This window comes from Suncus etruscus, chromosome 2 (assembly GCF_024139225.1).
Source record: "Suncus etruscus isolate mSunEtr1 chromosome 2, mSunEtr1.pri.cur, whole genome shotgun sequence".
NCBI classification, from domain to species: Eukaryota; Metazoa; Chordata; class Mammalia; order Eulipotyphla; family Soricidae; genus Suncus; species Suncus etruscus.
The window spans coordinates 145,512,204-145,584,292 of NC_064849.1; the positions used below are offsets into that span (position 1 = coordinate 145,512,204).

At 33.4% G+C, this 72,089-nt stretch overlaps 2 non-coding genes across 2 annotated transcripts; one reads left to right on the plus strand and one right to left on the minus strand.

Annotated features, from left to right (window-relative positions):
• The first annotated feature begins 41,312 nt into the window (after positions 1 to 41,312).
• Positions 41,313 to 41,476, plus strand: LOC126002382 (U1 spliceosomal RNA). The gene has a single exon (XR_007493102.1). It is a non-coding gene; the product is annotated as a U1 spliceosomal RNA (small nuclear RNA).
• An 11,176-nt stretch (positions 41,477 to 52,652) lies between these two features.
• On the minus strand, positions 52,653 to 52,785 carry LOC126002631 (small nucleolar RNA SNORA51). The gene has a single exon (XR_007493313.1). It is a non-coding gene; the product is annotated as a small nucleolar RNA SNORA51 (small nucleolar RNA).
• Between the last annotated feature and the right edge of the window lie 19,304 nt (positions 52,786 to 72,089).

Here is a 72,089-nt window from a genome sequence, read left to right on the forward strand (position 1 = left end):
TTTTGATGATCTCATTGATTTTTATATCTGGCTCTTAAAGCTCTTCTTTGTTATTCTTCCTTTGTGAATCAATTTCTTTTATTGCTCTTGCTCATTCAGAAGAATTCTTTTTTATTCTAGTTCAGTTGTCATCCCTAATAAAACACATATGAGTATCCTAATGCTCATCTTTCCAGTCAATGTCCATGGAATCATCACTTATGGAAACTACCTTATACTTTTGCTTTCCAATAGTAAAGTGTTGTACTTTCTTTTGATTGAGAATATTTGATTTACTCAGAAGTCTATCCTGAAATTCTAGGTCATTACATAATTTTTCAGAAGCTGGAAGAAAGGCATTTGCATCATTTCTGTTCCCAGATCTGTTCAGTATATACTTCCAGTCTGTCATGCCTGAAATTAATTTTTTACAATCTGGATCTTTACTATATGCTAAAAATTCAGTACAAAAAAGGACCTCCTTCTGCAGAGAATATGTAAGCCAGAACATCATGTTCCATCTTTATGATAAAACACATAGTTCCTATCAAAAGGCAAATTTTTGTTTAAAATTTGAAGAATATAGCTTGAAAATTTTAAATAGCTACTTTTATAAAAGTGAAAAATCTCAATCTCAAATATATCTTTTCTAGATCAACAACTTTTGTAAAAATTGAAAAAAGTCAATGTATTTCACAATATTTATCACTAAATACTTTATGCTTTTGAGACTGAGCAACAAAAATAATATTTTTCAAAGTATATAATTAAATTCAATTTCTTTATTATTAACAATGTAAATTAAATGCTAGCAACCATGAATACGTTTAAAACATGATCTATTTAGACAAATTGGTGACTGTATCATACTCACAATTTAATTTTACTTAAAATACAAAATTAGTTCTTTTGATTTTTATCAAACAAGTAAGCCTTAAAATCAAATAATGATTTTCAAAAACTAATGCATAAAAATACTTTAAGAAAAAGCTGCTTTGTGTAAATTTGTGTCTTATTGTGAAAATGAGTCATACATATTTGAAGATTTGATTAATAATAGCTATAATAATACTAATTCTTTCTCAATGCATCTTCTATACAGGACTACTTTCTCTTATTTTCTCTTCTATTAATTTTTAAATTTCAAATATAGAACTTTTTTAGATTTTAAAGTGTTATATAGGTACAGGTATATAGATAAATATTAACATAGACATATAGACATAAATAAAGATATGGATAGCATTTGACCTTAGTTTAGGATTTAAAGTAAGGCTCACATTACACTAAAAATGATCTTTCTAACATTAATCCCTTTGATAGGTTATATGGACTTTTCCATAATGAGTCTTATTTTGGGAAAAATAAAGCCTTTTTATTTTTATTAAATCTTTTATTTTAAATATGTTAACATAATATATTAGAAGCTATATTCTTTGGTACAAGAAATAGATGTTTGCTAATATTTGGCCTGCATTACATTTTACAGCATGTTACCATTTCTAATTTGTAATCACTATATACATATATATATATGGATTTACACATTCATAGAATGTTCCAAAAGAACACAGAAAAATTATTAATGCTAAGGTTGGAAGAGTCTTACATTTCACCTTATGTCTTTTGGTATCTTTTTGAATTTTGTCTAATATGCTTGTATTGTTTACTTTTTAATATTTTGTTAAAACCATTGTGGTTTACAAAGTTTATAGTTGGGTTTCAGATATACAAAACATTAGGGCCAATGTTAGCATCAATGTTGACCTCCACCAATGTTCTCAGAGTACAATTCATTCCACCACCCCTGCCCCTAGTCTGCCAGTAAAACAGATTCATTTTAAGTTTTGATTGTTAAAGTTTGGAGCTCATAATTTTATAGTATTGCTTATTTTCAAGGGGGAAATATGTGTTGTACTTAAGAGATATATACAACCAAATATTTATTCTATATTAGGTGCATATACCAAAGTTTGTGAAAAACATGTGATTTAGTAATTGTTCTAGAATTATTTCATGCTCTATGATGCTAATAGTCCAGTTCTGATACAATTTTAGCCAAAAAATCTACTGAGAGTCAATATATGAAGATACATAAGGAATCTTTGGAAATAAGAAGAGGAAAAACTTTAAGTATGTGATATGCTTAATTATAATATTTGTTCATTCACTGGTGAATACAGGACATATGAAAGACTGCAAAGACTGATGAGATAGTACATAGAGTACCAGCCTTGCCCTTGGCAACCTGGTTCTATCCCAGGCACCAAATATGGTCACCAAAACCCACACTTGAGGAGTGATCCTTGAACATAAATAAAGGCAGAAGTAAATCATGAACATTGCTGAGTGTGTCTGGAAAAAAATTAAAGGTAAAGAATAGAGAATATCCCTCAGAAAAATAGTTTTTACTGAAGTCCTGAGACTAGATCTCTCAAGCAAAGAATGTTTGTGACTTGTATTTTCCGAATCAGCTGAACCTTAGGCTTTTGACATGTGGTTTTTAGAGCAATTTCCCAATGACTAGGCCCGAAATTGAGAAGCAAAGAGAAAAGTTTGCAGGCCGAAGTCCTCACTTGCTTAATTTCAAGCCAGGTCTTTACAAAACCTAAGGTCATCAAATCTCAACTCTTCATAGTCAGCAGAGTAGAAACTCCAAGTCAACTTCTGCCTTTCAAAATAAATGTTGCTTTGACCAAGGTACACCAGTGAAACCATGACACAGTTGAGAAAGATGGAGCAATGTCTGGTATGAGGTTTCTCTAGGCCATTTGCAGTTGAATTGATTTTTGATCTGCTCAATGCAGTCACTGAATGTGAAAATCTAAAAGAAATTTTTCTAGTGGTGACTGCCAGAGAAACACTAGGAGCAGGGCAGTCTGCTGGCTAAAACCAGGCAACCAGGAAGGCACCATCTTGACTAGTAAAAGCGGAAGAAAAGAAATTATTGAAATTCCTAACCTAGCATGGTGACATAGACAACATGGTGGTAATCAACATGGAGCCACTAAAAGTATGGACTTTAGTAGTTAAGAGAAGCCTGTACCACTTGTCCTTCTCCTCATCTTTTGGTTCTTTATGGTGGATTTAGGGTCCATGGCAGGTTGGGAAGTAGAGCTGGCACCATTTTTTAAAGCTAATGAAAACTAATAGATTTAAGTTCATGAAGTGATTTTTATTTTGGCAAAGGGACATAAAATTGTCTTTTCCTCATTTAAGAACTCAGCAATACCCCTCTGAGTTAACTTAGTGAATAATATCCCTTTCATACATGTGTGTGTGTGTGTGTGTGTGTGTGTGTGTGTGTGTGTGTGTGTGTGTGTGTGTGGTTTATACTGATGCCAGTAGAGGTATTAGGATGACTACTTTGCCCAAGCTTTTATGTTTGTCACTTTTCCTTAAGAAAATAATTTCATGGGGAAGATGAACAATGAAGTAAAAACAGGCTTTATTAGAAAGTACTGAGAAGGGGAAGGAAAGAATAAGAAACAGAGAGAGTATAGCACTCAAGAGAGTGGGGGCTTCTCCAAAGGCTAAATCAGTCCCTATACACAGCCAAGAAATAGGAAAGTATACATCTCAAGAGGAGAGTTGTGGGTAATATGTACATATGGACCCAAGGAGCACATGTGTTCCTCATTTGTGTAGAATTAAACTATTTTGCTTCCATGTTAAAATAAATACATGGGACATTGGTGATGGGAATATTGCACTGGTGATGGGGGGTGTTCTTTACATGACTGAAACCCAAACACAATCATGTATGTAATCAAGGTGATTAAATAAAATATATATATATTAAAAAATAAATACTCTATATTCCCTTTTGTTTGAATTTATTTCTTGAAAACAGTAGATTGTTGTTGAAAAGTCCCTACAACTGAACTTTTCTTGTTTTGTTCCATGATAGTTGCTTATATTATGTACATTGAAAATTTGGTCATTAGGCTCTGTGAAATTCAACTTTGAGGTTCTGGCAATGATTCTTTTTTTTCTGATATTGTAGGATTTTTCCATAAAGAAATGGCATATTACTTATGCTATTGATGATGATGCATGGGTATCATTACTTTATTATATAATTTTATATATTTAAAATATATAAATTTTCCACTGTTTTCCATACTTAGAACTCTCTGTTCTAAGTCAGAAAATATATTATATCTGCAATGTTCTCAATCCTTTCTATTAGAAAACTGATTGTTTAAAACATTTATTTAAATTATTGAGGGTGGGAGTGGTGTCACATACTGAAATATTGAGGGTATTTTAGTCATTATTAGAACAGTTATTGAACAAGATTTAAATAATTCACTTTTTGTTTCTGAGTTACTAAGCTTCCTTTTATTTTTAGAAAAGTACAATAATAGTTTTCAGAATCTTTTGTTTCTATAACAGATATGATACAGATAATTTTTCTCTGACTTTTTGTTTTTCACTTGTTTACAAATTTATTTACTTTATATGAGACAAGATAGATTTTTATTGAACCAACTTTATTTAGAAAAATGTCAGAGGAGAGAAAGAGAAGTACATGTTTATGAAAAACACGAGATTCTCCAGAAAGGAAAAAAAAGGCAAAGAGTAAAAGGCAATTAAGCAATATTTTTGTTTAAGGAACATGAGTTTGAGGCCGGAGTGATAATACAGAGGTAGGGCGTTTGCCTTGCCCATGGCCGTCCCAGAATGGACCTCGGTTCGATCCCCAGCATCCGAGATAGTCCCACAAAGCCAGGGGTTATTTCTGAGCATATAGCCAGGAGTAACCCCTGAGTATCATCAGTGTGGCCCAATAAACAACAACAATAACAACAACAAAAATTATTAAAAAATAAAAGAACATGGACTTGAATAGCAGGCCTACTAAAAATACATGAAGTCAAATTGTTATTATTTCTCATATTCTTTAGTGGTTATTTGGCTAATTCTTTGACACCAAGACTAACTGTAGGCAGACATGAGATATGGAATATTTTCTTAGTTTATGAGAAATTCTCATTTCTAAAATGAGAATTTTAGAAATTCCAAGTGGTACCATTGCTATACTAAATATTTTTTTTGCCCCCGCCCACCCGCCGCCCCTATACTAAATATTTTAAAATTTATTTATAAATTCATATAATGACACTATTGAGACAAATAAGAGGTGTTTTATTATTAGTTGTTAAAATAAATGTTCTTATATTTGAATTTTATATAGAGAGATGATTTATCACTGAGAAAGGCATTATACTGGTAAAATTTTTATTGCCTTCTTTATATACTACCCCACACTTTTTCTTTAAAACAGGAACACACTTTTGGTTTGTAAAATGAGTATATGTCACTTGGAGATGAGCCCTCTTTCTTAGAACCTTGAAATTAAGTTTAGGTTTGATGAAATTTTTTAATTTTATAGAGAGGCAATTATTATGTGTGAAATGATAAATTTTAAATATTTAAATGTGCTAAGGTTGGATATATAGATAGATCTGTGTTAATATCATCACAATGTAGGTAAACACTTCTAGCATTGCTAAAAGCTTTCTTGGTAATTTTTGGTACCAAGTCCACTTGTTAATTTTAATTTTGGAACACGAAATATTTAAAACTTTTGTATTGTAAACTATGGTTGGTCAGAATAATTTTGCCTATTTTCTTTTTTATCCTGTTTGATATAATGGAATGTAGTAAGGGTTTGAATGATGCTGCTAACCTCAATATTATACTTTTTGTCTATGCAGAGTAATTCTTTCCTGCACAGGTTAATTCTGTGGATTCTATCCAAATTGTATCATGAGTAGCCGCTACTCATTTCTTTCTTGTACACCTTGATTTCTGGCTGCATTTCTGTCCAACAATATACACTGACTAGCAATTTTATTGACAGAAGAAATCTTTCCTGTTTGATACATTGTAGAAATTATTATAACATTCATAAATTAGATTATTTGACATCAATCACAAAGTAACAGCTATTTTTTATTATACATTTATGAATTTATTAGAGATAAGTAAGGAAAGACATATTTGTAACTTTACAGACCACTATATTAACTTACAATAAAATATTTCTGAGTATAGACCCACTAAAATTATTTTGCCTTTGCATATATATGGAGAGTTTCTTAAAACACAATATCAATTTTGTATTCTTCAATCTAGTTTGGGAAACCTGACCACTTTTCACTCAACTGCCTAGAATAATTTGTAAGAAAATGATTTTGTTCTGAATGAAGGCAGTTTGCTGCCATGAGAACACCCAAAAAGGCAGGGATATAATAAAATCAAAGCAGCTCTTTCTGTGGCAAATTTTCCCTGTTTTCTTCAGGGCATGCATCAGAATTATCAACAAAGATTTAATTGGAAACAGTGCCTAGAATATAATTCTGAATATCATGCTTTATTTTGTGTAAAATACAGTTTTCTCATTTTTTACCTAGTTTTATTTGAAGTTTTAATTTTGGGGGAAAAAGGGAAAGAAACTTTCAGCAAATCAAAGGATCAAAAGATCAACTTCAGATTCAAATTATTGAACTGTAGAACTGTAATTGTAATTATGTTTCCTTTTCTCTTCATTCCTCTCTTCTTTCCCCTCTCTCCCTCCCTTTCTTTTTCTGTCTATTCCTTTCTCCTTGCTTACTTTCCCTCCCTCCTTTCTTTTTGCAAGAAATGAGTTTTAACTTCATGTTGTGTTCTCACTTGGGAGGGGGGGGATGAGTTAAAATAAAGAAATGTGTGAAAATTGTACCCGAATTGCTCTGTATAATTAATGAATCATCATCTCCCTTAGGCAGAAACTCAGGATGTTAAACTTTGTTGACTGTGATTATTAGTCTGAAAATCTCTACATTCTGACTTGATATTTTCTCATTCTAAAAAGCTTTATGTTTACTGAAGTTCCTATTACAAGTGTTGAAACCAAAGGATTTGACCTGAATGTAAGTTTCTTCTAGATCATCAAACTAGTCTCTAAAAGAAATAAGAAAAATTATCCCATGTGTAACTTTCACTGAATTAGTAATATTTAACTACTCTATCATAAAGTGTTGGTAATAATTTTAATAGTAAAATTGTCACATTGAAATGTATAGGCTCAAACATACTTCTCCTGGCATGCCTAATGACTAAGACAAAAACAGGTATATTCCTTCAGAAGTGAAGAATATGTGTCATTTGTGGTTCGCAACTACAGTAATTCATTGAGCACTCTATTCAGCCATGTTGTGTGTATTGTTTATTAATTTTATATTTTTACTCACTTTTTTCTATCCTTGTTTGCATTTTGTCTTCTAAATGTTTATTTCTTTTCTATCTTTGTCATGTTTTTTTCAGACACTATTAAAATCTACTTCACAACATCATCCTATATATTGAGTAATTATTTTTTTGAGGGGTGGGCCACACCCAACAGGGCTCAGGGGTTACTCCTTGCTTTGCACTCAAATATTACTCCTGGCAGGCTCAGGGGACCATATGGGAAGCCGGAATCAAACCTGGGTCAACCACATTCAAGGCTCTACTCACTGTGCTGTCACTCTGGCCCTATTAATTTTCTTTTTATCACCTTTTATTAGTTTGAGTTTCAAATATTAAATATTTTAATTTAAGCAAACATAATACTACTAATCACATTAAAGTTATTCTATCCATTCAAATTGTGAATTTCTACATTTTTCTTTCTGTCTTTACTATCTTCCCTTTATTTCAATTATCTTCTTGCTTACTAAAACTACAGCATTTTCTAAATCATCCTGTTTATTATATTGCTTTTAATATTCCTAATAATTCTACCTTCATTTCCTACAATTTTTCTTGTTGATTATCTGTATAATCTTGTTACTAGAGTTATTCATTTAAAAAAAACTATAATATTTATTTCCTTAGAATCGTTTACCAGTTTTCTTTTATATTTCAGAGCTCCTTAGTTTGATTATACCTCTGAAATCTGCCTCAAACTTTGATTAGGTATATAGTCTCATCTATAGTTGAGTGACCCTACTCTAATTTTAATTTAAAAAAGGAAAGCAAAAAGAAAAGGCACAGCATGAGGTAAAATTCTGGGTTTACATCTGGCAGAAACAGAGACTTAACACATTTAAATGTCAGCTGTGATATTGTTTTTCCAGAAGTATCTATAAAAAAGATGAATTTAAATAAGTAGTCCAAAAACTAAGTTGTCAGCCAGTAAGTCTCACATGTCACCACTTCAGAGGTAGGATGGCCCAGAAGCACAAATGGACATTATAATCTAGGGTAGTGGAGTCCAATATGGAAATTCATGGACCAAATCCAGATGGATATAAAGGTTTTGAGAAACCATCTTTATCAGTTCCTCAGTGAGATAGTAAATTTATGGAAAATTTTCAGTGTTTAAGAGACAATACTTTTTGCTTGCATTTCTTCTTTTCTTCGAATGGAAGTGATTTTGTGGCACAGCAGGTAGTGTTCAGGGCTTACTTTTGGCTCTGTGCTCAGTGCTAATTCTTGGTAAGGCTCAGAGGATCACATGAGGTGCTTGGGATTGATCCAGGTTGCCTACGTGTATACGTGTAGTATAAGCAATGTAGCCTGTACTATCTTTACTATGCACTGTACTTCTTTCCAGTCTGCTGGAGTCTTGCTTTTCTATTCATAACTTTAAACAAGCAGCTCTGAAATCTTGTAACTACAGGAATAAACACTCATTTCATGTTTGCAGGTTTGCAAACCAATGTGGCTTGGCTCTTCTCATGTCCTCTTATCTCAGAATATAGTGTAGAGGCAGCCTCCATCTGGATTATGCTGTTCTTTTGGTAGAGGACAGAAGTAGAAGTTCCACTGAAACATATAAGCATACCAACAGCTTCTGCCCAAAGCATTTAAATCATTGGTAAAAGCAAATTACGTTGGCAAAGACTGAGATCTAGACAGTAAATGATCTACCTACCAAGAGACATGGTATGAATGGAGATAAAGAATACTATTAGACAACAGAAAGTACATAATTGGGAACAATATTAAGATATACCAATGATGACAATATCTTATCCTTATAATTCTCCTTATAGTTTGAGTTTCACTATTTTGGTAAAATACTATCACTTTATAATTAAAAATTATGCATATATAAGAAATTAAACAAAAATTGAACTTAGATAAATTATATACATGATAATTACCATAAATATATGAATGGTATAAATGATAAATACCTCATTTCTCAAATAAGCATTTGAACAAAATATATAAAGGATAATTATTAAATTCAGGATTTTTGTCAAATCATGAAAAAAATATTTCCTTTATTCTAATTTGCAATTTGATTCCCATTAAATTGTTTCATGTTTTCGAGACTCGGAACAATGCTACACTGGCTGATTTAGAAGTCATAAAACATGGATGACATTCATATAAAATATGAGTGAAACTGGTAAAATAAAAAATTGTTCTGAAAATTTGATGCTAAAATTATAAATGGTGAATTTTTTTCATTTATCAAGAAAATTTTCAAGATGCAGACTTTTTAATCAATTTATGTAAATATCTAGTTTGTGGATTGTTCCCCTGATGTTCATTTGCTCATTCATTACACAATGAATTAAATCTCTAAGATTTTGTTAATTGAATTGCAGTACAAAAAGAAAGTAAATATTTCATTTATCCATTTTGATACAGAATAATAGTTTCAGTAAATTATTTTTTGTTTCGTTTCTTTTTTATGTTTTTAGTTTTTTGGGGAGTCATACCTGGAGGTGCTCAAACATAACTCCTGGCTCTGCACACAGAATTTGCTCCTGGCAGGCTCGGGGATCATATGGGATGCCAGTATTTGGACCAGGGTCTGTCTGTGTTGGCCTCGTGCAAGGCAAAAGCCTTATGGCTCTGCTATTGCTCCAGCCACAATAAGTCAATGACTTAAATTTTTAGGTGCGATCTATATGAGAAAAATTCTAGTGAAATATTCTTTGTGTTTATCCAATGTCAAATTAACCACTATTTTACTGCTTCAGAATGCAAAATAATTCAAAGTTCTTTACATCTGTATTACTATTAAATTTACCAACAGTATTTCTTTAGGATATTGAGAAGATAAAGGAGTTATAATGAATTATTTAAAATGTTGATTAAATGCTAAGTAGGATGATAATCAGATAAATTTAACAACTATAAATTTTATGGCACTAAATAATAAAAAAAATAGAATTTTACAATTTACAACTTCATTTCATAACAGCTACACTACCACCCATCATCACTTTCACTTATTACTGAAAGGGACATTTACTTGGACATTACAAGATCTCTGGGGTAAAAGTTAAAAATATAATAATAAAATTACTAGGAAAATATCTCATATTTGGTTGTATATAAAGGAAAATATAGGGCCAAAGAAAGAGAGTGAGAGAAAGAGACAGTAAGTAGAAAAGGTGCTTGCTTTGTATATTGCCAACTTGAATTTGATCCTTAGTATCACATACAGTTTCTGAGCATCACCAGGAATGATTCCAGCATAAAGTCAGGAGTAAGCACTGAACACAACTGGTTACAAAAATAAAGGTGGTGGGGGTTATATATTTTGGGGGCAAAAATTTAAAAGAGGGAAAAAGTTGTATAAGGTATAAATAAAATGGAGAATTTAACAGAGCAGAAGAAAAATGAAAAAATATAGCATATATAAAGGCCCAGCAACTAATATAAGGTATATTTCAAAGGGACATAAGCACAAACCTAAATTTTTTCAAAATGGCCAACTTGAACAATTAATGTGATCATATTGAATACCTTGAGCTCTCTAAATAAATTGCTGTGAACTGAGTGGCAGAAACTTGGTTCTAATCAATTCTGGAGTCTAAATATCAAAAATTGAGATACTGGTAGAGTAGTAGTCTCTAAATAAAGATTCTAGAAAATTATTCCCTTCATTTACATAGATTTATTATCAATAAATAATTTCAGCTTCTGTTTATGTTGATGTAAGATTATGAATACCCTATTTTTTTCAAGATTTTTTCTTCTTCCACTTTTGCCAGTGATTTTGTATTTGGACCAAACGTATGCCTTCAACTTGATTAAATGCTAAAATTCTTAGTGACTCTGCAATACTCCTTAATATGCACTTGGGAATTATTCTTGGTGGCATATGACATTCTAAGGATTGTATTGTGTGAACAGTATGCAATGCAAACAACCTTTCCACTGTACTATGACCCGGATCACAATACTATCAACCTTGTAAATTAAAGAATAATGGAAAAAATGCTATAAATAATAGAAAATGAAGGTAGATTGAGTAAATTTAATGTGATAATTTGAAATATTATGGAGAGATAAAAGACCATTACTTTAAAATGGTAAAAGAATACAAATTATCAACAATTATTTGATATGTGAAATCTTGGAAAAATCAGGACAAAGTGACATGTATAGTATTTATACAAAGTGTTGTGCTTTCATTATTGTAAAATCACCACAAGGCACTGTATCTCCAAGCCATGGGGAATGAGTCTGAATCAGAGTCACACAAAAAACAATCCAGACCAGACTGAGGGTGAAAACACGTGTAGTTTGGCAGTCTTCTATCTGGTATGGAGCCTGCTGCCTGACAGAACTACCCTTTTTATTGAGTACAGAGATCACCCCTGGGTGGGGCAATAAACTCACCCAGGTTTACAAGTAAGATAATCTTTGTTTTTGGGTGAAACCAAGTTGCTAACAGATACAAAGAAACCAGGGATAATATTTGTTTTAGGTAAAATAAGGTGTAACCCAACACATTACTTTAAGAGGTAACAGGTATCAGGGTTAGAGAGATAGCATGGAGGTAAGTCGTTTGCCTTGCATACAGAAGGTCAGTGGGTTGAATCTCGGCATCTCATCTGGTCCCCTGAGCCTGCCAGGAGAGATTTCTGAGCATAGAGCCAGGAGTAAACCTAAGTGCTGCCAGGTATGACCCAAAAATGAAAACCCCCCAAAAAAGAGGTAACAGGTATTAATTTATTTTAATTTTTTCCTCAGATTTGTGCTGTCTATGAACTTATTATACATGGAAGTGACCTTAAATTGGGAAGATTTTTATTTTTAAGATTTTTTATTTTATTCATTTATTGTAAGATTTTTATTCAGTTTTATTTAGGTTATGTGTGAAATTAGAAAACAAATTACAACTTTAATAGTGTAGTTACTACTACTGAAGAATGGGAAGCTTGGGTTTGAACAGATATGATGGGGTTTAAGGAACTGATTTGCACAAGAATGACTCCAATTCCAACTATGGCAAATAGCCAGGAGTAAGCCAAGCACTGCTGGGTATGATACAAAGCTAAATATAAATAAATGCATAAATGAAGAAAAAATTCTCTTTAAAAGATTCCAAAATAAGCTTTCACCAGAAATATCAGTAAAACCATAAGATTTGTCTCTATATTTTACTTTATTAGAAATATTGTGAAATTGGTTACTGAACAAATTGCATGTTACTGACCTGGGTTCAATTCCCAGATTCCATATAATAAATACCCCAAGTCCACCAGGAATGCATAGCTAGGAGTTACTCCTGAGTAGAAATGGTGTAGTTACATAAAAAAAAAACTATTTTGGAATTATGTGACTAGAGATATAGATAGAATGACAAGAGCGTATGCCTTACATGCAGAAAGACCTGGTTCAATCCTTGGTACAGTATGTTTCCTCAAGAACCGCAAGAAAAAAAACCCAATAAAGCAGTGCTATCATTAGCTATTTTTATTTAACACTTCCAGGTATGCCTTTCCTAAGTTACCCCCTACCAAAGTTGTGGAATTCTATCTTCTACTTTTATTCTAATATCATCAAATGACAAATTCTTCTAGTTTTTATACATCTTTTCCCCCTGCCAGAATTCTATGCAAAACTTGAATAAAGAGAAATATATACATATTGAACATTATGAGAAATGATTCTCAAGGTTCTTCAAAAGTGAAAACTTGATGTTTTGTTTTGTTTTGTTTTGGTTTGGTTTGGATTTGGGGCCACACCTGGTGATGCTCAGGGGTTACTCCTGGCTATGTGCTCAGAAATCACTCCTGGCTCAGGGACCATATAGGACACGGGGGATTGAACCCAGGTCTGTCCTGGATCAGAAGTGTGCAAGGCAAACGGCCTCTTAGTGAATTTTTTTATTTTAAGTACAATTTCTATTTTCAGTCTGGGCTATGACTCTACTGGTATGGCACATATCATCATGGGTGCAAATCTTTAAGTCTGAACCCAAACACAATCTCAGCATAACCACAACACTGCCAGAGTGACATTTGTCAGCCCCATCCCTTATACCTACAGGTTTAGTCACTATAAAAACTTCCTAATTTTTCCATCACATTATATGCTTGAATAATCTAAACTTTTGCTTCAGTTTCTTAGGCATTTTAAGTAATTTGGCTGCATATCCTCTTCTGAGAACAAGTTATAGAAAAATTTAATCGGGTTAATAGCTAAATTCTCATGAAACATTGTGAAGTACAACTAGGCTTTTATAAAAAAACACCTTCAATTAAATTTTCTTTGATACACATCAGAATGATTGAAAAGCCTGCCAGGAGCAATTTCTGAGCATAGAGCCCCTGAGCACTGTGGATGTGATCCAAAAACCAAAAAAAAATAATAATAAAAATAAAATAAAGGGGCCAGGAAGGTGGCGCTAGAGGTAAAGTGTCTGCCTTGCAAGTGCTAGCGTAGGATGGACCTCAGTTCGATCCCCCGGTGTCCCATATGGTCCCCCCAAGCCAGGGGCAATTTCTGAGCGCATAGCCAGGAGTAACCCTTGAGCGTCAAACGGCTGTGGCCCACCCCCCAAAAAAAAACAACAAAACAAAAATGTGCTTTTCACTACCCTGAATTCTTAAAAAAAAAAAAAAAGAATAAAGATACCCTGATCCTATCATTATATTATAAAGGTTTTCAATTTTTTACTGAATTATTTATTAGTAATCTTTTAGTTATTAGGAGAGTTCAAAAGATATATAATATAGATAATCCCCAGTAATTCCTATAACTTCAACTGACTCTAAAAAATGTGGTAATTGAAAATTATACTTTGACGGAAAGAATCAGCAAGGAGATTGGCTGCAGATAAGCATATTAAATAAGTTCTTGTTTAAATTTGAAAATAGTCTAAAATCATTTAGTTCTAGTTAATATTCATCAGTTTGGCTTACTATTTTTATCACTATTGATCTAACTAGCTTAAATTCCCTAAATTAGTATGTCTGAATTAGAAAAATATCATAATACAGATAATTTTGATACTGTTACTATTAGATAATTTTTACAGTACTATGTTACATATGGTTAATAAATGTGCTTATATTAATAGAAATTTTTGGTTCCTACACCTATTAGTGCTCAGAGTTTACTTCTGGCTCTGTACTTAGCGATCATTCCTGCTGTACTGGGGGACAGATATAGTACTGGAGATAAAACCCAGAGAGGCTGTTTGTAAAGAAAGTGCTCGACCAGTTATCATTCCACTAACTAGAAATATTTTTTTAAATTCTTACATGCGTTTAAAATAACAAGTTATCTTAAATAATAAAGTTGTATCTTAGTATATAACTCTATTCATTTGTCTCAAAATTTTTTTCAAAATATAAAATTTCAAACTATAAGAAAACATTTAGGGGCCGTAGAGATAGCACAGCGGTGTTTGCTTTGCAAGCAGCCTATCCAGGACCTAAGGTGGTTGGTTCGAATCCTGGCGTCCCATATGGTTCCCCGTGCCAGCCAGGAGCTATTTCTGTGCAGATAGCCAGCAGTAACCCCTGAGCACCCCCAGTGTGGCCCAAAAACCAAAAACCAAAAAAAAAAAAAAAAAAAGAAAACAGTTAGTCTGAAATTAAAAAAACAAACAAATGTTTACATGATATTATGTTTACACTATAATATGAATTAATTATATCCATTGTTGAAAGTTTATAAAAAATTCTAGGACGATTGTATCTATAACAAATAAAGATTTAATATATACTAAAGTGAAAGATATGTAAGCCACTGATCAAAATAAAAATTAAAAAAAAAAAGAAAGAGTTAGCCGAAATTCATCATAAAAAAGGATTTAATTTAACAAAAGTTACCAATGACCTTCAGTCTAAATCAACAAATGTAGAGTGTGGATTATATATGTGTGTGTGTGTGTGTGTGTGTGTGTGTGTGTGTGTACATATATATATATATATATATATATATATGTATATATGGGAATTTTCCCATTATTTAGAAATTTATTTTCCAAGAAACTGGGGAAATTGAACTGATTTCTCTAATACAGGTGTAAATAGAATGATACAATAGAATAAGCAGCTGAGACCAGTTCTAAGAAATCTCTAAAAATTACTCTCAAGTATAATTGGGCAAATGAATGTTGTTCCAATGAAATCTATCTTGAGATGATGGTGGTGGGGTCTGAAAGTTGAGTCATATGTATTAAGGTTACATCTGAGTCTTACGCTAGACTGTCTCATGGATAGAGAAAAATATGTTTAAGATAACAGGAAGAAAAACACTTCCTTTTGGTAGTAGAATATATTAGACTCATAGGAAGTTAGTTCTTACTCTATAATCTGCTTTTTGCTCCCAAGGGTACTTCAAAGACGCTGACTGTCAAAACATTCCCCCAACTTCCCCTATTTAGGCAGAACTTTCAGTCAGCCTTCCCACTCAAGAAAGTGGCCTCATGTGGAAACAGTCCTGAACAAAAGCAAATAGAGCATCTCACATCTGTATTTACTTTCCAAATAGTCCAACATTTATAAGTGTGAAAATCAAATGAGAGTTGAGGAAAATCAACCACATAAAGACCAGGTTCAAGAAAACAAACAAGTGACCAACTTGTTCTTAGAATATGATTTTAAAAAGGCATTCAATAATAGAAAGAGTTGGTATTATATTATTTAGATGACAATTCACTGAGATATTGAAAGAAATTTCAGCCAGACTAGAATAAGGCAATACTCAGGTTTCTGATTTACACTTTCACCATTGTAGTTCTATTTTTGATGATCTTCTGATTCCTTAGGCCATGTTACTTACTAAAGAATGTTGCTGAATCCACTTGTCTACTGATATTGTGAGCAATGAACTGATTCAAAAACAGCTTTTAATTTGTTAAATTCCCAGGTATTTGACTTTGGTAGACTCATCTATATCTAGCCATTGTCTATTAGGTCAATCCATATAAGAGATCAACTTCTTGTAGAAACAAAAATAATACTAAGATGGAGATTTTTACTTAAAGCTGCTTATGCTGATTTTATATTTTAAGATAAATAATATATAATAAATGCATAGTATTGAGCTAGATTTATGATGTGTTCCTCAGTAGTGTAAAGATAGTCGTTTTACAGTTTTAAATACTAAGACCCTTTTTACATACAGTTTGCAGTGAGTGACATGGATAGAAATGGAAGATCTAGTGATAAATGAAGTAAACAAGAAGAGGGATAAAACAAGATATGATTTGTGTGTGGTACTTAGAAAAACTGCATGAGCAAATGCAATGGTTTAAAGCTGAGCTGCCTAGATCACCCTTGGATTCAGAATCTAGGAAGGAGAAAGAAAGAGATAAAGTGGAGGAAGAAAAAAAAAAACAGATGAGAAATAAGGGGGCCAAGATTCAAGGAGATTCCGGTTCATTGGTGGTAATAAGGAAGAATAAAGCTAAATATCCAAGTCACAAAATAAACAACAATGCAATGATGAGCCCCAAACTTTAACAACCACACTAAAAAAGGTGCCTGTCAAGATGACAGGCTGGGAGGGGAACAGAGGAGAAGGAACCTGGGAAAAATAATGGAGGAAAGTCGACACTGGTGTTGGGATTGGTGCTAAAATATTGTATGTCTAAAACTCAACTATAAATAACTTTGTAAATAAATTGCTTTGATTGAACTATTTTTAAAAACAATAAAATTTATTATAAATTATAGTGTGATGTAGTAATTATTTTATTATTTTATTTAGATATTTGTAAAAAGGAGCTATGAATTAAACCTATATATAATGTGACACATGCCAGAAATCAATATTTGTGCTAATTCAATCAACGAAAATGTACATAGTGTTTCTGTACTATTCCCTATCTTTGGGCAAAGGAGAAATGTTTGATACAATAGGTTACATATGTCTTATACAACCTATTGCCTCATGAACTGTGGTTATAATGAACTGAAAAACAATAGTAAGAATGTGGCATGGGTTCTTAACTCAATTATCATTTGTTTAACCTAATACTATGAAATTTTTCTTTTACCATAAGGTTACCAAAAGCCATACTGGGTTTTAAAACAAACAAATATATGCTAAAATGATTGGCTTATATGAAATGAAATTAAAACTTTATTTTAAAAAAGTGTTCACTTTATTTTGACTAGCTCATTACATTTAGTTTATCCTACTTCTTCAAATACCTGTGAATCTATATGTATAGATATATAGATTTTATCTACATATAGATTTTTGTCTGTATAGATTTATCTATCTATATAGGTAGATAGATAGATAGATGATAGATAAATAAATAAATTTTATCTAAATTAGGACTGTCACCAAGTATAAAAGAAAGACACTGTCCATGAAAACTGAAAATTCACTTTGTCTCAAGGTAAATGATCCTAAGCATATTGAGTTCCCAAGAATTCTCAATGGAAGATAATAGGGAGCTACAAAAAGTTATCTCAGCAATTTCTTTATAAAATCTGAAGCTGTGTATATATCTCAGTTTCAAGAAAACAGTAATATTTTATTTCTCTAAATTTAAACATAACTTCTACTATAAACGAGTATAAATAAAAACCAAAAATAAGTAGTTTAAAGTTGATTTTGCCTATAATGTTGTATTTGATCATTAAAATAGGTTGAATTTGAGAACTACTCTACTTCATCTAAATATATTAACACTTAATAGCCTATTGGATCTCAAGCAACAGACTTTTTTAAGTACAGCTAAAATTACAGCTCTATTTGATCAATAAATAATGAACCCCAAAACATCCATGAAAGATAAACCTTAAGAAAGTAGGATATGGGTTGAAGCAATAGCTCTCAGTGGGGGTAGAGGTGAGGAGGGTGTTTGGCTTGCATGGGGCCGATCTGAATTGTATTCCTACCATACCATATGCCCATATGGTTGCCCCAACACTGCCAGGAGTTATTTTTTTGTTTTTGGGCCACACCCGGTGATGCTCAGGGGTTATTCCTGGCTATGAGCTCAGATATCGCTCCTGGCTTGAGGGGCCATATGGGACATCAGGAGATCGAACCATGGTCTGTCCTGGGTCAGCCAAGTGAAAGGCAAACGCCCTCCCACTGTCCCATTGCTCCAGCCCCCAGGAGTGATTTCTGAGTGCAGAGCCAGAAGTTATCCCTGAGCACCACCGGGTGTGGTCTAAATATAACAAAAAAAAAAGAATTTAGGATTCAGGCTAAAGATAGAGAACTCAACAGACTTGAATGCAGGCTTTGGCTATAGAAAGGTCGATAACTATAGGGAGTGACACAGAACAGAGCTAGGATTAATTTTCCCTGTACACCGCTGATTATGATCTTCTCCAAACAATCAACAAACTTTTGTCCAAGAAATTGAACAGTAGGTAGGGCTTGCTATCAGAACCCTATTTAGATTCTGGCTTGGGGACCCCTTATAGTCCTTTGAGCAGCACCAGGAATGATCTCTGAGTGCAGTCTCAGGAATACGCCTAGCCACTGCTGAAAATGACTTCAAAACGAACAAAACTAAAAATCAGACAGATACAAAACAACGAAGGTATATTGAGACTAGGACCATCTGAAATATCAGGCTTAATATTTAAACATTTTACCCATCCACTTAAATGACTCTATGAGTTACAAACAAGAGTAATAAAGACACATAAATGGTATGGTTTGAGGGATTTGTCCCCAGAAAGCCCCTTAGCCCAGGTCATTGAGCACATTGCCTTCTTTCCTGCCTTACTAAAATGGGAATTAGAATGAAGATGGATGGGGCTTTTTAGAAATTCTAAGGTACAAATAGTTTAAAAAAAGTTTGTTCATTGTATAAAAAAGATATAGCAATACAAATCCAGTCTTATATTACTGAATATGTTGTGTTTAGTTTCAAAAAAATAGGACTGATTCACATAACCATTATTCTACCTTCTCAGGACCTTTGGAAGTTTAAAGGAAGAGCAGATTTTTCAGGGGTTTTCAGGGGTTAGTGAGAATAGTACTATCAAATTGTACTTTTTAATTTTATTTTTATTGAGACCAATGTGAATTACAAGTCTCTCACAGTTATTTTTAAGGTACATAGTGAGAATGAATTAGGGCTATTTGCATCACCAGTGGGGACCTCCCTCCTCAACTGTTTTCAGCATGCATCACATATCGCCATCCTTAGCCCCCTGGATTGTTAGTGTAACCTGTCCCTTTTGTCTATAGCTTGTTATGGTTTGGGTCTCTTGATTCTATTATCATTAGCTTTGAGTTGGGTATTCAAGTGTGATTATTTTTTTTTAATTTTGACTCAATCTCATGAGAATGTTTTGACCCTAAAATATTTTTTTTAGGCATATAGGCATATTAAACATTGGGGAAAATAGAAAGAAAATTTCTTTGGCCTAAGAGATACAGGATATCTCTGCCCATGAAACATACTGTAAAAAGACCAAATATAGACTCCGGACTATGACACCAGCACCAGGATTCAAATTGTACTTTTAAGAAAGCTGAACTCACTATTTTAGGAAACTCATTTTCTAATAGGAAGAATATGAGTATTTTGGGTTTTGTGATGTGCTAAGTATGCTAATAAATAAAATAAATAAATAAATAAATAAAAAAAATAAATAAAAGTCAAAATGTATTTTTTTCCTATGAACTTAGATAAAAAGCAGTTGGTTATAAAATTATCTCTAGAGAAATCTTCTAAACAAAATTCCATGTCATTCAGGAAAATATATATAGGATGTATACTATATATGACATTTTTATTCATCGACAAAACTCAGAACTCTAGAAAACTTTCAATAATAAATAACAGTGAAAAAACTAGAGACTGGGCACTTTCTAAAAACCCTATATTTTTAGGGGCTCTAAAGTGTGAGCTCTTTTTCAGAGTGGAAATAAATTTGAAATAAAATGCACTTGACTATGTAGTAGAGAAGTACAAAGAAATATAGAAAGCAATAAAACAAATACATACTCTCCCTCCCCCTTCTGCATAGGGCTAGACTTGCCAAAGAATAATTTTCATGACAAAAGAAGATTTCAGACACTGTTGTTCCTAGCTTCCACCTTCAATTTTAATTTCACAGAAAAATTCAGGACAAATGCAAGTGCCACAGAATTTATTTCAAGGCACCATGTGAACAAAGTGAGAAACTTCACAAATATCACAGTATAAAATGAGCACAACAAAACTTTGCAAGTCTCATTTTCAGATTATCCGTTTGTGTGTGTGTGTGTGTGTGTGTGTGTGTGTGTGTGTATGTGTGTGTGTTGACTAGAACAAAACTCAATTTGGCCAAAAGTCGCCTGAAAATAAAATATTTAAAAGACCCCCTACATCATTGAAATGTAACCATACAATTCACATTTAGTTAGATCTCCATTATTCACAATAAATTTAAATCTCAGTCTGATTTTGTCTGTCAGTCAGCATGGTCATAAATTAAAGTATTGGGGGAAGTTATTAATTTAATACAGACTTTAGTAAAGACCCACATGTTAAAAAAGAAATAAATAACCCAAGAAGGTTAATTTTCTTTCTCAAAGTACATGCATATAATTTTGGGAGAAATTCCCAAGTAGAGCTCTGGAACCACTAGAGCATTCCTAGAAATGATTGGACAACTAGGCCATTGCTTCAATGCAAAAACCTGAATATTTGGGGCTGTTGGGTTTCTATGGTGTCAAGGATTCCCAGCTCACTTCAATGGTTTGGACTTCAGCTAGTGATATTCAGACTAGACCATGTAGTGCCAGAGATTAAAGAAGAGTTGACCTCATGCAATGTATATGTCTTAAACCCTAGGTCCTAAACCCTAAAACTTATATATCTCTACCCCTAAGAAACTTTTTATTTCAAAAGCAAATAATAAATTGTATCACCATTGTTAGAGTCATTTATCAAATATTAATTTATTATATTTAAGCAAACTGAAAGAAATTTCTGTAACCTTACAGTTATGACTATATCATAATTATTATGTGAATAGTAGACCAAAAATATAAGACATATTGCAAGATTCCTAATTTTAATACCAAGTACAAATTCAAGTATTTATTTATTATTTGTGAATTTTTAAAGGTGACTAAAATAGATGTTTTGGCAGTATATGATGACTACAAACTCTTGAAATCTTGAGGCTATGAGTTACCCAAAATAATATTTGCTGTTAGTAGATATTCTTATGGTAATTTTTTTGTTTTATTTTTGTAATTTTTTGTGTGCTATACCTATTGACACTCAGGGGTTACTCCTGGCTATGCGTTCAGAAATAGCTCCTGGCTTGGGGACCCATATGGGACGCCAGGGTCCCTATGGGGTTCCATTTGGGGTCCCACATGAGATGAACCACAGTCCCTTTTAGGTCATACACTTACAAGGCAAACACCCTATCACTACGCCACTGCTCGGCCCCTCTTATGGTAAATTTTATAAATTTTTTAACTACTTGGATTGAGAGCTAGAGTATCCAAAATTACAATTGATATTAAAACCACTATGTCAAAGATTCATTCTACACTCTGTTCTACTGTTCAATTTTTAAAATGTTGCATTGCATGTCTGCTAATAAAAGCCTTTCTAAGGATTCTGTATCACTCTTTTGCAAGCACATTCACATCCTTCAATGAAAGCAGCTATTATCAAACCAATGTATGCTTACTATTTATTTATTACAACAACCCTCATGACTGCTTACCCAGGCAAGCACTAGAAATATCTAACTCATTACCACTACATAAAATAGCATAGTGTATTTTCAGAATGAAGAAGATCAGAGCATGACAAATTCTAAGCTGCGTGTGTTCCTGTTTCTAAAGAAAAAGATTGCTATTCAATATGCACTAGTAGCTTTAATGATTGAAGAGGATATATTGAGACTCAGTGAAAACATTTCACAGAATTTTATTGGAAATCTCTACTTAGTACCATTTTCCCATTTACGGTCTGAACACCTTGGACTTTCTCTGGCCAGAGGATGAAAGATCACTGACCCAGATGGAATCTAAAACTGAACATTTCTATTGACTTATTCAGCTGGAAGATGATCCTGTTGCTATTTAAATCAACTGCTTTAAGTGTCAGCAGACATGCTGCATTCTTCATGGTGGTTCAGAGGGCAGACATTTGGGTCAATATATCCTTATCCATTCTGTACCTAATGCTGACTTTACAATGTTTACAAACAGCTGTTACAATAACCTATGAATCCAAAGAAAAATGTGACACACTCAAGAATCTGACAGTTAAAACCAAGCATTTGTTCCGATAGCACCTTGTGGTTTAAGGTAACAAGACCCGTGATGATAATGGTATTTGTCACATTCAGAGCAGCTGAATCCATGAGAGTGGAAATGACTACCCTCCTACACACCCAGTTACTACTTTGAACCCAGGTCTATATTTTTGGCTGCCTTGGCAACAGTGCAGCAATAACAACTGGAGCTGTAATGGTGATGTCAATCCAAGGACATTTTTGGAAAAAAGCAGGAGTACTGATTTTCAAGTAAGACAGAAAGAGAACTTATAAAATAAACAGAAGTAGCATATAAAGAAAGCATATAAAATAAACAGAAACATGGTATCCACAATTCTTCTCTACTGAGTATAATGGGACTCATATTTTGAGTCTATAGAGTATTTATTCTATTAGATGTTTTCATAATCTGGACAATTTACTTGCGATTATCTTTTTCATTTTAAGAAAAAATATTGGATCTCAGAGAAATGGATTTTGCATGCTGGGATCAATTTTTTTGTTTGTCACGAAAATTTGAAGGTACCTAAATTGACTACATAGAGAAACAGAACAATAGAAAGACTATATTAACTTAGTCATTTGATTTAAAACTGAGATTGCCAAACAGTGGAGAGGAAAAGGGAAAATATGGCAGACATAAGGAATATAAGGACAATAATGGAGAGTCTTGGGCATTTTTGATGTTGATGAATTAACTTTTCATATCAAAACAATAAAAATGAACACATAACTATGTTACCTAAATTACAATACTTATATTTTCATCAAGTTAATATCACAGAATCATTGTGATAAAAAATTAAAACAATAATCAAAACAGACATATTCATTTAGCCTTCCAACTAGTTGGTTTGTCTCTTTTGATTGGGAACCTATTATCTTTTCTTTTAATCAAATTGTAAAATTGCATTTTTCTGCCTTCATCACACAACACACTTTCTATGTTCTGGTGACTTGGTTGGGTTAATGAAATGTGAAAAGTGACAGGTATCACTTGAAGATGGAATCTTATCTCTTTTTGTAAAGAAAAGTCCAATTTACTTTTGTTCACTCTGACTGCCAGACAACCAGAAACTTTTGAGGTGATCAGTCTGGAGTGAGAAAAAATAAAACAGAGTTTCTAGTTGTACTTTGATATATATGTAATATAAGCGATCAATTCATTTTACTGTAATAATCTACTATAGTTTTGAAGCTTTTATCTTAGCATAACCTAGCCTATACTTCATAGTCAATGTGATTGTAGAAATTTGTAAATTTATCAATATATATTTTACATGTTAAATTTAAAATTGAATTAAAAATATATATAGGTGCAAATTCATTCAAAACTATATGTGCATATAGATGTAGAAATATCTTCTCTAGTTTTTGGTTTAATCACAGACAATAAAGAAGATCATGCTTCAACTCTCTTCACCAAAATGAGATACAGTATTTTTTTCCTGACCAGATTTACCACATGGGATTGTGAATATGTGATGAAACCAGTAAGAAACTCAAATGCCTACTTATACCAGCATAGATGAACTCATACATTGTTTAAATTAACCAAAAACACTTTATTTAAATTGTCAACCAAACCAGAGATATGTAGACTAGTTTTGTCTTTGAGTAAACCCCTTTCCACTTCCTTTTTATTTATTTATTTTGGGGGGCACACCTGGTGACGCTCGGGTTACTCCTGGTTATGTGCTCAGAAATTGTTCCTGGCTTGGGGGACCATAGTAAGCTTAAAATAATGGCTAAAGAAAACTTCTATAATGGGTCAAAAGTGTACAAAATATACTGCTTACATGTTTTTATAAGCACGCACATATGCCTTTCTGCTTTTAAGGTTAGAAGGTAAAATGTTAGTAAAAGTAGTCATTTATCAATTATTTACTATAAGCAATAACACCATTATATATGTTCATCTCTTTCATCACTGTTACAATAACTAAAGTTTCACTTTTAGGTATATTTGGTTGAAAGGCACAATATTTTTTAGGAAAATCCAGAAATCCAGAATATTTTTCATGTTATTGACAAAAATTGATTTTTTTCAAACTACATAAATAAATTTAAGCATTTTATAGAGCATTATGATTTGATAAAATTACATTTCATCATATTCAAAGTATTTTTTGTAATTCACTCATTAGCACAAGATTAGTCACTTTTATTTATAATATAGAAGTATAATGTCAATATCTATATAAATGTTAAAATATATAGGTAGATATTGGTAATATATATTTTTGATAAAAACTTTAAGTGGATAAAAAGTGTATTATTCAACTTGATTAAAATAAATGTTTAAAAATAAGCTAGTCTTTCCCTTCCCTGACATAAGCACATGCAATAATTTAAAATGTTTATTATTTTGATTATTAATTATTCTTTTATTACAAAGGAAAACAGAAATATCTCAATTAAAAGAATTTAAATTGATTTTCATTGTGAAGTAGTAAAAAAGAAGTTCCTATCAATATCAATAGCCATTTCAATTGAATCTATAATTCTTAAAATTTATTTTCTTATGACAATATCACAAGTGTTAATTCAATCGTTCATGCTCAACATTTTCTCTCAGAAAAATTTCTGGATTCATATGTGACATATTTAGAAATATATGAAAATAATAATTTGGCACCTTTAAGATAGTATTGCTATTATAGTTTTTAATAGAGGTTTAAATGTTTAAAAAAATGGAACACTTTCATAACAGGATTATTTAGCATGTTTCTTTGAAATATAAAAGTATACTTTATATTTATCATGGTCTATATTAAGATAACCAGTGACCTTAATGTTTAAAATATCTCAAAAAATTTTAATAGTTTCAGAAAATCCCTGAGCAATAATATTTTTGGTGATTAAAATGATCACGTGCTATTTGAATGTCCAGATCAGGGTAGGCAAAGATGGAATATTTTACATTTTCTGAGCACCCACTATGGGCTCGTTTGGACACTTTACATATATTATCATGTTTAGGATTCATAATCAGTCGATGATGAAGCAATTATTATCCTGATTAAGGAGGAGGAGGTTGAAGTTCTGGGAGATGGATAATTTGAAAAGGGCCATATACTTGGTAAAAAGTGGAGTAAGAATTTATAATTTAAGTCTTTTGATTTCAATGTCTGCATTAATCTATTATGCGATGTTGCTTCTGAGAGATTGCAACTGAGCTTCATTAATTCAGGTTTATTTTCAAAGGAATTGTATATATGAGGTTGGCAGATTATTTTTCTCCCATGAAATTAGTTTAACACATACACAAGAATTTGACATAGTAAGCTGAAAATAATGGCTAAAGAAAACTTCTATATTGGGTCAAAAATGTGTAAGAAATTCCTTATATGTAGCTGTTTTCTTCCATTATATTTAGGTAAGACTAGACGAACCATCAGAACTGAATATTTCTACACCCTGGTGTCTCTTTCCAACCTTAAGTCTCCCCCACATTTTCCCCAATGTTTTGGTTTATTAGAAGAAACAAATACTACCCAGAATTCCAGGATTTGAAAACTCTTTGTTGGAATTATAATTTGCTTTCTTGTTGTCAGTTCAAATGAAATCATAAATACATAGATATTTTATCTACTAACTATACAGTGTCCATCTGTTTTAATACTGCTGCCTTCCAGAATCAGATGCCACCCCTGACTCTAATTCTAGCTTTCTGTTTCCCAGGAGGTGTTGGGCTTTTTCTTTTGAAAGTTATAAAAAATCTCTTGGTATTTTTATACACATGTTTATAATTCTGACTTTGGCATTCATATTTTCTAAATTTTAAAGTAAGACCTTTATACTGTTCTTTGTTCTGCTTTTAAGATTTTTTGCAAATCTTAATGAACAGATTGAACAACAAAAGAACCCACAGAACACCCACTGGATTTTTTTTTGAAAGGGGAAAACATTCTATAAAAAACATCAAGCACTCTAAGACACACACTGATGAACACCTACTGTTTAATGAAATTCATCACTGCCTAAATTCAGTTCCTTCTTTCCCACCTCATTGCCTCTACCCTACACTCACACACTAAAACCCTCATAAGACTAATTTTAGTAGCATACATACTATGCTGTACACTCAGAAAAAAAGAATATTTATAAAATTGGAGCAGTGTTTTGTGTTGCAAATAGAAAAAATAACTTCTGATTCCCATTTACTTCTATCAATGATATGTATTTTTCCATGCCATAGGAGTGTCAGAGTATAAAAATTCTTGTTTCTTTAGAGTTTTTAAAACCATAATTTTCTAAGTGTTTATGGTAGATGAAAGAAAAAAAAACATTTCATAGCAAATGAGAAAATAATGAGTTAAAATATAGCATACTAAGGAATGAGTTTGATAATCTATGGATAACAGTAATGTTAAAGTGTTTTATTTTAATATAAATTATAAGGAAAGTTTAACCAATTTATAACTTGAATTGTAGAAGGCATAACTTTGACCTATAATGTAATATAGGTCTAAACATTCATAACTAGCTATAAAAATGAGGAAATATATTTATATGTAATTTCTAAGTATCAGGGGAAATGTCTAACAATTTTATATAAGCAAAGTTTAGTCTATAAAGGGGATTGGAATATCTTATCTTCTATTCAGTTAACAGGTTTTAGCAGTTTTCTGAATGCTTATGAGTAGCTCAGAAATTCATATAAGTTCATGTAATTCACACAGCATCTGTTGTGAAAAAATAAAGTGATAATTTACATCCAATTAAAATATTTTTCATTAGATAAAATGTTTTAATAAACTAACAAACATATAAGAAATAGTATTCAGTGGGAACAACGTAATTCATATTTTATAAAGCTGTAAAAATATCAAAGACTGGTCAACTAGAAAAGAAATGGTCAAAGTATTTAAATGCAAAATTATAATCCACTAACTACTTTTTAAAAAAATGTCTAACTTCTTGAAGCTTTACAATTTATGTAAGTTAATTCAAAACATATATTTTCACTGGATTCATTCTTATTAAACAGCTAAAAATAGAAATCTATCAAACCCCTACGATCTTCTCTAAAAAGAAAAATTTAGGAATGTTTCTGATATGTAATCACTTATTTTGACTTTTAAATGTTTTCCATTTATACTCATATATAAGGAATATATGCAAAAATAGCTTTAAAAGAAGTTAAAGTTTTTGCTTTAAAATTTGATTTTTCCTAATATAAGACTACTCTACCTTTAAGCATAGGTTCATATCCAATTTGGCAGGTTGCTATACAAATGCATTCTGGAAGGCAGATTCCAATGGTAAACTATGAAATAAACTAATGAGAAATAGGGAGAATCAAGTAAAGAGAAAGTTGATGGGCCTTGCTTTTTTTTTTTTTTAACTTTAAATAATTTTAGGCCTCTACCACTGCTGTTGGGTCATTTCTCTTAGCTATACTACCGAGCCTTTGTCAGTCTGGAGGAGGGAGCCATGTGTCCATGCATGCTTATTTAGTACCATGAGGACAGATGGCCTGGAATTGCTGAAGAAGACCTTAAGATATATTTATAAAAGGAAAGGGAAAGAAACAATAAGAGAGGAAATAAATTAGAATTGAGGCAATACAAGTTCATCGTAGAAACACGCGCATACACACACACACACACACACACAACTGAAGAAAAACTCTAAAGTGATAAATAGGACTTATTTTTTTTATAGATTTGTTTTTTCTTTAAAACTTGAATTTTCAATATTGTTGATTCAGTGTATGCGTGTCTTTTTATTTTGGCAGAAATTTAACCATCACAGTTACTGTTATTCTGAGCTTGGTCTGTCCTAGTTGATATACAATAATACTTTCACATTTTATGCCACTTAAAATATGAATTTTGACTTCCCGAAATTAAACTTAAATAAATTTAAATCCCTCATACTGTCAGAGTCAGTACTTTAACACAATTCATTTTAGTATACATAATTAACTTGTCATCTTTGAATCTTATTTAATTATTTTTCTATTGTTTTAAGCAAATATATGTACTGTCTTGTCCACCAAAACCTGTTAAGTGAATTTCAAGCATTCTGGGCTGAGAAGATGTAATATGAAAAACTAATGGGTATGGAGAAATTTCAGTTCAGAACTGAAATTTTCAAGTAGAAAGACATTGTGATAAATTGATGAAACACAGCATAGCTGAACTTCTAGTTTATTTTTTAATTTCCAAGTTATCAAATTTACATTTCCCTTTTTCTTTTGATTTATTCTATTTCAACAGTTTTCTGACTATGCCAGGTAGCAGATAATTGTTGTTTTAATTGCCAGGTTTTCTATTACTCATAAAACAAATATTAGATTCCAAATGTCTTCTTCTTGCCTTGAGTTGTCATGGTTATCTAATGACATCGTCTCTAAATTCTCTGTTTTTAACTCTTGTCTATGCTTTGCATAAGCGGACTGCTTTAAAATGAAGAGGAAACAAAAACACCCTTCAAGTCTGGGTGCTAGGAAAAGCAAGAAAAATAAGAGGTAGAGAAATATTTTGTTAACCACAAATTGTTACACAAATTTAAATTGGATAGATTTTATCCAGAAGCATTAAATGTCATTAAACATAAGAGGTCTAACAAAAAAAAATATCTGCTTTATGTAATGGTTCTCTCAACGAGTTCTTTATAATTTGTACTAGTGTGTGACTGTAGCATTGTGGTTTCAGTTCTTCTGCAACACTGCCCCCCTCAAACTCTCCACCCCACACCTACCAAACATTTAGTACTACCAATAAAACAGGCTGCAAGGATGCTAGATTGTTCTAAAGTAAATATGAGGGCTATTTTTTTTTAGACAAACACTTTCTAAAATAGAAAGGCAAGAAGACTCATAAACAGAGCCTTTGTAAATGTATACTACTTTTGTCTTACAAAACATCTGTTGCTCAGATGAGTATGTAGAACACTGAGTGCTTCAGAATAATCCTCAGAAGGTATGCTGGACGGTGATCTCTTGTGGAGCTGGCCCCAGGGAAAGTCAACCAGACTCCCTGGCCTGTTGGCTCAGCAATTTCCAAGTGGTCAGCCTGTCTTGCCATAATCATATGTTGGCGCCCAAGCCTGTTTCTTAACTGTACTCTGTACCTTTTAATGAAAGCATCCTAAAATATCCTCCAACCGCTCGAATTCTGAGGCTCTTGTCCTGACCTCAGACTGGACTGCTGGGACACACTGCGTTTGCTCAGACAGAATGGCTGATAAAATATCTTCTTGCCAGAATAACAGAATACTTGCTCTCTGGCTGTTGAGTTATAATCACTTCAAAGTTTACATTACTTGCCTAAATTCCAGAATCTGTGATATCTAACTGATTAGGAAAGTCTAACCCAAGTCGAAATTTTATGTGATTTGGAACCTTAAATAGATCAAAAAGAAAAGTAGGGCAACGCTGTAGTGAGAGTACATTGAGTAAGGTTTGCCTTGCACAAGGCTGGATGGGCTCAATCTTAGTACCACACATGGTTTGCCAAGTCCGGCTAGGAGTAATATCTGAACAAAAAGTCTAGTCCTGAACACATAAACATAAAACCCTCAATACAGTAGGGTGTGATCCAAAAACGTAAAAATAAATAATAAAGAAATAAATAAAAAGAAAATAAAAAATAAATAAATACGAAAGAAAAATGTGAAAGAAAAAAAGTAGGTGAAAAATTATAAAATAGCTTTTTGGGCTAAAATACATATAACAACGAGATATAATTTGTAAAAAATCAAGTGATAATTCATATGGAAGTTATTTACTTCTAATACAAATGGGAAAGGTAACATTAAAATTAATTTTTAAAGAGCCTTCTCAATGTTGACTCATTTATGAAAACACAACATTTAAGTTGGATAAATAGAATCTATGAACATTTTATGACAAAGTTTTGAGGATAATAAAAATGAAGAAATGATCCTATTAGAAAAAATGAACTCAACTAGCAGACAAATAAATAAAGAGTTGTATGAAATTCAACAGGTGTTCTGGATACTTCAATTTATTTGTCCTTTATATGATCAAATAAGTTATCTCAAAGTTTTGAACCAACATAACTCGAGCAGAAAAGATGTTTAATATATTCTTAAGAAAATAAGCAGAAAATATAACTTAAATAAATATAAAAGTCTCTTTTGCATTGTAAAAACTCTTAAGCATCTAAGAGTATTCATATACACACAGCACAATTCACATAATCTGATTCTTTAAAGTGCATTTTTTGTATTTGAAAAGAGGTTAAGTTTGAAATAGCCTCCTAGTATTAATGCTTTTATTTCCTTCAAATATAAAAATGACTTCTAAAAATGTAACAAAATAGACTGCATGGTTTTGTTAAAATATAAAGCAATATCATGCACATTTTAGAGACTTTCTCTCTATATCCATGCTTTGTAAATGTGCTTTAATGAGGAGAACTTACATTATCTCAGTTCTTGAAAGGTTTTTTATTTAAACTATAGTTGTTCCTACATGTAACAATTAAAACATGCCTGGATGTTGTCGTGCAAATAAAAAAATATGGTACCTATAGGAATTCTTGCACTTATTTAAGTAAAGTTTGGCAAAAAAAAATTATCCACTTATTATTTATTTAAAGAAAACCTATGTCAAAGTCCAAATTTCTAATTTAATTTTTGTATAACTAGTCCATTTCTTTATGATAAGACTTAGATTTCAAATCTACATACCTCACTTTATCGCGTCAACATTTTCTAAATATTTGTGAACATAATTTTATTTAAGGTACAAATGTAGATATATACATACAAATATTATAAAAATTATAATAAGTACATATAGTTTATATATGTATAAAATAAATAAAGTTCATTTCTAACAATTGGGGCACACAAGTTTAGTTTTATCTGGAAACTACTTCATTGGTTACTCTTGTTTTCTACACTAGGGGTACAAGAATTGGGGTCAAATCAGTCAGTCACTAGCAATGCTAAAAACAAATGAAAGTCAATTTACCATGCTAATTTTGGACATGCTTCTTTTATAACTGCAAAATTCTTTTTTCTTTTTCTTTTCAGAATAACTTTAAATTTTTTTTTCAATCTATTTTTTCTCCTAAAAAGTAACCCCTTGTGTCCTACCTTCGGCTCCTCACTGAACGATCTCTTTTTCTTCTAATTATGTTTCCTCACCTTGGGAGAAACTCACACTGCTTCAGGATAAGCAACCTAGAAGCGCCTAAGGTCAGGTGTGCCCTAGAATCTAACTCTAGAAACTACAATTATGGAATAAAGGCAGAAGAGAAAAAGATGAGGCAGAATGGGGAATTTGTGCAGATATTATCACTCATTCTAAGGAATAATTAACTGAACAGTATACTATGTTACATCACTAGCTCAAAACCTCAGAGGATAGACTAAAGAATTGAGGAAGCAAATCTGAATCGGCTTCCTAAAGCCATTGGATTAACAAATAAGTTGTACCAATTGCCAAACTTCAGTTTCATTTCCTTAACATTTTCAGCTCTAGACCTCACAAATATCACAAATATTCTAATCATGAACAGGTAGAACACAAACAAAAATACAATTGTATTTTACACATTCAAGGTATTCAATTCTAAAACATCTAAAGAAGAAGAATACATGTAATAGGTGGCTCCTGCTGCTAAAAATGGAGGTTACTGGGATCAGGAAAAGAAATTTCTAATATAATTCTTGAAGTACCAGGGACCTCATCTGGGTGGAGTATGGGGACAGTTGCTAATTATAGTGCACCCCTCAGGTAGAGGAATGGTAGGTAGCAAAAGGAGAAACATTAGCTGGGCTTTCAAACCAAATCTTCAGCTGGGCTTTTGTTTAACACATATGCAAATGTGTGCACTGCTTCTTTGAATATTTATTTACTCCATTTGTGAAGGAAATTGGGGGATTATAGCCTCTTCCCAGCTGTGTTTTAGTTAATGACTGGTCAGCCTATTAGCCTGTTCCACTAAAGGGATTCTCTGCATAAGCAACACCTTTTTACCCTGACTAGAAATTCCTCACATAAAGCAACAGTAAAAAAAAGAAAAGAATAGAAAAGAAAACAACTGTCCCCACTACCCCTCAGAAAATCAAATCAAGGGAGAAGAAGCATGAAAAAGAAAATTTCAAACTCAAAAGAAATAAGCAAGGAAGTTATTGGCAAGATTAACTTTTGCATTTATATGAGAAACAAAGCAGACATTTGCTATGAAATATGAGGGCAAAGGGAGTTTGTTCATCTTAATTTCAATTGAAATTAAGTTTAAGATGCTGCTCTTAAATGATCTTTTCCCTCCTCTGTACTGTTCACTTATTGTCTCTTATGAGCATAAATCAACACATACATTAATGAATGTGGGGTTGTATGAGCTATTGTTTTTAGTTAACATACTCATTGGAATGTGAATTTTACTCTTTCTCTCTTCTCACTGCCAAAAGGAAAAAGAAAAACACAGAAGGAGGAAGTAAATAACATTTCTCTAGCAATCAAACCCAATGTACAATCATTGTGCAAATCAACTCATTTAGAGACATCAGTACTCATTATGAGATTAAAGATTTGTGTCACTGTAAGTTACAAACTTTTAAATAAAATTCTATTATAGTAACTGACATTTAGCAGGCTATATTTATTGATTCTTGTTAAAAGTAGGTAATATTTCTGTTAAGGTTATATGTCTGAGCCAATGAAACATTTATTTTCCTCTAAAATTTGACCTCTTCATCTTACTTTCAAATTTATTTACTAGATTTACTCTTCTGGGTAAAAACATTCTGACTTTTAAGACTATCATAATTAATCTAAGGTAATTAATGAACTATATGCCTACCACCAGAGTTCTGGATTTTTCTATCTAAAAATCTGTCTAAAAAACATAGTTTGATTTGTTTTATTAGTGAGGTAAACTTTATTAAACCAATGTAAGTGACTTATTTAACAGAAGTATTCATGTTTACAATGATTTACGTGCATTTCTCCTTTGTGCTTGTTTATGTAAAAAGTTTAGCTACAATTAAACTACAGCAGAGAACTTGACAGCAACTTGGACCTGAGGTAAAATAATCATTTCTCACTATCGGAAAAGTTGAATATCATGCATTAGGATGACAACCAAATATTTACAGAACAAAAATAATAAAAAAGAGAAAGATGCTGAGGACCTCAGATAAATATTAGTAACAATGATGTCAATGAAGGAATGTTACAAGAATAAATATTAAAATTAAGCCTAATTTAACTACTTCATTGTTAAGACCACATTAGTTCTGTCCATAGACCTTCCATCCATTCAAAATAGCAGAAGGTTTTATGTATATAATTGATGCCATAACTCTGCGTCAAAAGTGAGTGCTGTACCCATCTCAATCACATTGTCATTTCCTCCCATCAAACATGTATTTCTAAGCCATCTCATAAGCTCATCCAACATATTTTTTGTTCATTCCTTCTGTAGGGCAGAGGCAGACAGATTGCTGGATCAGATAGTGCAATACGCTGTATATTGCATTTGAAATGTGCCTTTTTTTAAAGCAGCAGATTTATTGATTTTCTTAAGTAGAAAATATGCACCCGGACATTAGACAAACACAGACTAAACACAGACTGAAGAAAAGCTGATAATTTGATTAAACTGACTGAGCTTTTGTTGTCTGCGTTTGGGGAATTTCCAATAATGCACGAGTGCCAAGCGCCCCTCTTCTTCTGAATTTAACAAATATAATCCCGAAGCACAATGAATTTTACAATTATGCTTGTTTGGAGAGTTGCTTTTCTTTAGAAAAATATTTTGATGGACCCATTCAATGCTTAGTTTGAAAAGAAGGTGGGAGGAACATTTTGCTTGCTCAAAATACAGGATTTTACTTGAAAAAGGCATAAATATTGACTGGGCAAAATAATTTGTTATGAAAAATGTTTTCACTTATCATTTATTAATACTTTAATAAAATTCATCAATACAATATGCTCAATATAGTTTGTTCAATTTTGTGATTGTGGGCCCTAATTAGCTGAAATATTTAAACTTTATAATGTTTGAAGTAAGGTATTATTTTACTGATTTGGGGAAAGCAGCTAGGTTGTCTTGAGTATCAAAAATGTCCTTTACTCTTGCTAATGCCTTGCAAAGAAATTCAAGGCAGCAGGGTGTGTGTGTGTGTGTGTGTGTGTGTGTGTGTGTGTGTGTGTGTGTAGGCAGTAGAATAATAGAATATATATATATATATATATATATATATATATTCGGGACCACAACTGGTGACACTCAGGGTTTACTCCTGGCTATGCATTCAGAAATTGCTCCTAGCTTGGGGGACCATATGAGATGCCGGGGGATTGAACCCAGGTCTGTCCTGGGTCAGCTGCATGCAAGGCGAATGCCCTACTGCTGTGCTATTGCTTTGGCCCCTATCCTTATACTTTTCTATTCTTCCTATTCATACCATAATATTTAGAACAAAATAAAATTGCTTAATATCCTGTAAAGACTATATTTTAAGTTAACAATTTCTAGCTGCTTAATTGTAAATGTTTTCACCGTTATTTCCCAGGCCTATACTTTTAGGTCTTTTTGGTAGGGATGGGGGTAAAATAAGCTTCTAAGTAATGGTCAAGGGCAAGATTTTGAAAGATGAATGGCCTTTGCTGAGACTACTAGTGGGCCAAACCACTAGATCAGGGTGGTGAACACGTGGCTCTCGAAACACATGCGGCTCCCGGCCAAAATGACTGTGTCTCTTTGCCTCTTATCATGATTTTGTATACTGTGATCTTTGCCAAGTTTGGATTTTGTTGTGCTGCCTCTGAGGAGGGATCTCTGAGGAGAGATCTCCGAGTGCCTAGTCCAGCCCCCAGGCTGCGTCCTCCAGTCTCCCATCTCTCAGAAACAACTGCATGGGCCAGCGAGTGGGGGACCCGTGTGTCACATGTTGGGTCACATCTGGCCGTTAGTTCTTAGTGTGGAGGACGCAGAACACCCTCACCATCACTGCAGGACTTTTACCCTCACTCAAAATGGCAAAATGCAATATGAGTTTAATAGATTATTGTTAAAATTATATGCTTTTGTGTGAGTGTTTGTTTTGGCAGGTCACTGTGTGGTGTGGATCTCTGACTCTCACAGTTTAAAATTTTGGCTCTTTGTGTCGAACTTGTTCGCCACCCCTGCCCTAGATAGTTCAATGATTGGGCATGGTGATTCAATGCAATAAGGTTGAGGCTGCATGGTGCTGGAACCCTTCTTGACAATGCTCAGCGGTGCTCAAGGAATCTTGTGTTACAAGTCATTAAATAAAAGGCATTTCTTCCAGCCCATTCAACTATCTCCCTGATTCCCCTAGAATAATACTTCCCTCTATATATTATTTGTTTCTTACTTTTATTAATCATTATTTAACAATTGCAAATCATTTCTTCTTTAAATAAAAATGGACCACATCCTAGTGTTCATTCTTTATTTCATGCTCTGGGATCACTCCTGAACATGCTTAGACAATTATATGGGGTGGTGGGCATCAAAACTAAGTTGGCCACATACTGTTAAATCCACCTAACTGGCCTAGCACTGAAAAGGGTTCTGGGGACTGAAATCCCTCAATCCCGGAGATGGGTTCCAGGGGTAGGGGATGCCCAGGGGTCCCAGGAAGAAAAACGTCCGCAGCCGAATGAGGAACCACAGACCTTGAGGATGCAATCACAGGCAGGTTCATTTTCTTTCCAGAATTCTGGGTTGTCACCACAAGCCAGGAATTCGGTCTGCAGTGAGACCCTAACATCCAAATTTACAAACATTTAAGGGAATTCATATGATAATGAGCATACAGGTCAAAGCATTTCATAGGTTTATACAGTTTGAATCATCCAATGATTTTTTTTTTTTTTACAGAAAAGGTGCAATTTTCTGTCTGTTCAGCCCCTTCATGACATCATTTACCCCCAACTCCTAGACTGATGGCATGCAGAGATACATGTTGAACCCTTCAGGTGGTCTCCTAATCTACAGGGTAGGGAACCCGTCGTCTATTCAGCCCCTTCATGAACTCATAGGAATCCCACCTTGGACCTGTTGTCTCTTTCGATAGGCCTCCCAGATAGTCCCATGGGTGTGTACTGACTTAGTTCGAGGAATATCCCTTGCTGACAGGGCAGAGGTATCTCGTGTTGGGGTGGAGGTGGCAGTTTGGATTATGGGTTTGGCCATGGGGAAGGTCATGGAGTTATTTTATTATTAAAGAATTTCGGCAAGCTGGTGACAGAAGTAAAATTAGCGTTAATTCTAAACTTAGAGCTTGTTTTCCCTGGGCACCTGCTTAGTGCTTGAGTGTACTATTTTATGTTTACTACATTGCCCCATATTTGTTTTGTTATATTTCACTGTGTTCTGATGTTTAAAACTGCTTTTGTGAGGCAGCAGGCCGCCAACTCAGAGGTTCGCCCTAGGCACTTGCTCTGCTGCCTTTCAGGGGTTTTGAAATAACTCGCTAAACAATCTTTAAACCAAGATATAAAGAGGAGAAAAATACAATTTCCTATAAACTATAATATTTAAAGCTCTGAAATAAACTTAAAAAATCTCACAAGATGCTAGAAAATCAAAAGTCACATCTTTTCCAGACTCAACAATACAAGCAAATGTCCTACCAGTTCATCAGCTATCTCAAGGTCCCCTTTATTTTCCACAAATTCAATGTTTAGGTATTATCAATTGGTATCACTCATGTAAATATCTCCACTACAATTGTTATCAATATTTTTATATTTACTACATATGCATATATGCATAGACCTATATATTTGTTTAAGAGGGGCCACACCCAGCTGTGTTAAGGGATTATTCCTGGCTCTGTGCTCAAAAATCATTCCTGACATTGCTCAGGGACCATATACCCCTTACTAGCTGTAATATCTCTTCAGCCCAAATTATTTTTTTCTAGCATTCGTTATTCAACTAATTTAGTTAATTGGAAATTGATTATAATATATTACAAATAATTTCTATTTATATGTTATACTCTGGGTTATATTCAGTAGATGATAAAGAGACTCAGATGCCAGCAAGATTATCATATTGACCAAATATAATTATAACCTGGAGGTCATTTTTAATAACTGCTGAATACTAATGAGACAACTAAAGTACTAGCAAAATTGCCTTGAAATTTTGTAATTTTGTTCATAGATGATACTTACTAATGAATTTTATTCACTTATTCTACTACTCTTTTTAATTTTTACTTTTCAACAATATTTATGCATACATTTAGGTAACAATAGTCTTTCAAATCACTTTGTATCACTTAAAATTCTTTGTATTAAGATAGGAATTTATTTAATAACTAAACTCAGCTGGTCTAAAATGTTTAAAAAAATCACATAGATACGTTTAAAATTATGGAGCCAGAGAGATAGCACAATGGTAGGACATTTTCCTTGCAAACAGCCAATCCAGGATGGATGGTGATTGAAATTCCGACTTCCCATATGGTCCCCCATGCCTGCCAGAGGCGATTTCTGAGTGCAGAGCCAGGAGTAATCCCTGAGCACTGCCGGGTGTGACCTAAAAATAAAATAAAATAAAATAAATATTTTTCCTGATTTGTCTTTCTGCCTATTCAAGTGTATAGCATACATAGATAATTTTCACTAACTTTTTTTCATTCTACAAGAATTCATTAGGGAAATACATAGAGGGAAAATATTCTCAAATTTTGCAGGATATTTTATTAGTTTCATGAGGTTTATCTCAATAACTTGAGATGACAATTGAAATATTTTCACTTGTTGTATATATTTTATTAAGTATACTGTTATTATATTATGCATTATTATGCATGCTCATTTAATGTATATGTACCTGACTGCATAGTTATTCATGTACATATGAATATGTCATTTTTTAAGGTTCCAAGAAACTAAATCATATGTAAACCAACTTTTTCTCATTTTAACTTGATATACTCCTTCTTGCCTTTTCAAACTGGTTTTTGAAAAGTATTTGGATAAATAAATGTAATTTTCTCTAACTATATTAAATTATTTTCAGGTACTTAATAATAGTAAATGTAGTAACTTTCTTTACAGAAGATCACCTATGAGTTTGAATGACTAGAAGTAAGGCAACCCATATTCAACTTAAAGTTCTAAATGAGCAACTTACCTTTCCTCAGTCTTTTCTCACAAAACTAGCTCACAAAACTAGACTTAAATTTTCTTCTGCTTCTGAGCCAGTATGAATATGAAATAATATATTTATATCCTATGAGTTTTCATGTTTTTGTGATGACAATTTAAGGCTGAGACTCTTTAAACTAATAACCAGGACCTTACATTTTTCTTCAGTGTCTGAAGAAAATTGAAGCAAAATCTTACCACTCACAATTGATGCACCTAATTCCAATCAAGAAGTTGAACTGAGTGCAGTAGCTGTGAGTACTATAGATGCACACAGGAAGTTCTACTGGAAGGTATCAACTGAAAGGAAGCACATGTGGAAATATCCTGTCACTATACTGAAAGTTTCTACCAATGACTCAGGCCATTCACAGACCCTCTCAAGCATGGCTACTCACAGCTGCCTTCATATTCCAGACTTCTCTCTTTTAAAAAACTACTAAATACTGACTTTTATTAAACTTAAGTGATTTTAGATTTCCCAATTTTCTTAAAGCAACTGACTTTTTATTTTTGATAATACAAAATTGTTAAATAGTTCTTTTTAAAGTAATATTAGAATTTTTATTGGACTATAGAAAAAGGAAGACTTCAGAATCTTTATTAAGGAAAATAGTTTTGAGAAGAACAATGTTATTTCCTATATTTAAAAAAATGATTTTTGTCAAATACATATAACCAATTAAAAGTAGCAAAAAAGGTCTATAAATTATTACCTCAAAATAATATATCTCCTACATAAAATATTATTCAGTGTAGACTCTAACTACTTATTAGAATATATATGATTCTACCACATCTGTATTATAATGCTCAGAAACTAGGCTATATTTCTATAGTAAAGATTAAATATAAAGAAATATAGCCATATTTTTTAGTTTAAAAAATCATTATTTTACACAAATTGGGTTTTTTCCTAATACAGATACATAGTCATCCAAGCAAAATTAGTCACTCATTTTACATGCAAACATGGGTTTTTAGAAAACAGACGGTTGCAGCTGTCTATATCATGTCATTCTACCAACAAAATATATTCAGACAACTAAAGGCTGCTTTCTCTGACATTGACAATATTATTATTATTTTAAGTAGTTTCCTAAGAAATAATTTACTATTAAAATTCCAGAATTTCTTTACTAGTAATTTAATTTATATTTATTTAAGAAGGTTTTATCAAAACAATCTACATTATTTGAACAGATATTTTTGGAGTTAGGCAATTTGGTGACAGAGTAGGAAAAGATATAAATAAGACCTTGTCCTGGACACTAAGAGGAGAAAGGAAGGGCATAAAAATAACAGTGCAAGGTGAAAAGTAGTAGGGAACTTAAGTTTAAAATGTGTGAGCGTGTGTGCAGCTTGAAGTTTTGACAGAGGGGAATGGAGATTTCAACTCAGGTTGAATCTGGGCTGTCCTTCTCTAGAAAAACTATTTCACTAAGTAGGAAAAAGGGCAATACTCTTGTCCATGCGGAAGCAGCAGCCTCACCGATGTTTGGTCAATTGTAATTCATCCAAGCACAATTAGTATGCTTTAAATATTACCCTGCAGTTTGTTTTATGTGGTGAATTATAAAAATGAGGCTCAGCATGATTTGCAGCAGGTCTTCAAGCCTAGATAAGCCTCAGGACTTTTGTTTTTGGTTTTTTTTTTTGGACCACACCCTGTGATGTTCAGGAGTTACTCCTGTCTATGCGCACAGAAATCGGTCCTGGCTTGGGGGGGCCATATGAAACACCGGGGATCGAACCGAGGTCTGTCCTAGGTCAGCCAGCATACTAGGCAAACGCCCTACCACGTGCGCCATCGTTCAGGCCCCACCTTAGGACATTTTTGAAATTGCAATGAGTATCCATTGAAAAAGACAAAGATATAAGCAATTTCTTAAAATGATAAACTTTTAGGCATAAATGAATTTAAAGTGAAGATAGACCAAAAGTAGAGGCATAAATTACAGAGAAACAGGCAATAATGAGAGCAAAGGAAAACCATTTAAAAAAATAACAATAGAAATAAAATTTTCATTGGAAATAATCCGAGGCACAGATTATAGAAAAATGTCTGAAACTTGGAGATTAGATGATCATTACATACATATGAAAAGAAGAGTATGTAGGGACATTATGGAGAACTACTTACAAAAATATATTTGGTTAGAAAAGAAAACAATGTGGTAAATAAATTAGGTAGGTACACATAATATTTAGAGAAGTCAAAATCACATAATAAAATTTGTAGTAGTAATATGACAGGGATGTATGGATTTAGAAAAGCATTATCTTTTTATATCGAAAGAAGTAACGACAAGTGTGAAGTATAGGGCCAGAAGGATAGTACAGGCATTAAAGCACTTGTGTTGCATGCAGCGGACCTAAATTAGATCCCTGGAATTACATACAGTCACCTGAATACTGCCAGGAGTCAATCCTGAATACTAAAGTATGTAATTCCATTGCCCTAAATATTAAATAGAATTAAACAGACAAGCCTTGAGTGAATTAAGAACACAGAAAAAGAAAATTGTCTCCACTGTTTAAATGTTTTTTTATAACTCAAGAACTTTGGGCCACCTTTTCCTGTTCCGTTCCTGAAAATCACATCCTTTTCAGGCATGGGGTCCTACTGATGATCTAAGTCTTATTATACTTCACATTTGCAATGTCATAAAAGTGAAAAAAATCTTCACAAGGTTAGGCGGAATTTTTGAAAGTGGGTGTTATCATTAAAAGTAGAAGAGATAGATATACTTACCTGGCAGGGGAGATACCATGATCACGAAGGTGGTTTCCCCAGGGCGAGGCTCAACCATTGCTCTCTGGGTGTGCAGACCCCTACGATTTCCCCAAATGTGGGAAACTCGACTGCATAATTTGTGGTAGTGGGGGACTGCGTTTGTGCTCTCCCCTAAGGGTGGAAAAAGTAGAAGAGATAGGGAGGAAAAAATGTCTCAAAAGTACTTAGATTTGGTAATAAGTAAAAGATAACTAAAAAATGTATGATGAATGGTTCTGAAGGGTAATCTGAGAAAAATTATCTGAACCAATCAAATTATTTTTGAATTTTGCAAAGAAAAACATCCAAGAAATCTCAAATTCTTCAGTAAGATTGAAACAGAGTATGAGAAGGATGTGGGGGGGCAAGGAAATGTTGTGATTGATACATGTTGATCAGTGATAAGATTTTCATTTCCTAAAATATATTTAAAGATAATACTCATCACAATTAATATTAGGGAGCACTATATGGGTAGCAGTGAATATGTGGAGGTGGGGTTGGGGATAGATAGACAAACCTTACTTTAGAAATATTAACAAACAATGGAGAGGAAAGGTCAGGATTTATGTCAGACTAGTAAGTATACCTACCATTTAATTGAATAAGCAGACTGGAAAGGTTTATTTGGAAAAAAAGAAAACTTGAATAACTACACTAACAATTATCATGACAATATTAATAAGTGAGAGAAGTAGAATGTCTGTCTGGAATACAAGCAAGGGTGGGGAAGGAGGGAGATTGGGGGCATTGGTGATGGAAATCTTGCACTGATGAAGGGTGTGTTCTTTTTATGAATGATACCCAACTATAAACATGTTCGTAATCATGGTGCTTAAATAAAGATATTATTACAAAAATTGATTAAAATTATGTAGGGAATTAATGAGGCAAAGTTGCAATATAATAAAATGTTTTAAATGGGTGTTGGGGATACAAGTTTTTTTGGTTCTGTCAAAAATTTTGTTTTGGCGCTGAGAAAATAAGATCTGAGATTTTGAAGCAGTCTATTATGAACTGAAATGTGTTCCTTCCAAATTCACATGTCCTAATTCCCAATATATCCACGATATGGTATTTGAAGAGGTTCTTGAGAGATAATTGACTTTAGATAAGATTATAAAATGGGCCCTTGATGGAATCAGAAGTACAAACTGTCTCTATTTCATCTTGACATGTGACACACAAAAAAGATAATTGTTTTGTCACAAAAACCTCACTAGAATTTGACAATTGCATCCATACCTCAAAATATGATACAAATAAAATGTATTGTTTCAGCCACCCTCTATATAGCCACCCAGATTTTAATTTTTGGTAGTATGAACTGGATAGTATATGAGGCATAAGTGATTTCTTTGGGATGGGAGAGATATATTTTAGTGGGTCAGGTAATTTGCATACAGCCAACCCAGATTCAATCCCCAGCTCACCTATGGTTTCCCAAGCATTACTCACAGTGATCAATGAGCATAAAAACATGGGTAATAACTGAGGCATGGAAAGAACAGAAAGGGAAGAAGAAAGAAAGAAAGAAAGAAAGAAAGAAAGAAAGAAAGAAAGAAAGAAAGAAAGAAAGAAAGAAAGAAAGAAAGAAAGAAAGAAAGAAAGAAAGAAAGAAAGAAAGAAAGAAAGAAAGAAAGAAAGAAAGAAAGAAAGAAAGAAAGAAAGAAAGAAAGAAAGAAAGAAAGAAAGAAAGAAAGAAAGAAAGAAAGAAAGAAAGAAAGAAAGAAAGAAAGAAAGAAAGAAAAAGGAAGGAAAGAAAGAAAGAAGGAAAGAAGGAAAGAAAGAAAAAGGAAGGAAAGAAAGAAAGAAGGAAAGAAGTAAGAAAGAAAGAAAGAGGAAAAGAGAGGGAGAGAAAGAAGAGAAAGAAGAAAAGAGAAAAAAGAAAGGAAGGAAGAAAGAAAGAATAAAGAAAGAAGGAAGGTAGGAAGGAAGGATGAAGAAATAGGAAGAAAAGAGAAAGAAAAGGAAAAGAAGGAAGGGAGGGAGAGATTTTATGGTCATAATTAGGAATTATTTGTAGTATAATACATGGTTACAGCTTTATAAGACAATAAAATATACAATGTTTATGTGCATTTAATTATACAATTTTAGACATGAATAAGAAGAAAGACAAATTGAAAATCACTCTGGGTTGCCCTTTGGAAAGAAGAACATTTCAATAAGAAAACCCCTGCAGAAACCTTTGACCATGTAAATCAACAGAAAAAAAAAACAAATAAATAGTAAATTTTAATTTAAAAATCCTTTGTCTGAAAACAAAATAACTTTAACATAATAGCACTTGTAGATAATTGATTTTTAATATGTCTCTAGAAAGTTCCAAAGTTTCTTTATTGAATTCTTACTTAATCCTAACAATAATCCAGTAAAGAATGTACATAATATTATTACACCTTGGGGCCAGGGAGGTGGTGCTAGAGGTAAGGTGTCTGCCTTGCAAGCACTAGCCAAGTTAAGGACAGTGATTCGATTGGAGTCCTATATGGTCCCCCCAAGCCAGGGGCAATTTCTGAGACCTTAGCCAGGAGTAACCCCTGAGCATCAAATGGGTGTGGCTCCCCCCCAAAAAAAGAGTTAATACTGCCTTTTTGCAAGGCAAATATAAGATCCAGAGAGGTAAGTTAAAACCTGTCCATTACTGCCTTGCAAACCAATGGAAGAGCTAAAATTGTCATCTAATAACATTCATATGCTTGATAAGATTTGATTATTAAATACAAACTAATTTTCTTAAGTTGGGTTCTTGTCTTATATATGGACAATTCAAGTTTGATCCCCTGCATATGATATGGTCCCCTGAGCACCAGTACTTACTGAGTGCAAAGTCAAGAGTAATCCTAAACACTGTCAAGAATGATCCCCAAAAATGAAATAAAACAAATACAAAATACAACAAAGATGAATTTGAAAGGTACTAGGTAAAAAAAGGCCAAATTTTTCATGATTCTATTTTTATGTGTCCAATAACAAAATCAAACTCATAGAAGCAGAAAAAAATTATGAATCCCAAAGATGAGTGGAAGTATGGACAATAAAGTTTGTCCATCAGATAACAAAAAAAATTTTGGGAGTTCATTTGGGGCCAGAGGATTACAGGGCATTTGCCTTGCATGCAGCTGACCAAGGTTCAATCCCTGACATTTGATCCCCCAATTCTATAGGAATAATTCTTGAGCACAGACCCATGAATAGCCCCTGAGTACTACCAGGTATGGCCAAACTGCACTCCTAAAAGGACAGTAGTTTACAATACTATCTTGTATATTTGAAATTTTCTAAGCAGACAGATCTTTAATTGAATTTTCTCACTATGCCAGCACTTTACACCCACACAAATACACAAGAGGTAAAAAGATATGTTAATTAGCATGCCTATGGCTACCATTTCATAACATGTGTAGTTTATGTATATGATACTTATGTCAATGATATCACAATAAAGTTCTTAAGAAGTATATTTTCTGAAATATGTATAAATAATTCAACTCTACTTGTTTTGTAGCTTACAAAAATACTGGAAAGATCTAATATCTTGATCAAACCAAGTGAAATGAGAAACTTTTAATCCTCCAAATATTTCTTTACTTTCTTAATTGTGAGTTTAAAAATAGTGTCTATCAAAAATTTATTTTAACTTTTACAAACTTAAATTTAAATGTAGGGGGGATTTAGCAATTTTTAATAATAATTTTTATATTAGCATTTTGGTTATAGAAATATTCATAGTTTGGTTTCGGCCATAAAATATATACCACCCTTTACCTTACCAGTGCAATTTTCTCATCAGCAATGGCGCCTATTTTCTTCCCATCTCCCACCCCCTGCTTGTCTTTGGGATATGTATTCTGCCTCTCTCTCTCTCTCTCTCTCTCTCTCTCTCTCTCTCTCTCTCTCTCTCTCTCTCTCTCTCTCAATTGTGGTTTGAACTATTTTTAAAACTTTTTTTTTATTTTTGGGCCACACTCAGTGACACTCAGAGGTTAGTTCTGACTATGAGCTCAGGGACCATATGGGACACTGGGATCAAATCGAAGTCTCTTCTGGATCAGCCACTTGAAAGACAAACATCCTACTGCTGTGATATTGCTCCAGCCCGGTTTGCACTACTTTTAATGAAGGGGTGACATGCATATCACTTTGTCCCCTGGGATAGGTAATATCTAGATTTATTAAGGTAATATATAATAAGACATTAGTACATATCTTACCCTAACCTAGTTCTTGTCCAAGTGTTCAATTCCAACTACCATTGTCATGGTAGATTTTAGTGCAGTTACTGCACTTACTGCTCTTCATCGCAAGTTTTATATCATGGGTTAGTCCTCCCAGCCCTCATCTCTATAGTCTCTAGATATTATTATTATATCACTGTCTTTATTTTTCTATATATCCCACAGATGAGTGAAACTAACAAATGGGACTACATAAAACTGAGAAACTTCTTCACTTCAAAGAAAACATGTCAACTAGGATATAAAGGCTATCCATGGAACGGAAGAAACTATTCCTTATTTGCCATCTGATAAGGGACCAATATTAATATCTAAGATAAACAAGGTACTGACAGAACTTAACAAGAAAAGAAACCAAATCCCATCAAAAAATGGGGATAAGAAATGAACAGACATATCCTCAAAGAAGAAATACAGATGACCAAAAGGCACATGAAAAAAAAATGCTTCACATTCCTAATGATAAGGAAAAATGCAATAAAATAATCTAAAGAGGTATCATCTCACACCACAGAGAATAACACATCACACAGAATAAGAACAACCAGTGCTGGCTGGATGTGGAGAGAAAGGGACTCTCATTCACTGCTAGTTGGAATGCAATCTAGTTCAGCCTTTCTGGAAAACAATATAGATATTCTTCAAAAAGTTGGAAATTGAGCTCTCATATGATCCAGCTATCCCACTCCTAGGGGTATACCTTAGAAACACAAAAACACAATACAAAAAATGCCCTCCTTATGCCCATGTTCATTGCAGAGCTATTTACTGTAGTCAGAATCAGGAAACAACCCAGGTGCCCAACAACAGATGAGTGGCTAAAGAAATTGTGACATATCTACGCAATGGAATCTATGTAGCTTTTGAGAAAAATAAAGTCATGAAATTTGCCTATTCATGGAAGAACATGGAGATTATTAAGCTGAGTGAAATGAGTCAGAGAGAAAGGGATACAGATAGAATTTAGCAATGTTCTAAGTTCAAATCTAACAATTTATGTGTATTGTCATTTCAAAGAACAAGTTATTACTTTACCTATATTAGGCACTTATCTCTTTTTATTATTGATAATTTATTCAATCTCTTGGTCAGAAGAGTAATTCAACCAGGTGGACTGTTTCTTATTTATACTAGCACACTCAGTGACTATGATAGTAAAAGATTGTTGGATTTAGAGTGGTGGAGGAAAGTGAAAATTTAGTAGATTGCTTTTGGGGGTAATTTGTGGCTATATACTTTCCCCATAGGTTGAAAATCAACCAAAAGTGAGTTGATTCTATATAAGACATTGTTTAATTGTCTTTATAAACAAAATATTTCCAGGATAGAAAGAGCTAATTCTGCTAAAGGTGTTTGTGTGGTATATTAAAACAATTCCCATGAATGTCACTGAGGAAAGAGTACTTTACCTCTTACAATATCTCCTACAAAACTTTAAGGAAATTGCACCAAGTGTGGTGTCTGGGAATCAGAGGCACATCTGCTAAAGACATTTAAATTATAGCTGTATTTCCTCTTCCCGAAATAATATTTTTTAAAAATTAATATTTTAAGGTCCCAGAATTCTAATATAAATGGAGAGTATCTCAGAGATCTCTAAGAGTCTGTATGTTCTACTCAGGCTAATCCAATATGAACCAAAATTTCCACTGGTGGCTAGTCTGATGATGCAAGCAGAAGGAACAGGTTGGTGGTTTGAAGAAAATTTATGATTAGCCAGGGGTAATCACCACTAGACTTGCCAGACTTCTCAAACTGGTCATATTTACCACTCCTCTCTACTAGCTTCTAAAAAAAAAATGCTCCAAACACAAAGCCAGCACAAAGGGTGTGGTCTCTGTTTGTTCTGGGCAATGAACAGGGAAGCTATTTATTGCTAGAGCATCTCTGTTCAGTGACTAATGCTTCGACTGGAAAATTGGCCAAAGCTTTCTAGCAGTTCTTTCCTGCCAGCTCTCCTGGCATTCTACCCAGCACTTCCACTGCCCTTCCCCCCTTCTTTTAGCCCAGTCTGTTTTTATATTCCTAAAGCCCCCACTTAATAATAGTCATTGTTCCACGTTAACCTTGAGGATCTGGGAGGAAGGACAGTGAAGGGTGTAGCTGTATGCTATAATGAGCATTTGGCGCTATAGCAGGTGGAAAAGGCTTTGGGGATCTGGGCAGATTAGGAGGAGAGGGGGCTCTAGCAGATGTTGAAGCAAGATGATATATTGCTGCTCACTCTGGGATTCAGACAATACCATTGTAAAAGTAGAACAGGGAAAAGGGGGAAAAATTGATCCCTTTTGATACAAACTGGGCTAAAAACCAGACACACTTGAAAGTGAGCATTTAAGAAAGACAAATTAGTTTCCAGACCCTGGGTTTTTGCCTGTCAGGTTTTCTTTTTTCCCTAATGGAAGATCAATTGCAAAATTGTTATTTTAATTTGAATGTTAACTACATTCAGTGCTTGACTTATTTGCTATCAGTTTAAGGCTCTTATCTGACCTCTGTGGTAAAAGAAAAATAGAAGTAGATGAACCAAAATTTCCATACTTTAGATACTTTTAGAACTCAGAATTCATATAAAGCAAAGTTGAATGGCAATTAATTCATAAATGGCTTTGAAATTTGAAGAAATATGTATTTAAAGTTATCCTTTTGTTTGTGCTTTGCAGTGAAATAATATAATATAAACAAGTGTTCCATATTTTACAAAGTAAAGATAAACTTTAATTGATGGATTTGGATGCTGACCATTCCTAGCTCTGACTTTAATGTGGAAATTCAATTTACCTAATGTATAGATAAATTACCAATATGCTATATAATTTGCACAATTGTCAAAAATAATTATTCCCTATACATAGATTCCCATACATAGATTCCCTATACATAGATACCCATAACATGCATATGAAAGTTATGGATTTGGAAAATAATTATATAGAAGATAATTATAGCCAAACATATTAGTGATAAGATGATTGCCAAACATTATTTATATATAATTTAACCATGTCAATTTACTGGAATTTATATATACATTTACTAAATTTAGACTATAATAGGGGGAATAAAATTTTAGTTACGCATGACATTAAAAGTCAGAAAATATAATGGCTACCCTACATAACTCATGCTATATTATTTATGATTTGATTTACTTAGAAACATTTTAGAAGTGAACTAAACATTTTAATTAAAAAATTCTAGAGAAATATAAGAGAAGAAAGAAAGAGAGAGAAAGAGAGAGAGATGTGCTCAGGAGAGAACAAGGGCTCTTCAGAGCCCTTTTTTTCAAGCTAGGTCCTCTTACACATCTTTTTGTTTTTTGGAACATCTTAGCATTAATCCCATTGCTTTTGCATTCACTTTGCTTTTGGTGCACTAGGAGAGATGTCCAACGTCTTCCTACATTATTTTATGAAAGTTTTTAAAAGCACATTTCTGGTGTCTAGGGCATTTTTTTTCTCTTACCATCCCCTCCTGCCTCTCCCATGTTTGAGGGAGGTTTTCCCACCCCATGCAGTCCTTATTTAATTTAATTAAAATTTTTATAATAACATTTATTTAAGAACCATGATTACAAACATGTTTGTAGTTGGGTTTCAGTCATAAAAATAAAACCCCCCTTCACCAGTGCATCATTCTCATCATCAAAATCTATTCTGAATCTAAGACTTTGAGAACCAGGAGTCCTGAGGTTCCAGAGATGGATTTAAGTTTTTATTGTTGTTTGTTTTTGATTAAATCATAGAGAGAAAATTTAAACGTTGTGTACTTTTTACTTATTATTATTCTTATGTGAGATGATACTCACCTACATTGGTGAAGACAATATTCCTTAATTTTTGTTTTGTTTTTTGGGGGCCACACTTGGTTGACACTCAGGGGTTATTCCTTGCTATGCGCTCAGAAATCTCTCCTGGCTTGGGGGACCATATGGGTTGCCAGGAAATTGAACTACAGTATGTCCTAAACTAGCGCAGGCAAGGCAGATGCCTTACCGCTTGCACCACTGTTCCAGCCAATATTCTTTACTTTATGTATTCACAAATTCTTTCAGAAACACCTGAGATATCTGAACAATTTTGAGTCCACTCAAATAGACACTTAAAATCATTACATATACATATATTTTTAAGAACAAACAATTAATTAGAAACCTATTTGAGATCATGCTGTATTATTCCTCATCTTTACACAGCAATAAAGGCATGCAAAAGTATTTACATTGGCATAAATTCAATTTAAACATTAATATTGTTGCATTCCACTAGTGGTTTTCACTTGGATGAGGGTCAGTTAATACAAATTACAATACCAGCATCAACATATTAAATCTCATTCTAAAGTCTTCACTTTATAGTCATATGTATGAAGTATGAAAATAAAAGTTTTTGGGGCTGGTGAGATAGCATGGAGGTAAGGTGTTTGCCTTGCATGCAGAAGGTCAGTGGTTAGAATCCTAGCATCCCATATGGTTTTCTGAGCCTGCCAGGAGCTATTTCTGAGCATAGAGCCAGGAGTAACCCCTGAGCACTGCTGGGTGTGACCCAAAAACAAAGCAAACAAACAAAAAAAAGAAAAGAAAAGTTGTATAGGGGATTCTCTAGTATTGTTAAGAATAGTTATTGACCTTGCATTGTGGAGTAACATGCTTGGTGATGAAACCAGTGATGTGATGCTATTTGGACCAAAATGGATAGCATGAAGTACTAGAAACCAAACTCAGAGACTTGCACCTGTAAAGTATGTACCCCATATCTTTAAACTATCTCCCCAGCCAATAAATGATATCTTATTGTGAAGCTACTCAATGTCTCATTTTGGAAAGGAGAAATGTTTAAACAGCTACTTCAGAAATACAGGATATCATAGAAACAATATGAACACATTATATCAGAATTTAGAGAATCTTGAAGAGATGGATAATCTTATAACTTTTCAATCAGGAGGACATAGAAAATCTTAACAAATCACTGAGTTGCAAGATAATTGAAAAAATAATGTATCCCAAGGAAAAAATGCTCATCTTCAAGTGGTTTCTCTATAAGTGCTACGAAAACAATCAAAGATATCATACTACTTATTTCTCAAGAACTTGCCAAGCAATCTAGGGAATTAGAATTCTTTCAAACAAATTTTATGTTATCATTATCTTTTTAACAAAGGCAGATAATACATCACAAAATAAAAAAAAAATCAACAGAACAGTATCCCTGATGAAAATAATGTAAAGATATGCAACACTATCTTAGCAATTGAAAAACTTAGTTAAACAATACATTAAAAGATGCCCAAGTGGAAGTTATTTCAAAAATGCAAAGATGTTTTAATAAAAGTAAATTTATTACCTGAAACTATTGCTAAATGTAAACTAAACATAACACAAATATATGCTAAAACATACCACATACTTCAAAATACAGAAATATACCATATCAAAAAAAAAGAAGTAGTAACATAATATTAATCATGTAGACAGAAATTTTGACACAATTTAACACATTTTAATAGAATGATAATAGATACAATATACTTCAACATAACTAGGGCCATATAAGACAAACTCACTACTCACATTATATTCATATATAAAGAAATCAAAACTTTCATCTAAGATCAGTCACAAGGAGATTTACTTCTGCCACTACAATTCAATATAGTATTGAAAATATTAGCCACAGTAAAAAGCTATCACATTTACCAGATGACATGATGATAGCATGCATAGAAAAGAATAACAAATCCTTTTAAAAATACTACAAAAAATAAATGCAGTAAACTGTCTAAAAAATATTATACAAAACTGTTTGGCATTTCTGCATCTAAAAAATGAAGTAGAAGAAAAAGAAATTTTAAATAAAACCTTACTGTTGCCTCAAGAAGTCAGTAACCAAGAACTTCATTAGTAAAGGAAGCAAAAAACTTGAACTTAAAAATTCTGTCACTGTTAACGAATAAAAGGAGAAACAAGCAGATGGAAAGATATGGAAGAATTAACATCATTAAAGTGACAATCCAACATGAAGCCTTATATAATATAATATATAGCACAATTCCAATGACATTCTCAAGAAAATCAAATAAATGTTACTAAAAAACTTGTGAAGCCACAAGACCCAAATAATCAAAACTGACCTGAGATGAAAGAGTAATGGAGAAATCATGTTATCTGGTCATGGTTAAAACACAGAAATACATAAAAGAAGTAGAAAAAACAACTGTAGATAAAGCCAGAACTGAGTGGAAAGGGCATTGTGATTGTTGTTGTTTTAGTTTTAGTTTCTTGGCCTATACTCAACTGTCTTCAAGGGCTTCCTCCTGGCTCAGTTGTTAGGGATCACTCCTAGTGGTTGAGGTGTTTATACGGGGATGTGTGGATCAAACTCCTGTCTGCCACATGCAAGGAACTCTACCCACTGTATTATTGCACCTGCTCCTGTACTTGTGATTATATCTTAGCTCTATTGGAAAATGCAAATGTCTCCAGTAACTAGAAAAACTAGTGTGTTGGTTAATAGTATAGTACTATATTATTTTACTAAACACGTGTTCTCTAGGTGGAATAATTTTATGACTAATTTTTACTGTAACTAAGAGATTGCTCTTGTGGTCTCAGAGGAAATGATATATTGAAGGCCAGAGTGGTGGCACAAGCGGTAAGGCATCTGCCTGGCCCACAGCCCTAAGACAGACCACGGTTCGATCTTCCAGCGTCCCATGTGATCCCCCAATCCAGGAACGATTTCTGAGCGCATAGTTTGTCCTTGGCTAGCATGAGCAAGACAGACATCTTACCGCTTGCACCACCGCTCAGGCCCCATGTCTGTATTTTTAAAGAAAATTAATATTTTTATGAATATAAGCCTTTTTGAAGAAGCTATATGTAGTGACACTTGTAATGTATTATAAAACATAAGAATATTTATTCTATTATTAAATTTACTTTTTAATAGCTTTTCAACTATGTAACTTCTTGTATATGAACACTATTGTCAGTTCTAAATATCAAATTCATTCATTAATTAGTAATCTCTTTTAAATCAGGTTTGATAATATAGAGCTTTCACTTTTTTTTTTGTCCCCCAATTCACAATACATACCCGGCAAGGGTCCTGTGTTGAGGTGTATATGGGGTGCCTTTACTGTACCTCCTCTTTCTATACAGCCAGTGTAAAGAACACAGCCTGTGGTAAGAATTGGGAGGCCTTATTTTATCTTTTATTTATTTTATTATTTTTTTTTCTTCAGGGCAAACTAAAGTTGTTTTTTTAAGTAAGAACTCATTTAAAGGACAAAATTGATTAACATAATGAGGTAAACTAATATAACATAATATAGTGACATAACATAACATATAATATAATTGATATAATAATAATACATGTAAGTCAAAGAAAGTTTCTGATTAAAAACACAATTTTTTTTTTCCATAATGGCTTACATATCTTTCACTGTAGTATTTTGGGTACATATTCACATTGAATCAGGGGAATACCCATCACCTAATATGTCCTCTTCTCAATCAAAAATCAAATATACTGAAAATAGGCAGAGTCCTGTCTAGAGGCTTCCAACCTCAGTTTGAGAGAGGATGTGAAAAAAGTAATTAAAATACCACAACAATACACACACACACAAAAAAAAAATATCGAATTAAATAACCGATAAGCACCACAACAATAAAGACAGGCACCACACAATAATCTCGGTTCTGAAATCAAATCATACTCAAGTGCAAAAAGAAAGAGAAAGACAAAACAAAATAAAATAAAATAATATTGGAGACATCAACCGTAATCTCCACACCAAAATAAAGACGTCAAAAAAAAATAGATCATTTATTCTCCTCTTGCTGCTTTCGTGGTATGTGGAAGACTTCTACTTTATCTTGGATGGTAAAATCAGACCTGTTTCTAGAGGTCTTAGTGGCTGTGCAGATCAGGGAATGGAGTTTATGAAGTCTTTCTTTGTGGTTCTAGCAGTTATGCTTCTTCAATGTCTTTTTTTTGTTTTTTTATGTGTTCTAGGTGTTTCAGAATAGTGCTACCATTCTGTGTTTTTCTTTTGTCTTCTGACTTACTTCGTTTAACATAATATGATCTAGGTCCATCCACGTTGCTGCAAAGTCTGTGATTGTATCATTTCTAACTGCCATGTAATATTCCATTGTATATATGTACCACATCTTAATGATCCATTCATCTGTTGTTGGACATCGAGGTTGGTTCCAAGATTTGGCTATTATACTGAGTGCTGCAATAAATAGTGGGGTGCATACGTATTTTGGAATGAATGTCCTTCCATCTTGGGGATATATGCCTAGGAGAGCAATTGCTGGGTCAAATGGCAGCTCAATTCTGAGTTCTTTGAGCACTCTCCAGACTTTTCTCCATAGATGTTGGACCAAGGGGCATTCCCACCAGCAATGAATGAGAGTTCCTTTCATACCACATCCTCTCCAACAAAGGTTGTTCCCATTATTTTTGATGTGAGCCAACCTCACTGGTGTGAGGTGGTATCTCATTGTTGTCTTGATTTGGATCTCCCTGATGATGAGTGAAGGTGAGCATGTTTTCATGTGTTTGTTGGCCATCCTTCTCTCTTCCTCAGAGAAATGTCTATTCATTTCATCTCCCCATTTTTTTATGGCTTCGTTTGGTTTTGAAGGACTCAGGTTTCTGAGCGCTTTGTATGTTCTAGATATCAGCCCTTTATCTGATATATCAAGTGAAAAGATTTTTTCCCATTCTGTTAGCTGTCTTCTTGCATTAAGTAGGGTTTCTTTTGCCATGTAGAAGCTTTTTAGTTTGATATAGTCCCATTTGTTTATAGTTGATTCTAACGTTTTTGCCATTGGTGCTCCATTCTCAAAGACCCTTTTAATATAAAGGTCTTCGAGTGTTCTGCCTATTTTATTCTCGATAAACTTTATAGATTCAGGTCTGATTTCCAGATCTTTGATCCATTTTGAGTTGACTTTTGTATAAGGAGTGAGATATGGGTCGATTTTCACTTTCGTGCATATGAGTTTCCAGTAGTACCAACACCATTTGTTGAATAGGCTTTCTTTGTTCCATTTCATATTCTTGCCTCTTTTATCAAATATTAGTTGGCTATATATCTGGGGGTTTATGTCTGGGAATTCTGTTCTAATCCACTGATCTGAGGTCCTGTCTCTGTTCCAGTACCATGCTGTTTTTATTACTATGGCTTTATAGTATAGTTTCAAGTTAGGTAAGGAGATACCTCCCAACTTCTCATTTTTCAGAATGTGTTTAGCTATCCTGGGTCTTCTATGGTTCCAAATGAATTTTATAATTGATTGTTCTATTTCTTTAAAGAATTGTGTCTGGATTTGGATAGGGATTGCATTAAATCTATATAGCAATTTGGGTAAAATAGTCATTTTGACTATGTTAATTCTACCTATCCATGAGGATGGGATGTTCTTCCATTTCTTTAGATCGTCTTCAATTTCTTTCTGAAGTTTTTTTTTTTTTTAATGTAATTTTTATTTTGATCATAGTGGCTTACATATTGTTGACGATAATATTTTAGGTATATATTTACATAAAATCCGGGGGGATTCCCATCCCTAAATTGTCCTCCCTACACCTCCGTTTTTGTCCTACCTCCCTTTTCCTCTTCCCTCTCCCCCAGGGCGTCTAGAATATGTGGTCCCCTCTGTATCTAACCTACTACTTAGTAGTCTTGCATCAGTTTGGTCTTGATGTCTCCCTGATTTCCCCCTCTAAGTGGGGGCAGGGCTAGCTAGTTCAAGTTGCGTGGTTTTGCCTGAAAAGGTGAAAATATATAAACTGGGGGTAAAAGTCTAATACCCCGAAGATGGGCAGAATCCTTCTAGAGGTTCTCATCATCGATTTGGGAAATGAGTGAGAGAAAGAATGTGAAACACTCCACCAGTACCAAAAAAAGTGTCAAATATCCAGTGAGGACTCCAGCTATATCGATAAGCACCACTAAAGACAGATAAACAAAATAAAACAAAACAAACAAAAACCAAAAACAGTGTTTTGAAGTTTCCCTGGTATAGATCTTTCACTTCTCTTGAAAGGTTAATTCCTAGGTATTTGATATTTTTTGATACTATCTTAAATGGAATTGTATTTTTAATCTCTCTCTCCTCAACTTCATTGTTTGTATATAAAAACGCTACTGTCTTTTGTGTATTGACTTTGTATCCAGCCACTTTACTGTATTGGTTGATTGTTTCTAGGAGTTTTTCTGTGGATTCTTTAGGGTTTTTGATGTATATCATCATATCATCAGCAAATAGAGCTAGCTTGTGTTCCTCTTTCCCTACTTGAATTTCTTTGATTCCCTTCTCTTGTCGGATTGCTATTGCTAGGACTTCTAAGGTTATATTGAATAAGAGTGGAGAGAGTGGACAGCCTTGCCTAGTTCCTGACCTTAGTGGGAATGCTTCTAGTTTCTCGCCATTAAGTATAATGTTGGCTGTAGGCTTTTCATAAATAGCTGTAACTATCTTAAGGAAGGTGCCTTCTAACTAACCCTATTTTGCTGAGTGTCTTTAACATGAACGGATGTTGGATTTTGTCAAACGCCTTCTCTGCATCGATTGATATGATCATGTGGTTTTTGTCCTTCATGTTGTTGATGTGGTGTATAATGTTGATTGATTTGCGTATGTTGAACCAACCTTGCATTCCTGGGATGAATCCCACTTGATCATGATGTATGATCTTTTTGATGAGGTGTTGGATTCGGTTTGCTAAGATTTTGTTGAGTATCTTTGCATCAATGTTCATTAGTGAGATTGGTCTGTAGTTTTCTTTTTTGGTGGTGTCTTTGCCTTCTGTAGGAATGAGTGTGATATTAGCCTCATAAAAGGAGTTGGGGAGGATTCCTGTTTTTTCTATGGTTTTGAAAAGCCTATGGAACAGTGGTAATAAGTCTTCTTGAAATGTTTGATAGAATTCACCTGTAAATCCATCTGGGCCTGGGCTTTTGTTCTTAGGGAGTCTTTTAATTACGTCTTCAATTTCCTCTGAAGTGATTGGACTGTTTAGAGTTTCTAGGTCTTCCTTTTCCAGTCTTGGAAGAGAGTGTTTGTCCAAGAATCTGTCGATTTCTGGTGGGTTCTCTAGCCTAGTTGAATATAGTTGTTCATAATATGATCTCATGATATGTTGTATTTCTTGGGGTTCTGTTGTAATCTCTCCCCTTTCATTGGTGATCCTAGTGATTTGGGTGTTTTCCCTCTTTTATTTGGTAAGTTTTGCCAATGGTTTGTCTATCTTATTTATTTTTTCGAAAAACCAACTCCTGGTCTCATTGATTTTTTGTATTGTTTTCTTAGTCTCTATGTTGTTTATTTCTGCTCTGGTTTTTATGATTTCTTGCCTTCTGGTTGTGGTTGGATTTCTCTGTTGCTGTTGTTCCAATTCTTTGAGGTGATCTTTTAAACTGTTGGTTTTGTTATTTTCCTGTTTCTTAACATAGGCCTGTAATGCTATGAGTTTCCCCCCTAAGTACTGCTTTTGCTGTATCCCATAAATTCTGACATGTTGTCTCTTCATTGTCATTCTCTCAAGGAATCTTTTTATTTCCTCCTTGAGTTGTTCTTTGATCCAGCTGTTGTTAAGCAGTATGTTGTTCAATCTCCAGGTATTAGTTTTCGTCCATTGCTTCTTCTTGACATCAATTATAAGCTCTGTTGCATAGTGATCTGAAAGGGTACTTCTAATGATCCTTACCTTTGTGGTCTTATATAGGTTGGCTTTGTATCCTAAGACATGATCTATTCTGGAGAAGGTTCCATGTGGGTTTGAGAAGAATGTGTATTCTACTTTCTGGGGATGGAGGGCTCTATATAAGTCTATTAGCCCTAATTCTTCTAATTTTTCATTTAGAGCTCTTATTTCTTTACTATTTTTCTGTTTGGAGGATCTGTTCAGTGGTGATAGTGGAGTATTGAGGTCCCCTACTATTATCACTATTCCCTTCATGTGTTTCTCCAGGTTTGTCAGTAGTTGCCTCACATATTTTGGTGACTTTACATTAGGTGCATAGATATTGACCAGGGTTAGCACTTCTTGATCTAATGTTTAAAAGTTTCACTTTTAAAAAAAATTTAGGGGTTGGAGAAATCTGGCAGCAGATAGGATGTTTGCCTTGCAAATGGCTGGGATAAATTCAATCCAAGTACCCCATATAATCCCCAAAACCCTGTGAAGAGTGGTCCTACATACAGAGCCAGTAGTGATCTCTGAGCACCATTGCATATAAGAATACCCCAGCACCCCCCCCCCTCACACACACACACACACACACACACACACACACACAGAAGCACAGGTTAAAGCCTTAATGTGTATTAATTCTACTCTATGGAAGTTAGGATAGATTAAGATTAAGATGACAGAGTTAACTCAAGGAGGAAAGGATGGTCATAAGAATGTTCTTAAAACTTTGACCCTAAAAAATTATGCTACATGTCTAAATAAAAGTGATACAATTTATGGTCAACATTTTGCCCACATTATGTTTTGCCATATCATCCAAATCAGTCCCCTATATAAATTGCCTCGGCTAGACAGAGCTGCCTTATCTTAAAATATGTCAGTGTCAGAATGCCTATGATCTCGTGTCTATAAAGGTCAGTTTAAAGACTTGGCATTTTTACAGACCGATATGAAGGAAGAGTAAAAAAGGAATAAAGAAGGCTGACATGGAGCTTGGAATACTGTCCAACTTCTGATTCCTTCCTTTGTCTTCCAAAAGTTTTATTCAATAAGCATCCTGTTGCAAAGTAATTCTGACAAAAACAATTTGTTACATTATGATAAGCAAAAGTGTTAAAAAAAACACTTAATTTTATGGAGACAAAGAGATGGTACAGAGGGTAGGTTATATTTGCCTTGCACGTGGCCAACATGGGGTTGATCTCTGGCATCCCATATAGTCCACCATGCACAGCCAGGAGTAATTCCCAAGTGCAGAGCAAGCAAGAACCACAGAACATCATTGATATGGCCCCTTACCCTCCAAAGAAGAAAAGAAATTAAACTGTGAATGACTCTTCGTTTACTCTTTGATCACTATATAGCATTTCCCTTTGTTAACAGACTTTTAATACTAGTCACATCAGTGCTCATTGTAAAAGTAATTACTCAAGTTTGGTTGAAAAATCCTACTTAGAATACAGCAGAAAGCTGAATTTTAGAGATGCATCTTGCCCCATTTATCACTTGAAATTTTTTGAGTAACTGCTTGCCAAAGCTGAAAATTTTAATCAGAACCATTTTTGAGGAGGAGGAGAAGCAGAAAATATGCCTTTGAAAGCAATAATTCTTTTTTGTTTCATTTTGCTTTTATACAACTTAAAAATAGTCAAATGGATTTTTAAATTTTGAATTGATTATAAATTTGCATTTGATTCTTGCCAAGTTGACGTATACATTTTATAGATAAAATTAGATTAATTAAGATACTACAAATTCCTTGGAGTTATTTAATTTAGTCTTCTGTTGAATAGCGAATATTCTCTGGTTTCACAATGATCATGAGAAATAATTATTTTGAGAGGATTTACAAGATTTATCATGATAATTTGTTATATTAATTTACATAATATTTAAAAATATTTTATAGACTTTGATCCCAAATCTTTTTATGCTCCCAAATAGGGATATGCCAGTATGTAATTATTTTCCCCTTAACGTGATAAAAATAACCTTCGCCATTTTGGTTTGCGATATATTCATTGGTAAATATTGACAAGACTATCAATTTTCTTTCCTTTTCCTTATATTTTTCTCTGTTTATCTCTAAAAATACACTTGGTTCACACAGGAGATAGCAGCAATAATAAGTGCTAATAATTCTGATTCTTTATGCTTGCCATTGTTCCAGTTTCATCACACGTATCAATTCTCCTAACAAAACTTTAAAGGTACCTGCTATCTTTTTCTAATAAGGTTGCAGATAATGACTATCTAGAATTATGTATGACTCCTGAAATAACATTTTGTAATATAATTAATTTCATTTTGAATATTAGATATAATTTTTGCCTTCTAATCAAATGGGGTATTATAGCTTGTGTGGCTATTAAGAAAAGCAGAAAACAGAACCAGAATACAACTTTTTAAAACCTTTAACTATGACATAAGAAAGTTAGAAACAAAGAAAGAAGTTGCAGGAAAAAAAAGTTTTCTTTAAATCTATTTACTGTGAAGAAAATCTATAATTTTTGCATATGAGAGAGAGAGAAAGAAAGAGTGACAGAGGGAGTCAGGTGTGGAGAGTGAGAGTGAGTGGATTGTTAATGAATAAATGGAAGGGAATTCACCAAATTATTCATCTAACTTTCCATGGAGACTGATAAATGAAATAGTTTATTTTCTCACGAATTTCCATATTTTCTCATTTTCTATAATTTGGTATATCTCATGCATTTGTGATACTCATTTGAAAGAGCTTTAAGTATTAAAATTTTACTACTCTAATATTTATCTACTACTATGACAAACAACCATGCTTCTTACACTTTTAAAGATGAATACTTTTTTTTTTCCTTACAGGAAACATTAGCTCTATTCACATAGGGGTGAGTGTTGTCTAAATGGAGATACCTGAATCTTTATCGATTTTTGAATGTAACAAGGAAAATCAGGTGACCTATAATTCTTTATTTTATAGCCATTGGTATTTTAATTAGTTTCTAATAATACAATAATATTACTAGTTTGTATATTAGGGTTTCACTATCATTCTTATGTTTATATTTCCTGAAGAAAAATTTTTGTCAAATTCATGGGGACTAGGTCATTGGACAAGAACAATCAGATGGTTAAGTTGGTGGTAGGAAAGAGGAAAAATTTTGTTTTATGATATCTCTAACAATGTTCATTTCACTAAATATTTTATTAATAGTAGTTTTTTATGTAAGAATGATACATTTTATGATATTAGACTTCTAGTTTTTATAGTTTTCTGAGATAATCTTGTCAATAATTAACATTTAAAACAATCAGTGAGTTTAGTGTTTTCTAAATTCATGAGTAAATCAAGAGAAATAACACTTTAGATAACATAATGTGTGGTGGTAATATTTATGATTTTTTTAAAATACCAACATCTAGTAAAATCAATGTGAACACATAAATTTCAGAACTAAAACATTACGATACCATTTTTCTCCTGGGGCAAATGTTAGCTTCTAGTCTGTTAGCATTTCAAATATTAGACTTCTAAATATTTCTTATGTGTATAGAAATGGACATACAAATTTACACTGTCACTTTGAATTTATTTAAAAATCATTGTAACAGATGAATATATCTTATAACTTAGTGATTTTTTCCATCCTTGATTGTGTTTTGAATTACTCCTGGTTATGTGCCTGAGGATAACACTGAGTGGTACTCGGTACCCTATGTGGTACTAAGATAAAACCATGTCTGCGACATGGAAGGCAATGCATTACCATAAAATCTCTCTGCTCTCATAATTGTTATTGCTGAGATATATCTTGTATATCAATACTTTGACTAAAAAATATATGTAGGTTTGTTATAAGTTCCTGCTAAGTGCCTAAAAACATTAAAGGGAAGATAATAGAATAGGAGGAAAAACTTTATTCTTAGCCAAATAATTTATGTTTGTTATTTATAAATTTTTATAACTTTACAAGCTACTTTACCTCGGAATTACTTTTCATGATATAAATAGTGTTTTCCATAAAAGTAATTCATTATGGTTACTGGAAATTTAGAAACTTCCAAAGTTTAAAAGATACATATATGTATTAATCTAATGATAGAGAAAAATAAGTATTTTATATTGTTTACATGCTATATGTAACATTTTACATATTTATATAGATAACGTTACTTTAAATTTCACTTTATTCACATTCTTCTTTTTTTGTTTTGTTTTGTTGTTGTTGTTTTTTTGAGGGACTACACCCGTTTGGTGCTCAGGGGTTACTACTGGCTATGCACTCAAAAATCGCCTCTGGCTTGGGGGGACCATATGGGATAACGGGGAATTAAACCTCTGTCTGTCGTAGGCTAGCGCTTGTAAGGCAGATGCCTTACGTCTAGTGCTGCCTCTCCAGCCCCTTTATTCACATTCTTAATTAATAATATATCCTTTGAAATGTCTATGGGGATAAAGACAAAAAAGTGGGCTTCCTGACTTATTTTGTAGGTCTATTCTTCCATTTTTGAGAACTCTCTATACTGTCTTTTTAATAGAGGATGAAACAAACAACATCCCCACCAACAATGAATAAGGGTTATATTTTTACTGCATTCCAGCCAACAGTAGTTGTTTTCAATATTTTTGGAATATTCATTCTTATTGGCATGAGTTAAAATTGTATTGTTACTTTGATTTGTATTTCCTTATTATTAGGCCACCATGAGCAATTTTTATGTACATACTAAATGTTTATGTGTTTATTTTTTTTTTGGTTTTTGGGGCCACACCCATTTGATGCTCAGGGGTTACTCCTGGCTAAGTGCTCAGAAATTGCCCCTGGCTTGGGGGGAAATCATATGGAATGCCGAGGGATCGAACCGTGGTCCTTCCTTGACTAGCGCTTGCAAGGCAGACACCTTACCTCTAGCACCACCTCACCGGCTTCTGTTTATGTGGTTTTTTTTTTTCAGAGAAGTGTCTGCTCATTCTCTTTCCCTATTTTTGATGGTATTTTTGGGTTTATTTTTCACCATTGATCTTCATGTATTTTTTTTAATTTTGGATATTAGAGCTTTATTTGATGCAATGGTACAAATATTTTCTCGTGGGATGCCTTTTTATTTTATTTATTAATTTATTTCGGTGTTAGGGACTCCTTGACAATATTTATGGGCTACTCCTGATTTCTCACTCAGGAATACTGTATGGCAATTCTTCAGTGACACTAAACTGAAGTGAACAGTGAAGTGGCAGTGAAAATATGTGAAGCCAGGGATTAAACCTAGTGTGAAAGGCAAGTGCCTTATCCAATGTACGAGTTCTCCATTCCAGAGATATTATTTTATTTTAGCTAAATATTTTTATGTAGAAATTTTCAGCTTAATGTAGTTTATACCAGTGGAATCAAATCCTTAAGACCTCTAAAGTCCATATCCTGAAAATTTTGGCCTGTGTTTTTCTGAATATATTTTGTAGATTCTAGTCTTATTCAAGATCTTTATAACACTTTGAGTTATCTTCTATATATGATGTGAAATAGTATTTTACTTTCCTTTTCTTTTTCATACTCTCTTATTGTTACATATAGCTATAAAGTTTTCCCAGAACCCTTTGTTAAAAATACTTTTCTTTCTCAAAATATGTACTTTGATCTGTTGTCATAACTTAAATGTCTATAAGTCCAAGCATTTCTCATTGTAATTTTATTCAATTGATCTCAATGAAAACTTGTGTAAATATAGAGAAGGGAGAAGAATGAAGTATATCAGAAATAATGTTAGACAAATGATAAAAAACTTAGGGTTGTGGTGATTGAGTGGGAACTATCATATCCATTAATACTACTGTCATCTTGTTACTTAAACACTAATAATAAAATAATTAAGTACACATGTTCATAAATCATAAAAAAGATGAAAAAATGAGTAGATAAACTATGTTACATCTACACATGAATACTATGCAGCTGTTAAGAAAAAGAAAGTAATGAAATTTGTTTATGGATGAATATATAACATACATTATATAATATAATAAAATAAATATATAATATATGTATATTATATAATGCTATAATATAATTTAATATTACAATATCATATATGCTATGCTATACTATATTACTATAATATTAATAATACTATATAGATATTTATGATACTATAAACTATAATAGAGATAAGGTCCAGTAGACAGGGCCATGGTTGGAAGTGTTGCACAAAGAGCAGGAGGAAGGTTCTACAGTTAGGACAGAGAAAGGACCATTATGACAATAATAGATATGATTACTCTGTTTGAGTAGTTAGTGATGAAAAGAGGTAAGCTGATATTCATGCTACTTCTTCAGTAACAGTGTTGCAAACCACAGTACCTAAAAATAAAAAAGTAAGAGTGACTGACAGAGGAAAGAAAAGGGAGGGAGGGGTGTGTGTGTCTGTGTGTGTGTGTGTGTGTGTGTGATAGAGAGAGAAAGAGAGAGAGAAAGAAGAAAAAATTGCCATAGGAGCATCTAGGAGGGAGGATAAGGAGAAGGTGGGAAAGAAACTAGGGACATTGGTGGCAGGATGTGTGTGCTGGTGAAGCATGAGTGTTGGAACTCATTGTATCTCTCATTGACTGAAAAATCATGAAAATTTTAATTGTGTATATCATGGTGGTTTATTAAAATTATAAAAATTAGGAAATTATTATGAGGGCTGAAAATATAGTACAGAGGCTGAAGAGATAGTATAGCCTGGCATATGGCTGGTGTTGGTGTAATTTCTGCTATCTCACTAGATGTAATGCTGAGACTTTTGAACAACAGGTAGAGGGCTCTGAGTGAACTAAGTAATCTGGGGTGAACTAGATAATCACAGAAATGCAGGGTATGACAACACCTCACCCCAAGGCCCTGGTGAACTGCTGGCCAAGCTGGCCAAAAATTTCTAGGAGTGGACTAGAAAAGTTTGAGCACAAGTTGTAGGACATTTAAGTAAAGGAATATGTTAAGGCCGGAGCAGTGGCGATAGAGGTAAGGCATCTGCCTTGCAAGCACTCTCCTAGGACAGACCACAGTTCCATCCCTCGTTGTCCCATATGGCCCCCCCAAGCCAGGAGTGATTTCTGAGTGCATAGCCAGGAGTAACCCCTGAGCGTCAACGGGTGTGCTCCCCCACCAAAAAAAAAAAAAGGAGGATAATCAGGACATTATTCATGACCGTAAATTTTTTTGAAATTACACATGGTCAATCTACATTTCTATAACTTTTGTTTTACCTAAATATTGTTGCAGTTATTAATAGCAGCAACTTCAAGACTTTGTTGAGATTTTCTCTATACTACATACTATGTACACAATGAATTACAAATTTATTTTGCTGGTAAGATCTTTCATTACAGTGAAATAATTAAAAGAATTTATACTAAATTAACTTATAGTTGATAGTGGAAACAGAACACAGGATTTATCTGACTTCCATGCTATAATGTTAACATTTTCAAAATTCTATTCCATATTCTATGTGCCTTCTTAAGACACATCTTTGTAGTAGAGGCTTGGTACAGATTTCATGTTAACTTTTTAATGCATGACCTCAATGGAATTGCAGAATCAAGAGTAAACCTTTTGAAGATCTTAGTATACTTGTTCAAATAATTTTCCAAAGATGTTCACAAATTTACATTGCTTTACTAATTCATGGACTCTTAATATTGACTTTGTCTCATTTTATTTAATATCTGCTAATAAAATAACCCAAAATTAATTTTATGGATTAATTTATATGTTTTGAGACTTATCAAGCATATCTTTCATTTTTCTAGCAAACATTTTGTGTTACTTCTTATGTAAGTACTCAACTTTATTGATTCATTTATATATTGCTTTGTTGTTGATGTTACAGGTCTCTAAGCTCAAGATATTTAGCAAGTTACTTATGTTTGATCAAAATCTTTATAATCATTGCTGGTGTCAGACACAGCAGGGAATTTTATATTTAGAACTATTCTTAGAGATGGGTATTATAATTATCACAGTTTTATAGATCAAGAAATCAGGGCTCATAGAACATACCTTTATAGTTCAGAAAAATAGACCAGGGAAAGTAAGAGAACATAAATTATGGCAACTGATTTAAGCAGCCATGTTTTTATTTTTATATCATTAATGTCTGTAACATGTTTTCTAAATGCAACATAGTCCATTTTCTTGTTATTTTTATTATGTGTGCTAAAAATTAGGTTTTACATAATCAAATCTGATATCTTCTTGGTGAATATACTCATTCTTTTCAAATATATCCTAAGAAAATTAAACAGTTGCACAAATATTTTATCAGACATGTTAATAAACTCATTATTTAGAATAGCAATATAACTGAAGCAACTTAAGTTTAACAATTAAAAACTGATATAGTCTTTCACAGATTTCATAGGCATTAAAAAATGAAGACTAAACAGGTCAGGTTATATGGTCAGCAGTTGTAAGTTTAAAAAAGGCAAATTTCTTGAGTGCCAGCTAACTATTCTTAAAAAGAATACATGTTTTACTCAATTATGAATATATGTAATTGTAGACATGTACAGAAAGCATATATTGTATATTGGTTTCTGAACCACACTTTGCAGTATTCAGAATTTATCCCAGGCTCCTTGCTCAGACATTACTACTGGGAGTACTTGGGAGATCATATTAGGTAAAAGGAATTGAATGCAGGTTAGCTACGTGCAAGGCAATTGTCCTACCTGTTGGGATATCTGGCACCTAAATTACTTATACTAAACAAACAAACAAGAAATAAAGCCCAAACTAACTGCTCAAAGTTCCTCAGGCTTGTTGATTTGTTTTGTTTTGTTTTGTTTCCTTGAGCCATGCCTAATAATTACTCTTGGTTCTGTACTGAGGTTCATTCATGATAGTGTTCAGAGACCAAATGTAGTACCAGGAGGGTGATAGAATGGTTTCAGACTGCCCAAGTCCATCCCCTACACTTGTTCTATCATCTCTCTAGAAATTTATTGGCTTATCATTTTTTCTTCAAAATTCTAAAAAGAAAAGAATTTTGGGTATAATTTAGTTTTATTTTTTAAAAAGAAAGTAAAATTCCTTATTAATACATGACTAATTTATTAAAATCTCAAAACACTCCAGAGCTATTTTAGAAATTCTAGCAGAAAAACCAGTTACTGGGACCAGAGAGATAGCATGGAGGTAAGGCATTTGCCTTGCATGCAGAAGGACGTTGGTGTGAATCCCGGCATCCTATACAGTTCCCAGAGCCTGCAATGATTTCTGAGCATAGAGCCAGGAGTAACCCCTGAGCGCTGCCAGGTGTGACCCTCCCCAAGAAAAAACAAACAAAAAGAAAACCAGTTACTTGTGCACCTTCCATAGAAGAATACTCAGCCTTTCTTCAGGGAAAGCAGTCAGTCCTCTTCAACCAAGTGCTCAGCTTTGAGAAGGAATCATGTGGAAAAAAAAACAAAACAAAAAAACAATCCTCATGCCCCTGATGATCAATGGGGTGACCCATATAGCACCTAGATCTCCTCACATCCTTGAAATAATCATTTCCAGAAGAATTTAATTTTTTCATTGCTATAATTAAGCTTCAGATTTCAAAGCCAGTATATTGGAAAGACGCGGATATGGAAGCAAATATTTCATGTAGGAAGTAATTCACACACACACACACACACACACACACACACACACACACACACGAGCGAGCGCTCGTATTAGGAAGGAACAGATCATAGCCAGAGGTGAAATTAGGTGGTCTATACAACCCAAGGTACTACATTCAAAGACGTTCCAAACAATGCTAACTGTGCGTATACTTATGGGATGCATCCAATGCATAACAATGTTTATACTGGGATGGGATCCGATTAATCCCATACTTCTTCAAGAGTTAAAATCAAACAAACTCCTTTCATTTTATTGGTAGTCTTTCTGACTAAATCAATATTGATCAAATATGTCTTTTTTAGCTTTTTGGATGGATCCCTTCATGTCTGTATTTCAAAAATAAACAAATCATTGATATATAAGATTGGTCATAGTGTCTCTTAAGAAGCCCTCACTACAGACCATCCCAATATATCGTTATAAATGGACCATTGAACCTCGGCACACTTAATACAGTAAATAAATGCCAATTATTAAATGAAGAAACAATATCAGCACCTCTGACCAGAATTCAAATAAACTATCCATAGTAGATATATTTAGAATTTCTCAGAATTTTAATAAAGCTTGTGTTTATGTGTATACCAAAGTATAAACTTTGGATGTAGAGATTTTAATGAATTGATGACTGCTATATTCTCAGCTCTTCAATAAGTGCCTTGCCTATGGAAGTCTCATCTCCCCATCCCAGGAAGATTGGGGCAACGCAGGTCTGTAAGCAATGCTGACACAACAAATAATACACACAAAGTTGTAGAGAATAGGATTAGGAAAACTTCCACCACAAGCTATCTATCAGCAGGCAAAGATACATTAGGCATACAGGTTAGCTTGGAACCAAAACTGCAAGTAGTTTCTATGAGCTAAGGTATTTATTAGGAAAAGATAGACCACCCCCATGGATAAAGAACATATAATGGTAGGGGACCAATCCAGAGGTACTTCTAGTTCATGAGAAACAAAGAAGCAAAGAAAAATCATCCTGAATAGAGTAAAAACTGGTTACTCCAACACCTAGGCTTATAGTATATGCTAAATGTTGTTATTTTTAAATCAAATAATCATTTGATATATGCTATATACAAAAATACAGTTTTCTAAAATAATTCATTAATCCCAATAACCTTGCATATGAAGTTTGTTTTATTTTCGCCATCCTACACATTAGACTACCGTAGGATCCCACTAAGTAAAATACAGAAATACAGATTAGACTACAGATTATCCTACAGTTTAGACTTAGTCAACCTAATTAACATTCCCAAAGTTTCTCCGTTAATAAATGCTGGATCTTGGTTTTGAGGCCACTTGATCTGATTATAAACTTTAAGTATGCTTCACCTACTTTCAGAATGTAACACTCTGCAATCCATGAGAAGACAGAAATTTATTTAACATTTTGAGTTGTTCAAATGCTAAATATCACTTCACTTACCTTGTTCAGCAAATAATTGACATGTCTATCTTGTACTAGTTTTAGATCAGAATAGTTAAAACAAAGTCTCATGATGTCCTTTGTCATTCAAGTTTAATATTGGACTCTGAAAAGAGGAAACATAATATAATGTCCAAATCAAGGGGGTAAGAAAAGTAAATTAAGACATTGATTTCTGCTCAGAGGAACTTTAAATAAGTTGACCAGATAAGGCTTTTGTGAGGAGTCAGAGGCTTTCTCGGAAAGACTTAGTTTAGACTCTTAGGAGGCATAGGATCAAATGGAATGCACAAAGGTCTGAGAAAGAACTAAGCTGAACACATTTATCTAAGAACTACAAAAGGGCAGTAGCCTGGAGCACAGTGAAGCAGGGAGAAAGTAGGTGTTAGATGAAAGTCCTTCAAAAACATTTTTATTTTTTGGTAAATAAAAAGCGACATCATGAAATTGGTGTTCAGCTGAGTCATTTTAAACTAAGTAAATAATATATCATTGAATAACAATTACAAACAGGCAATCTTCAAAAATAAAGGTTTATTTTTTAGCTTTCAACAATCTATCTATAAAAAGCCCACAAAATAAGGTATTATAGCTAGAATTATGAATGCGGTAAAAGAAGGCTTTTTAAATGATCAGGGAGATGAGACTAGGTATAAAAACTGTTTCTTGAACTGGCATTGGCTTTCTAGAGAAATCATGGAATCTCCCCGCTGGAGATTAGATACATTCACTCTGCAATCTTGCCTGAAAGCCTCTGCTGACCTCTCAAGGTCTTGCCAGTCCTGTGATTCTGTGATAAAATTAGACTCTTTCATTGGGTGAAAACAACCCAGAGTTCACCATGCCAGCTGCAACCTGGAATAATTGGAAGGAACTGATTTTGAGTAGTATACCTCCTACAGCTGAGACAAGATGCAATTAACAGATCCCCAAACCTCTCTTATTTCATGCTGTACTGAATACTCCGCTGGTTCTGAGCCAATAATGGCTGGTATCAGTGATACAAGCAAAGTCAAGTGGTCTGATCCATGATTAAATAGTAGATGTCTTTATTAGCTGCTGACCTTGCTTTGAACAGCATGCCTTCAAGAATTGTGTACCTATTAGCTGATTCTTTGATCCTTGAAAATAGAAACCAGATGAATCCAATAAGCTTTTTATTTGGCCTCTTTTCTGCCATCCTCAAAATGAAATAACTCAAATTCCAATGCCATGAGCCTTAACCTCATTAAGCAACTCAGCTCAAATGTTCAGATATTTAATCATCCATTGTATTTTCTCATTTAACAATAACTATCTTGAGTAAAATTTTGGGAAAATCCTTTCCCATGATGTTTGCCTTTAAAGACAATTGGGCATAGTGACTAGAGTCTAACTTGGAGATGAGACAGTCCTGAACATTGTGCAAAACACTATATGTCCAAGATGTGTGAACTCAGAAAAAAACTACTCCTTCAGGGAACCTTCATTTTTTAATCTATTTATTAGGGATAATGCAAGTACTTTCTCACAAACTTGATGTTAGGATTAAATGAGATAATATGAAGTAGCTCATACTTCTCATCTTCTGTACTAGTCTGTATAATCTCTAGTTCTCTATCATCTGACATACTATAAGAAAACATTGCATACATATATTTATTCTTAGTTCACTACAACTTTTATACTTTTATAAACACACACACTTCTCTTTTTTTAATTGTTTAATTTTTTTATTTTTAATTATGAGAACAAGGATGCAAAGAAAGAGGACAAGGTAAACTTACAGTGGAAGGACAATCACCCATAAGATAATTCTCAGAAGTCTCCTTGATGATATCTTAACTTTGAAATTTCAGCCAAAGAACATTAAGATAAATAAGACAGAATCCATGTACAATTACTTTGTCCCTCAAGTCCCCAGATTGTAACACATTATAATATTTCTTAACAGCACACAAGGCAATCTAAAGTCATAAAATTTACGTAACTCCTTAAACATTACAGGCATAGTATTTTTTTACATTTCCATATACAGGCATATTAGGTTAAGTTAACCTCAAATTTTAAGTGGGTTCTTTTTAAGGATTAGAGTCAAAGGAGCACAGTAAAAATGGTGTTAGAGTGGCAATTGTTGTTTGCATAGGCCCACCAAAATATGAGGGACATAGAGAGAAATAACCTTGGCCTAAATACAAAGAGACCCGACCCCTGAAGTTTCCTGGCACAAGACCAACTCTAGGCTCCAGGCAAGCTAGATCGTCCAATCCAAGACATTGTCTGTAGTGCCAACACACTTTTATTTTTCACACAGTCTCTGTTGTTGGTATCATGTTTCTGTATTAAAGATCCTGGAATCTGCATATCCTATATTGAAGTCAGGATGTGGAGCGTCCTCTCGTTTCACCTCACAATCAAAGGGCAATGCAGGGAGCCCTGTCCTGTAAGCAGGTCTTTGTTGTTGTTAAGTCTTCTCAGTGTTAAGGGAAGTCTCTTTTGAGCAGGTCGATGTCTGAGCAGTGTAGGGTCTTCCGTGGTAGAGGATTGCTTCCAGATGATGTTATAGACAAGCCTGGATGTTTCGTGGATGGCTTCCCTGGTTCAGGGGTGAATGGAAAATGCCCATTCTTCTGAGGCCTGTGCCAGGTCGTTATGTCAATGTTCAGGATGTAAGGTCCCTTTGCACTACAAGATTTGTGTGTTCCAATCTCTATTAGATAGGATCTTATATGTATGTATAGTATTTTTCCATTTTAATGTGCCTATGCAAAAAAGGAGCAATACCACGTGGTGTTATTGGCGCATATGAGGGCCATAAGAACAATTCCAACGATTCCCATGATATGGAACAATCATAAGCATTAAACTGGGGGACTCTTTCACCAAAATTTATTGTTAAACAGCTCAAAAAGAGAAGACAAAATGTGGTTAGAATCGTCACTGTATAAGACAACATTTAGTAAGAATTATAGCTGTCAGAGAAAAAACACAAAATATTCTAAAGAAATACGTGTCCATTTTATGTATCTTGAAACAGTTTGGGGTTGTTACACACTTGCACGGCTTTGGTCTGAACACACACACTTCTCAATGCATGCATACACACAAATCCAGATTCATGTTCCCTGAAGTTGTGGATAATTTTTGTCCTCTGTTTCTCCAAAGAATCTGACATAAATGTGTCTAGATAAAATATTAATGACATTAGTAAAGGCATCCAAGCTCCTCGTATGTCTGGTAGATTTCTGGTGATGATCAGCATTTTATGATGTGTTAGATTATCTAGTTTTTTTCTTGAAAACGGGAGGCAACATCAAAGTAGCCTCAGACAAAAGTAGAGTGGAGGGGTATTTTTTCAATGACAAGGAATTTGAGTATAACTTGCAACACTACCTTAGTTTAGAACAAATTACTTTTTCTTTTTGGTTTCCTGGCATGTAAATTGCTTTCTTTACAATAGATATTCTGATATGTAGTGCCATTAGTATTATTGTATATGTGTAAATTATGGTTCTCATTAAAAGCAAAACTGACTCCCCAAAGAAACAAGAACCTGTGGTTATGTTGCTAGAATAACCTCAGAACTTGGGACCCTATGGTCTTACTATAAAATGAAGATATTAGGAACTAGAAACATGAAAGGATACTTGGGACCTCAAGTCTTCTAATTTCCTCACTACTTTCATATTTATTTGGTCCCAATCCAAAATAAACACAAAGGGTGGGAAAATCCTG